Here is a 69,840-nt window from a genome sequence, read left to right on the forward strand (position 1 = left end):
TGGGTGTTTCAGCCTAAATCCTTCTTTCTTGGTAGCTACCTGGAAGGATTTTACCTAAAATGTAGTTTTATGTATGTATGTGGTGAGCAAAGCATGGTAGTCTCAAAAAGGCCCATTCACAAGGAGCAAATGAGAGCTCCCTGCAGTAAATACCATCCCGAATTACACTGTCATCCTGGACTGAGCAGAATGTGATGGGCCGAGTGATTCATCCATCAGTCATTTTTCCAGAGAATCATGCTACTAAAGATGATGCTTTTTATTAAAGGAAAATATCACTCTTAGTGTTCAGTACTTCCTGGCTTCGCCATCAAAGTTGAAGCAGAACAAAAACCGTATCTTGCAGGGGTTTTGTGCTTAGTTCAAAAGAATGGAGCTGCAGGGTGTAAATTGGTAGGAGAAAGTTTTATCCCGATGCTAGGCAAAGTTTTTGGTTTGTTTTGGGTTTTTTAATCCCATATTTTAACAGTTTAATAGAACAGCATAAGAATCTCTAAGTTATTCCAGAGTGATGAGCTCACTCTTCTGAGGGAGGAAGCATGAACAGGGAAACGGACACCCCATGGAGCTACAATTTCCCACTGTCTATATCTAAGTGAGGTGTAGAAGCCCAATATTCCTCATGGATCTACACCAAACATCATCTCCCTAAGAAAGCTGCCTTCTCTATGTGTCACACACAGATTTTCTCCCACCTGCATCAGGACAGGGATCCCCAAATGGTCACAGAGCGATGCCATTCACCCACTGCTCACCACGTGCTGAATCCTTTTGCTGCTCTCTTTAAAAATGGGGTTGGGGGGAAAGAAGGAAACAAAGCAATAATTACATTGACCATGCCTTGGTTCAGTTATGACCTGGTTACTGGAGCCCACATTGCACAGTGAGCCCCAGATACGTTAAAAAATACAAATCTTTTCACACTTTCTGTATTTTCCTATGGGTGCTGGGAACATCAGTGCTCCGGTTCTGCATCCATGCAGGTCTCCCAGGGGTTCTGGGGGAACCGAGGCAGCGCGATGAGGAGGAGGGCAATGCCACAGATGAACAGCAGGACGAAGGAGGAACAGGCACAGGCGAAGGACCAGGAGTAACTGTACTCGATCCAGAGTGTCTCCTTGCTGTCAATCATCCTCTTCACGGATTGCCTCATGACTTCAACAGAGATGATGATGCAGAGACCTGAAGGAAGGCAGGAGCACTGGGGTGAAGGACCAGCTGCTGGTTCTGCATCCTTAATTAACCACTTAATCTGCCTACAGGAGCTGCAGTGAGATTCACAGGTGAGGCTTTGACTTTAGTGTTTGAAGGAACTGATGCTGTCAACCGCTTGGAGCTCTCCTATCACCCCGGCCATCCTGACTTGTTGAGTGTGATCTTTAAGGCAGGGTTGGATAGGGAAATCAGTGGTGGAGGAATAACTGCATTCCCTGGGGAGCTTTTCCAAAGGTTGAGTAAGGTTGTTACTGAGGGGACAATTTGCACCTCTGTCTTTCACTCATTGTGACATGTCAAGGCATTACTATCTCATGTAAAACTGCAGTCTTCATGGTTTTGGGAGACAGCTGTGTATTTTGGGCCTGAATAGGCTGTTTCTTTGGCATGAGTCTTAATAAATGAGGTGAAATAGTGAACATCCCTCATTTACACTGGGGCTGGCACTGAATATGCTAGAAATACCCCTTTTAAAGGTATCTGGAACAGACACACTGCTGGGTAATGCCTGTTGAGCACTACATGGGGACCTGTACTTTGTAACTGGGCAGAAAATGCCAATTTCAGGGTGTTTTAAAGTGTCTCCATCCTCCCAGGACCTAAATGTTGCTGTTGTCCTATGAACGGAGTGCAAGTGTGTGAGCACCAAACCTCCTACCTGCGAAGGTGTAGAACATTGATGCTGGCTTCAGCAGATAGTCCCTCTTCTTCCTGAAGGATAAGAGGACGCAGATTGTGCCGATGATTGCAAAGCCAACGCTGAAGATGGCAATGGCTGCAGCTGAAATGCTGTACTCTGCCAAAGCAAAACAAAGACCAAACAGTGTGAATGGATGCAAGCTCAGAGCATGCTCCCATCAGCTGTGGTGACTGCAGTGGGTCACTGATAAATACATATACATAGCAAGGTGACTCTGGTGAATTGAGGTTTTCCCCCAAATAAAAGCAGGGGCAAGTATTGACCATGCATCTGCTGAATGTCAAGGGTACAGAAGCAGAGCAGGAGAAGGAATCACTTTATGAACATATGAAAGAGCAAATGGCACCACAATTGGGCTGAAGAAGCCCTGGGCTGGAGGTGTTGTAGCTCTGCTGCATAGATGTTATTGTTGAAGCCTTTCTGGACTCTGTGCTCTCACATCTTCCATCACCCCACACTCTGCTCTCAGAGCACATAGGCAGCCTCATGCTATTTTTACTCCGTGCCTGTACAGCAGAGCCCTGACAAGGCCCCCACACATGGTGCTGATGTTGTACAATGCAGAAGGACAGCTGTGTCCTCCATGGGGCTCAAAACCTGATCTGGCAAAGCAGGCAGGAGGCCAGAGGTGAAGTGTTTGCATGGCACCTCTTCTGTTTGTTTGTATTTCTCCCTTAAGCCAAGGATTTCCAGCTCTGTGGAAGCCAGCTTCTTCAGAGCATAGGCTTAAACCCTCCATAGAGCATCCTGGGTTTAGCTAAGCCAGCTAAGATGTGTGCTGGACACTTCCCCCAGCTGACTTCAGTGCCTGAATGGAGGGGAAGAATTGCTAATTGAATAATTCAGGCCTTGTATTCATTTTCAGATGAATTTAATATTTAACACACACAGCCATGCGTGAGCATCACAGGCCTGGTGATATTCGCCTTTCAAGCCATTAAAATATAGATCTCCCAGGCAAAATCATGAAGGTTTTGCCTGTTACTAATTAGCTCCCATCAAAACGTAGCTATTTCTGCAGGGGGGAACAGCAGATCACTCTTTGTTCTCCCTGCTTTTCATACCACTGTTTTAGTGTGATTTCCTTCATGTTTCTCTTTCCTAGGTGCTGGAAGTGCATGAAACTCTTTGCTTCCATGTGGAATCTTTTGCTGGGCTTAAGCTTTTCCTTTTGCTTCAAAGAAAATGAGTTCTTGATTCTTTCCCTGACATGACCAAGAAGGCATTGGGTGTGTTTTCAGACCAGATGGCTGGATCTGGTAATACACAGAGCAAAAGGAGGTAGTGCCCATATACGCTCTTCTCTCCCACTTAAAATTCCCATTCCTTCCTGCCTTAGGAAAGTGCTCATTTAGGAAACCCGTCTGCAGGGTTTTCCACCATTACAATTTCACTGCAAGAGAAGCAGAGTGTTTAATAAGTGTCATGCAATCATCCGCTCATGTACTCCACTGTCAAACACATTGTGTGGCAAACTAGAGGGGAATTTGCCCTTAATGAGAGCATGAGAAAGAGAGAGAAGCATGTTAGGCAAGTGCTCAAAATATTGGCTTTATCAGGGACTTATCAGAAATGTGAAGTTTATCCCACTTTTCCAGCTCCATGCTCTGAGAACACTGATTGTGGTTTTGTAGGATTTCCCTTCCTGCCTGCCATTGATTGCTCTGTTTTTCGCATGACTTCCATATAAAATCAATCCCAGCATAAAATTCCTGAGGGTCTTCACAGTCTCTGTACTTGTTTTCAGGTCAGGATGCTGTCTAGGGTATGAGTTATTCATCTGGATTTCATTAATGTTTTCTTCCATGGTAAAGGCTCAGGGATTGTGGATAATGGCTGTGTTCTAACGTCATTTTGATGCTGGAAAGACTTTCTGCAGTTCTCATGTGTATTGACAGTGTTATATGTTTGTGGTACAGCTTTCAGTGAAATCACACTTACGAGTGTGAACGTACATAAAAGCTCTTCCCATGAAGCTGACATTTGAACTCGTTCAAAGCATTCTCTGCATTTTTCCCAGCTGATGGAATCTGATAGGAATTCCTCTACCGCTTTAAGTGGGAGCAGGCTTGAACCCTCATTCTGGGGACCCCTTTACCTTAGACCTTATGTACCCCTCAGCTCATACAACGTTAGGGGAATATTTTTCAGGCTCATTCTTACCTTTCTGAGTGGTTACTTCAAATATCTCTGAGCTCTGTCCTGGAGTGAAGTGCTTGAAGTAGGAGCAGTTGTGTTCTGGAAGAGAAAAGGAAATGTCATTTTGTGTAAACCTTGGATTAAACGTTGTAAAACTGAATTTGCTTTCAACGGATGCATCAAACATGCAGTGTTTTTAAGGTTCCCTATCCTTAGTGATACCAAGAAACTGGAGTTGGATCTATTGTGTTCAGGAGCAGATGGGTGGCACACCAAGCCAGGCCACCAGCTCCAGCTTCAGCCTCAGCATCTCAATGGGATGGAGGAGGGTCTGGTGAGGAGCTGCTGCCTGGAAGCTCTGGCAGCAGCAGGGTTAGAAGGTGGAGGGTGCTCTCACTGTCCATAACCCATTTAAATGGAGGGATGTGGAGCTGGGGCAGCAGTTGTGCACCAGGAGGTTGGCTGGGAGATACAATTGCGCTGAGCGGTGCCAGCTCTGATTGCTCTATTCTGCTGAGTAGGGATGGACAGGACACAGTGCTGGCCCCAGCATCCCTCCTGCACCCCAGACTGGGCTTCCTTAGCCTGGTAACGTGTGCCAAGGCTGCACAAAATGCCTGCAGCAAGGGCATGAGTGGCGAACATCAGCATCTTTGTCCATTAAATGACAGAGTCAGCACCAGCTTCCAGGAGATGCTTTTGGGTCCTCTCCAGCATCCAGGCTGGGTCAGGTTGCTCCAGTGCAGGCTGTGGGGTAAATACAAGCCAGGTTCTGGGTGCAGGACTATGCAGGGTGTGCTACATTTTGCCTGTGGGCACATAGTGCATTTTGGTGGTTATTTACAGCTTTAATTTCTAGCGGCAAGAAGACACCAGTGCACTGTATGTTACCTGTTGGGTTCTGTGCTATTTCTCTGTCATTTAAATGGCAGATGTTGCAGTTACTGATTCAAAGAGGATTTATTTTCTCTCTCCCAGGAGACAGGCAATTGCAAAGCAGCATTTTCGGGCCCTTAAGTGAAAGATTCCTTCGAGATGCTCTTATCTACTTACTTGTATAAGCTGACTTTATTTAATGTGGAGCTTCTAGCTGGAGACCAGGTTAATGTTTAGCCTTGGCATCTTCTGACCTGTTCTTTATTATCATTGCAAACAACTGGAGGAAACACAGTTGAGCTCAGACCTCTATCACTGAAATTGCAGATTCTGAGCCCTAGAGGAAGGTTGTGTGCCTCTGCCAGGGACCAAGTGGTGACTGAGGCTGAGCATCCTATCTGGTGATCCCAGTTTTGGGATCCTTTGGCTCCTGTGCTGAAGATGAAGGAATGGGATGAAATGGGGATGCTTTGGTATTATTTGGTTTGTCTTTTGATTAATTCTCTGAAAAGCCTGAACTCAAAGGAGGCCCCACATGTGTTGACTGTATGAAGCCCAGGGTGAAGCCATCCAGATGCAGTGTGACTGAGGGCACAGCACAGCTTTGTGTCCATTGCAGGTGAACCAAAGCAGTCCCCTCTTCAGTCTGTGAAGGCTCATCAGAGGGGGACACTGTGCCCATGGTGTCCCTGCCCATGGCAGGGGGGTTAGAAGTAGATGAACTTAAGGTCCTTTCCAGCCCTAACTATTCTATGATTCTATGACACACAAACCCTTCTAGAGATGCAGGAAAATGAGCTGCCTCTGTCTTGTGACTTATAGCAAAGCCCTGCCAAGGCACGGTAAATAGGGTTGTCACAGAAGGGGGTTAGCTCTAGGGGAGGTGGTTTTATGTAAATCACATTTATTGTGGGAAAATACAATCAGATTTTTTGGGGTGAAATGATGCATTGTTTAAAGAGCTTTCAGTGCTGAGCTGGGAATACCTGTTTCAACAAGGCTCCCTGTTATTCAGGAGAACTGAGGACTTCAATGCCTCCCTGGTGCCATCATGAATAAGAGAAAAGCCCATTTGTGTCACAGCACGTTTACATAATGGATAGGATTTAAAATAGGTTTTATAATGGATGAAAACTGTGGCAATCTTTGCTTCTCTCCACCCCAACTGCATTATCTCTGCCAGGAGGTCACCTCAGTGTGCTGATGGGAACAGTCAATCTGAACTGCGGTTGAACCTTGAGGGTCTGCAAGAAGAAGACCTCATGGGGGAAGAAAGGGCAGAAAAGCCATGAGATGTTGGAGCCATGCAGAGCTTGGGGTGGCTGCTGTCATCCATGAGCAGTGCAGTGACAGGTTGGGAATGGGATGGAGCCACCCTGTGCTTGAACGTGAGATGGGGTTTGTTGCAGGCTGAATGGGTAAATCTGTGTTTAAAACATGTATTTTAACGTGAGGTTTCTATCTGGGTTAAGTCTGGGAGGCAGGACCTGCTGCTGTGGCTAGAGGAGGTGTTAAGGTGAGGGCTGAGTGGTGGAGAGGGCCAGACCTCGGGCTCTGACCTGGCCAACAAACCAGGGGAAGGCCTTTGATACACACGGAGTTATGGAGGTGGTATCTCCACATAGTTTAAACTCATACCAGTCTTGCAGAGTAAATCTCTTGTATGGAGGCAGCCCTGCTGAAACCCATCCGCTGAAGCACTTTTGCTCTGTAATTGCCTGAACTGAGGTTACCCTGCTTACAATGACCTATTTAACATGCCAGCAGTGCACATAGGCTGTAGAGCATCAAATGCACCAGAGCCCACTTTGTAGGATAGCAGCTACACCAGAGCTCCTGACAGTGCCGGTGAACTTGGTTTACAACCAGTAGTAAATTGCTCTGATGCCCATTGGTCACAGTTAAAAATGCCTCAGTGTTAATCTGAATTTGCCTTGTTTTACCAGCATCTCTGCAGCACGATGCTGAACCCCTTCCAGTTTGTCAACGTCCTCAGAAGCGCGCTGTAAAACTTTAAAGCCCTGCCTAAATCACAGCCCTGCTTTGTGGTCTGCGAGCCAGGGCACCCTCCCCATTTCACACTGGGCTGAGCTCAAACCCTAGTAAATAACATTAATTGTGCCATCCATTTCCTCCTCGGGGAGCCACTGGTGAATGGTTATTAATGCAGTGATAAATTCTTATGTTTCTTTTGCAGTCCTGGCACTAATGCCTGGTTATGCCTCATGATTTGCAGGAAAACCAGTGCCTGCATCTGCTCTTTTACTGCGTGTTCGTTCATTCACATTGTCTTGGCTGCTGCTGGTTTCACAGCCCTGGTGTTTCCCTGCTGATATCTCTTCCCAGAAGTGTGAAATCATTCTAACACGAGCAGTGGGGACGCAACATCGTTTAGCAGCCTGGATCCACTGTGGCTGCACTGCCTCCCCTTCCCTTGCTGTGTTCCCTGCCTGAGCAAAATAGGGATTTATGTATATATTTTCATATATATATATATATAAATTTATATCATTATAAACTATATTAATCTTTGATATTATATTTTAAATATATTTATATAAAATGCACAAATATATTAATATAATACACAAAATATATTAAAATGTATTATATATAATATATATTATATACATAATATGAATACATTATAAATGCAAATTTCACCCTTTGAAACCTCAGATGCCGATGACAGGATATCACCCAAATCCCGAAACACCTTTAAAACCTGGGAAACGACCTCTGCTGTGGGGTGGGTGGCTCAGCCCCTTCACTGTCCCCCTGGTTATTCGCTGCGCCCAGCAGAACAGCAGCGCTGGGCTGTGATTCAATGCCTGTGCAAGCACATGTTGATGTCTGTCAAAGATAGCGGCTGCTTTCGTGCTGCCCTGCCCTGTGAATCTGGTTTTTGCAGACAGCTGGCTATTTATGAGGTTTATATTTACCCATGGTTGTGCAATTCCCCTGTTTATCCACCCATTCCTATTGTTTTTCCCTGTTTGTAGGAGCTTTCCTCCGCACGCAAGGGGAAGACGTACGGTGACAAACGGGTTTCTAGGCACGTAAGTACCTTCGCGTGAGACATTAAGCATATGGATGACACACTCCCAAGTTTGGTTAGAGGCAGATCTGCACGCTGAGGCTGAGCTCCTCTCTTCAGCACATGCAATTTGGCCAAGGAGATAAAGAATTGCAGTGATGCAGGGAACATACAGCAAGCCCAGGCAGTCAGGTTTTCACAGGAAATTCTCCACTATTGCCTTAACATCTATATTTCATTTCAAGCAGCGCGTCCGACACGAAGGCAATCCTGTTATTTCTGCTCTGGAAAGCATCCAGTACCTGATCAGCCTTCTAAAAAAGCAGTGGAGCTCAGCCACGGAGGCAGAGTATTAGCACAAGCAGCGTGAATGTTGCTGACTTTGCGATCAGCAATAACATAATGAGCTCCTTTTACCATGGGAATGGAATGGTCTTCCCAGAAAGCAGCCCTGCCCGGTCCCCACTGCCCTCCCTATGGATAGCACTGGAGGAACTGGTGGTGGTGGGGATGTGTGGGACCAACCTGCCAGCGCTGAGGTGAGGAGATTCTCAGTGAGCTGCTGAGAAACTGCTTTGAAGCCAGTTTATGACTCTTTGTTTCTTTTGGATGCTGGCAAAGCATCCTGCAGGTCCTGCTTCCTCCCTGCCCTGAGCAATGGTTGTTATTAAAATAGCTTAAAGGCACCCTAATGCCCGCCAGGAACTGTTTGTTCCTCCGCGAAGTTGGATCTTTAGGATTCCCAGGTCCATATATGCATGATGGACCCATAAATCCTGTTTCTTGCCCGCTGCCATCAGCATCCCTGGGTGCTGTGGGACCCTTGGCTTGTGTTCAGCAGAATTTCCTCCATCCCATGGGATAATTTCCCTCTGTGATTTCCACCATGTCCGATCCTCCTCCCCTTCTCCCTGCCACGGTCATCATTGCACAGAAGGCTCAAATATGGTCACAAGCAGACGTGCAAGGCAACACAATGTACACATACAGCAAGAGTGATGACAACAAGGTGTGATTGCAGACCAACATGAAAACAGCCCCATGCCAAACTATGTGCTGTGGGATATGGACCCCCTTTTCCTTCTGCTGTGTCCTGCAACCTCCTAAGCAAAGCCTGGTGAGATCTAATGCGCTTCCTCCCATGCGTTGGTGCATTGGTCACGTACCTCCTGGCAGGCTGATTGGCCCGCAGGCCTTCTCTTTGAGGTCTTGATTGTGCATAAAAATCCTCTTTGTACAGAGCCTCCATAGCCCAAAATGAGCCGCTTCGCAGGTGGTGTTGTAGTTGTCCACTTTGGGGCTCAGCACAGCCCAGTGATCCGTCACTACAGCCGCAAACAGCAGCGAGATGCCCACCAGGATGACGAAGAACGTCAGCCGGACCTTCAGGGGTTTGCTCTCATCCATCCCGCTCCTTCACGAGGTCTCCCCAAATCCCGGCTCATCCGAGCATTGGGAAGTGTCAGCAGGGAGCATGGGATGGCCACCGGCAGCTGTGGGGCTGTGTCAGCTGCGCAGAGAGGAGGCTATTAATGCCCATAGGGAGAGCGGTGCCGGCGGAGCTCGGCTTTCTGCCTCGTCCCATTGGGATTGTTTGGGATTCCCACGGCGGGGCGGGCGCTCGCTCCCACTCACTTCCAGCCGCCGCTCAAAGGCTGTAATCTCTGGACTTGCAGCATGCCCAGAAATAGGCATTAACGGGACCATTAACTTGTGAGTGAGGTTACACAAACATCTGTGTTTATGTGAGTGCCAGGCCTGAGTTCAGGCTGATCCTGAAGGGTTTAATAACCTGGGAGCCCGCTCGCTGCACACCCGTGTGCCTTCAGCTTGGGACAGCCTCTGCAGCAGCCCTGAGCTGGATGTCTCTCCAGATCCCAGCACTGCTGTGTGAAGGAAGCAGCAAAATAAGCAAACAGCTTCATTTTCATCTTTAATTTGAGTACTATATTTTTATTAATACCACTATTATTATTAATTTTTGCATTATTTTCATTTTTATGACTTTATTTTTATTTTTACTAGTTTTCTTATTTTTATTATGGTATTTTTAACCCGAAGTATTCTGAGTAGATGGGGTTTTTGTCTTCATTTTTTTGTTTATTCTTGCCTTTATTTCCTGATACAAAACCTCTCCAGCATTTGTGTTCCCACCTGCCAGGTCTGCCTACAATGCCTATAGTAACTCCAGCACCCACCCAGCACATCTTTTCCTCCTTTGAGAAGTGACTTCTGTCCCCCTGAACCCAGCCTCTCTCCTTCCCTTTGGTATTTCAGCTGATCACAAAGCTAATCTGATGATACTGTCAGTGCAGAGGCCACTGTGGAGGTGATGTTACAATTGCGATGTCAAACAGAGGAGGGTTACAATACCTCAACGTTAAAGAAATGACAGTGGAACGCTGCAAATACCATGTTACTGTGTCAAGATAATGTCAAAGCTCCTCCAGTCCTGTTTTATGAACACACCAGTTTGATGTCAAAATTAAGGTGCAGTGGTGTTAGCTCAAACTGAAGAGGACAATCTGTGAAGCAAGGAGTTAAGCAGAGAGAGGAATGTGGGAAAACAATAAGAAATAAGGAATAAGTTAAAAAAGATTGATCCAAACTAACCGTATTGAAATACAGCTTCAAGGGGTTAACATTGTTGTGTTTGATGTGTGACAGGGTTTGATGGGGACACCCCTGGGGAGCAGGGTGATGTGTCTGAACCCAGTATAGCATCTGGTGCTGGGGTCCTGCTGGGGATGTGGAGCTGTGGGCAGGAGTGAAGGTGTGTGGTGCAAAATGGAGGGGAAAGGGACTGGGGAGGGCACTGGGGCCATGGGGCAAGGCAGGGACCAGAGACCACGGGCATGTCCGAAGGAAAGCGGTCGTAGCCTTGTGCCGGACTGTGATGTGCTGCTTTGGGGCTGGGAGAAGGATTAGAGGCTTACATTTAAACCAGAACCAAGAGTTCCCACAAAGTGGAAACCCCCCAAGGGAGCAGCCTTTACACCGGGAACGGAGCGCATTAAAGATGTAATAATGACTTCTCTTTTGAAGTAGTCTCGTTAAATTCCACTCAGCATCAGTCGATCTTAGGAGCTGCAGCCTGACTGCTTCCTTGCTGCTGCGAACTGCGGGTCCTCTGGAGCTGAGCACAGGAAAGCCAGCCCCTGTTTGCCAATGCGGGCACAAAGCAGGTTCTGGTTGCTGAGGAAGCAAGTGCTAACGATCCCACTTTAGACTCATTACAGCCTGCAAGCACTGCAGGGGTGGGAGCGCACCGGTTTGTTTTGGTGGTGTTGGTCTTTGTGTCTCTTCCAGTGTTGGCAGAAATTGTGCTTTTTTGTCTCATTTAGGTCGTTAGATCTGGGTAAATTCCTTGGGTTTTGTTTCGGGTTTCCTAATGATGTCCAAGAAGCAGCTGAAGTGCAATCAGAAGGGAAGAGCTCATCCTCCCCACCCCTGCAGGGCAGAGCTGGGGGTGTGAATGAGCAGCAGTGGCTTCCCCCAGGCTGAAAGCTCCCATTACTGCAGTGGAGGTGAAACACTGTCCCCAGCCCAACCAAAGCCTATGGGGCAGAAAGCATCTTGTGGGGTTATTGCTCCCCATGGGCTCTGTGGGTTTGCTACACGAGCTGATGTAGCTGCATCACAGGGATGCTGTTGCCTCCTCTTCCCAGCAAGGGCTTCATGTGGTTTTGGGGAATGTTGTAAGTGATCAATGCTTGTGGTGCCTGTAACTGCTGTGGTGAGAGCCAAAGGTTCCTCTGCCAATGGGTAAAGCCTCTGTCCCTGTGTGGAGGTGAAGATGCTCTCCCTGGGGCTGGTGGGCTCCATGACCCAGGTGGACATCTGACAAATACAGAAGCAAACCTGATTTCTGGAGGAGCAAAGGACTAAGAGGAACCACCAGATTCTTCTGCACATCCAGATCACGATACCTAATCCTCTAGGAATGGCTCCTGCAGCCTTCCTGTGCCAGGTGGCAAACATTCACATCTAAAAATCAATATCACATGAAATATAATCAGGCTATTAGTGAGGACCTGTTGGGAAGCAAGGAGGGATGTACTTAGCTGCACTTCATCAGCAGTGAGAGACACAATTGCTTTACTGGAGAAAGTGTTAAAGGAGGTGTCTCAAGACCAACTCTTGTGTTGTTTCTTCCCTAGCAGAAGCTCTGCTCCCCAGAATTTGCCCTTTTCTGTGTTCCTTCCAGGCCAGCCTCAGTATTTACCACAACCAGGTTAACCAAGTTCTATGGTTCCCTTCTTGCACAATGATGTTCTGCAGAAGACCCTTCCCAGCTGAGGATAACCCAGAGCAGGTTGCTCCCAGTCTGTTCTCAGCTCTAAAGTATTTACAGCAAACAGCTTTCTTCAAATGGGAGCTCCTTGACAGTGTTTGAGCTCCTGGGCCTGAATGGCTCCAGTGTGCAGAGACCATCATAACTGCAGTCAGCTCTGCCTGGATAATACCTTGGAGTGCCACCAGTGGCACCCTCCAAAGGGAGGTGATGGATGTGCCATCCCCTGAGACATTCAAGGCCAGGCTGGATGTGACTCTGAGCAACCCCATCTAGTTGAAGATGTCCCTGCTCATTGCAAGGGGGTTGGAGTAGATGAACTTCGACGGTTCCTTCCAACCCAAACTATTCTATGATCCTGAAAGATCCCTAATTCTGGAGCTGAAATCTTGCTGCCACTGAAGGCAGCAGCAAAATGTGTGTGTTTTAGTTGCTTTCGTTTTCATTTGTCAATAGAATCCTATGTGCATGAAGAAGAGACACATCCTGCACCCTTGGGCACAGCCTCTTGATGTGCCATCCCCACAGACCATGGAGCACCCCACCACTGCCTGCCCTGTGTCTGGTCCACAGTTCTCTTCCCATACGGAGCACCATGCCTGGCATGTGGTTGGGTAAGCGATGCCTTCACTGCGGAGAAGCTGTAAGATGAGCTGCTTTGCAGACAGGTGCAGAACACTCCTCATTCCCTTTTATTTTCGGCACCTCCCATGTCTGTTAGTTTTCTCATTCCAAGGAAATGCCACATCCTCCTCACTGGGCTATTTTACCACTTACTGAAGCCTTACATTTTGCTTCCCCCTCAAACAACACGATGCTTTGATACATCCCTGTTCACAGCAAGGCAGCCGCAGCTCTTGGGTCACTATTTACCCACAGACTTGACCAGCAATGTGGGAAAAACCTTTATTTTAGTTCAAGGGAACCAGCTTTGGGCTTGAGCTTTAAATGGCTCCTGGGGTTCAGAGGCATTTGGGAAGGTGAATCCCTGCCTCCCTCCAGACAGGCTGGTTGATCATATGCATACATATACACAGGCAGTGTTCATCTGTAACAACAATCTGGAGGCTTAGGAACTTGGAAGATAAAGATAAAAGAAGCATTTTAAGGAGAAATAGTGTCTGTGATACAGGGATGGTTTGGAATGTCTGGGAGCAGCCAGGAGTTGCTGTACTGCTGGTTTTATGGTGGTGGTCAGATAAAGGCTTTTGTGGAGCTTCAGCACGCAGGCTTGAGCTTTCTTCAGGCAAAAAAGGACAAGATCAAGGAGAGGAGGATGCTTGGAAGTGAATTCATATGAGAAGTGGAGGCAAAGCACAGGGTTAGGGCTGGCACTTCAGAAGACACTGGCTTATTTTTCTTGATGGTGGTTTGCAGTGCCTCTGGCCATTGTACCACTCCCAAAACAGGCACTGAAACCAGAGCGTGTCATGTATGGGCCAAGCTTAAGCTGGAAAGAGAAGGTTTTTCTTAGTTTCTAACCCAAATACTGTGACAATAGCTTATCTCGGTGGTCTGGGGGACCACAAGAATAGTTTTCTCTTCTAATACATTGGCTTCTAATAACATTCCCAGTTGCAATCAAACTAGGTAGAAATGTGGAAACAATACACAGAGATCTCAGCTCAGAGAATCGGGAAGTTCAAAGTCTATATACCTTTCTCCACACAAAAAAGTGAATACATTTAAAATGGTTTATTTAAAAAGTAAGGATTAAGTACATTATACATGGTTGTGGTTATACCAGTAGAACTGAAACACAGTGGAAATAACACTTTAGAACTGCAGACAGAAAGGTAACCTCAAGGGACGTGATATATTAGCCCTTGTGGATATGTGATCCATACAGAAAGAAAAGGAAATATAAAAATAGTTTACTGTTAGATGTATGGGCACAGGAAGTGATTTCTCCTTTTACTCCTGTTGTGTATGAGGAACTAGGAAGAAAGCTGATGATATACCTGAAACTTTGTTTCCTGGAAAATAGAGCCTGATCCCATAGCATTCATTATTTCGGTCTGCTCCTACAGTATGTTACAGGATAATGCTAAAAGGCTGATCTTTGTGTTAATGATGTGATGATATCTGCAGGCCTTGTTGAGAAACAGGAGCTAATTTGATGCTGTCCAGGGAAACCAGAGAGATGTGGAAGAACAGATGATTTTTATTCTTATCTTTTTTAACTATCACTGAGTGCTTTCAAACTCTGAGCACAATCTTCTGTTCAGACGGCTCAGCCATGGAGCAAGATGCTGCTCATGGGCAGGAATGATGTGACGTTTTCAGTTTCATCAGAATCACAGTTTTCCACTGGAAAGGACTGATTTGGGGGGATTTAATTTGATTTTTTTAACTGGAATTGTTCAATGAAACAACTTTATTTTTGCTTTGATTAAAATATTATTATTAGTTAAATTATCGTTAAGTATTTGATTATTATTACTACGCTGCAATTTGACATAGACCATGGGTTTTAAATCACAGCCCCCATTCTCCCACAGGATGAAAGCTCTGGTCCCTGTTGTCTCCCTGTGCCGTTGTTCCCTGTCTGTACCCTGTATCCCATGAGCATCCCATGAATACTTGCTCTTTCCATCTCCATTTTCAAAGGTGCTTTCTGGAGAAAGACTCAGCCTGAAGCAGGGCATTGTTCTCAGAGAGCTGCTGGGACCAGCCCTGCTCTGGGGAGGAGGCTCTGGCAAAGAGGAACATCCCAAAACACTTGGTAAGACTCTTGTTGTCATGGTGTAAAAATACTGCATGTGCCTCTGCAGGTCTGAGCCGGGCTTAGGGAAGCCTTAGGCTTTGGTTGGAATCAGGTGGTTGGTTTTAAACACATTCACTGGAGAATGATGACCAAAAGAACGAAACCAATGCGTGAAGCAAACCTCACACTGTCAACTTCCAGTTCAATGGACATGAGCTTAGAAAAACAGCCTATATCTAACTCCTGGTTTTAAAGGGAATGGTTTTATTCTTAATTACAGTAAACACGAATGAGGACTTATTTCTAACTATTAGTTTTATTAACACAGTGGGAAACAAATAGTTCTGGGAAATTGCACTTGAAAAATACATCGACTATAATTAGATGTAAATTAATTAGCACTTAGTATGACACACTAATGAGACAGAAGGTTGGTGTTTTGTTTTCATTGCAAACTTCTACTTCTATCAGAGCTAATCAAAGTATTTGAATATTACGAAGTCTCAAAAAGTAGGAAATAATTTATTGTTTGAAAGCATAAAGATTCTTGTAAAAAAAACCTTTCATCAAGAACTTTAATAATTTTAGAACTCTTTTATGTTGTCCTAGCCGAAAAGTAGGTAAAAAAGTTTTCTTGTCTGCCTCTGAATTTTGTCTTTAAAAAGCTTGTGTAACGTCTCTCTCCATCGTGTGTTGATACGGAAAGTAGCACAACATTTTCTACTTGTCAATTGTTCCCATCCCTCCATTCACTTCAGGTCTCAGAGTTCAGAGGTTTGAAAAAGGATCCCAGCAGAGTTTTAACCTGAATGGAAACTCTTAATAAGCAGGGATGAAGGCTCCAACCCACCTCCACCAAAATAACCACGTTGCTCTGCCAGGCTGAGGGCAAGGAAGAGCTTAACAGTGACTAGGGGAAGACTTTAGCTTACGATTGAGACTTGTGTCTTGGTTCTTGCAAGGAGAGAGGCTTAAGCAGGGTTTCCCTGGAGGGGAGAAGGGATTCAACTTGCTTTTTGGGTTGTTAAGGCAGCTCCTCTGGGATTTCCCTAGAGGACTTGGTTCCACTAGCTGAAAGCCTCATATCCAAAACACCACTTAGTCACTGATGCTGTGGCCATCGCAAGATGAATTAAGACTAAAGAGGTTTTAACAGTTTGGCTGAGCTCTCCCACTATCAGTGAGCCATGATTTCCAAATCAGGACTTTTTTTTCTTGTCACCACTTCTCTAGTCTTCTGGTAGCAAAGATTTTCTGGCCAAAGACGATGGGTATATAATCTACAGGAATTAGATGCTCCTCTCTCACTGCACCTAATTCATCCAAGGGGAATTGGGCACCTCATTCTCATATGGCTTGGTCGAGTGGTCACTAAAATTAACATGAGTACTATGAAATTAAATCACCTTTGAGTCAGGCCCTCAAGCTTTGAGATTCCAAGCCTATGTGTAAAAAATGAAAGCAGGAATTTGAAAGAAAAAGACTATTTCAGACTTTTTTAGAAACATACAGAAGCAAAGGGTACAAATTAGTTCCCCCTTAGGTGATGCATAGAGTTGTCTGTGGGCTCTCTGCACGTCAGTAGATTCACCATTACAAAATAAATTAAATTAGACCAAACCATCATTTCCATCTAAAAGCAACTATACCTTGCACCATGCGGCACTTATTCATAATAAAAAGAGTTTAATAAATATCTCATAAACGGTGATTATTTTTGTTCTGCTTTAAAAAATACAAAGTTGTCATCCGTTCTGTTAACACTCGGTCCCCATCGCTGCAGGAAGTTTTGCTAGTCCGAACATATTAGCTTCTCATTTTCTCACGCACATTGCTTAGGTATCTTAGTTTCCAGTAGCGTTAGTGTTGCACTTGTGAAGCAGTAAGGAAAACAGGAATGCAGTCGCAGGGAACCGGCCACCCTGGCTCAATTTTGCTTCTCACTCTTGCTATAAGTAGTCTATAGGGGCTCCTGACAGACAGCACTCAGCACCTTGCCAGATCAGGCACTAGGGCTAGTCGAAATGAGAATTCAAGTTTTCTAAATGTTAGGCAAGAAATGATATTTGCAAATATGCTCAAGTCCCACCTGCTTTCATCCTTCCCTTTTTAGGTGTTTTAGGATGCACCCACCCTCTTCTCCCCTACCTGCATTGCCCCGAGGGACGACTTACACCAGAAATGGGAGACCCCCTTGCACCCCATCAGGGAGTCTGTAATGCTCAGCATGCGGGTGCTCTGCGGTTTCAGTAGCACAGGTCAGTTTTAGAAAGTGTTGCCTTCAAAAATATTCCCTTTTTTTTCTTTTTTTTTCTTTTTTTTTGGAAAGAGGCAAAGCTTACACTGCATCAAAGGGAAGTGGCTCACTTGAGGAGCAGTTCGTATTCATCCTTGGGCTCGGTTATAAATTACATTTGCAAGTCCGTACTAAGGGATCTCAACATTAGAAAAGAAGAAGAAGTACAACAATTTCTCTGTAATCCTTTAAAACACACCGGTGGCCAGTCCTTTGCAGTTTCTCCATGACTTTGTACACACGACAGAAGTGCTGGAACATGAACCGCCTTCATCTCGTGACACCAAGAACTGAAAGAAACGAACTCCAAATAGCTTCAAAAAAAGCTACGAGCGTGTAATATCATTATGTTGGTCCAGAGGATCTCCACTTGCTACCTCAACACATGCCACATTTCAAGAGGTGAGAGGGTATTTTAACATCGCTCCTTCTCTTTCACGACCGATCCATCCTGTTTCGGTGTTTCTTCAAAAAGCATGGGAAAGGAAGGTGCTTCAAACAGGTGTTGTTCTCCTGTTGACCATGTTGACATGGAGTCCTTCCTTAAACTCCTTCTGAAGGAAGTTGTGAACCTGCAGAAAACTGGCTTCTTGGTCCGCGTTGTAGCTGGCAGCGGTTGTAACCTTCAAAGGCTCTCTGGAAAGAGTGTACATGGAAATCTCGTTCATGGGAATGGTGCTTGCTATCTTCATGCCAACTGGAGAAATGTCTCTAGATGGAGAAGGTTCTGTAGACCGAGAGCTGGATCTGGACCTCCGCCTCCTGTACCTGTAACTTGGCATCCTGGCATAAGGAGAACTGGAAGAAGTCTTAAGGAATTCCCTCCTGGTCTTAAACCTCAGCTCTTTGTTCTTCTCAATATAAATGTTCACAGCCAGAACACCTATGGTTTCAGCCACGATGAAAGACAAGGCTCCAAAATAAAAAGACCAACCATAGTTGTAATGGTTCTTTTTGTCCTCATCTCGCTTGTCACTCGGGTCACCTGTGTTGCTTGATATGTAGACAATGATCCCTATGATATTACTTAGTCCTAGAGACAAACAAAGATAAATCAGTGGTTATGTGCCTGGGAAGACAAAACTCAAGCCATTGCACTTTCTGGACCTGAATAGTTCAAAGATTATTACCAGGAGATTTTATTACATTTATTTACTCTTCCATTTATCTCAAGATTTTATTTATTCTTGAAAAACAAAGAACAGATCCACATTTGGGTCACATATGCTTGCATGGATCCCAAAATGCTCATCAGGATTTGTTCCCACCTCTTCATTCACCGTGGGAAAGGAGTAGCATATGGGAGCTCAGTAATACTGTTAGTGGGATTCTAACATTCAGGGTAATAATAAGAATACGTTTTGAGCTCAAGGCTATGGCTGTTCACCTTGATCAAGATAAGTTCTCTTCCACCTTGATGAATTTTCATCTATATGCAGTGTGCTTAATCCAAGCTTCAGGGAAAGCTATTAACAATGTGGCTGACTCTCTCCGATGTTTCTAGTGTGAAAAATGGGCTCACCTATCACAGGTGAATATTTTCTGCCATCATAGGAAAGAAAAAGGCCCTGGATGTAAGAGGTGCCTGATTCATCTAATGTTTAATACATTTAAATAGCGCAAAACCTGCTTGTTACCGAATTTAGCCTCTTTTTGCAGGAAAACTAAAGGCTTCTCTAGAATATACTTATTCTAGAGCTTCAAAACATGATTTTGTCTTGAGATATTTGCCCAGTGTGATGTTGTTAGTGCCCCCAATCCACAAAAGGGGTTTATATTTTACATGGCATGGAGAGAACTGCCAACAAGCTTTTTCACAGTCCTTTTTGGTTTAAAAAGGCAGCACTTAAGGACTCAATTTAAGGGGAACATACCTGCTGCAACAAAGAGAATCCCAGCACTGAGAATAATGTTGTTTTTGCTGTTGTAAATCCTTCCTGCTCCAACACAGAGTCCTCCCAGCAACAGCAATATTGTGCTTAGGATGGGGAACACACTGGAGGCACGGACAATGCCTGCAGGGGAGATAGGGGGAAAACCAAGACAGACAGTAATCATTTCAGATGCCTCCTCGAGTGTAAGTACAGAGCTTTCAAAGTCTCAAAACCTTTTGCTTTTGCTGGAATTATCATTGATTCTGCATTTCTGGGCACATTTTTGGGAGCCAAGGCCATGGGTAGGTGGCCAATGTGGCACGGACACCTTTCACTAAATAGCTTAAATCTCTTTCTCCTAGAACCCAGAGTTACCACCATTATCTGAAGCCACCCTGTACAGAGCACCTCTGGCAAAGCATGAGGTCAGTGACAGCATCACGCAGGGAGCAGCAGTGAAGAATTCATGAGCTGGCTACGAACCCTACATCTGGGTATGGCTTCAGCAGACAGATCCGTGCCGTGATACATGCACAAGGTGAGCAAATTACAGCTCTTGAAGTCAGCAGCGTTTGCATTGCCAGCGAGTGCAGCTAATAACCCCTTTTCTGTTGTGGAATACTGAGGCTGTTGAAACCTTTCTGATTGTTAAGGGAGGAATTCCAACAAGTGTGCCTGGGATGTTTGTGTTTAGTTTCCTGACAGCTAAGTGGAGCCGTTTAAAATTCTGTGTGCTTCAGTCCATTCACCAGAATGGGCTATAAAACCCCCGGATAAAAAGATTTAAACCACCACTTCAAGCCAGCTTTCAAAGTGGGGTCACTACAAGACCAAGCAGCAATTGAAAGCCAAGTGGCAGGGAGCGAACAAAAAGGCTGAGAGAAAAATAAACAGGCACAAGGAGAGAGATGGCTGTATTGTAAAAGCAGAGGGGTGAAGCCTGGTAGGTGTCCCTGAATGGCAGGGCGAGGAAATGAGTTATATTGTTGTAGAGAGAGGATTTTGTTGGCGAATGGGGGATAAGGTGCTGGACGCTGCTGTGGAAAACAGGATTGCCCCAAAGGTGGGGACAGTGGAGAGGCAAAGGCACAGAGGGGAGTCCCATCAGGGTGAGCGGGTGCTGCTGTCATAGGGCTGGGTGCATGGAGAGGAGCAAACCTCCATCTATCTGGATCTGCTGCTGCGGTGTTATTCCCAGTGTGAGTTTTCGCGGATGCCATCCACAAGCAGTGCCGGTTTCCCTAGGAGAATCATCCAGATGTTACAGCTGATGCTTTCTCATTTTACTTTTGATGGCTCTGGTGTTCCCAATTCAATGAATCGCTTCCTAACGATTCCCCTGGTAACCGGTGGCAAAACTCCCACTGACTGCAAAAGGGACAGGGCTGGGCATCTAAAGTGCTTTTGTGAGTGATGCAAAGCCCCCCCGGGAACTCCGGCTACAGTCCCAGCCCTCATTAGGATGGTGCAAACATAAAGCCAAAAGGACAGTCCCTGCCTGGGAAGCTTATGCCTGTATCGATCTGCAGCAGTGAGAAAAGTCTGTCTCCCACCAACACCGGCAATGTCGCTGCACGTGTCCTTTACAGACAGGGCATTTTCTAACCGGATCTAAACCCCATTCAGTCGATGCATTACTATTCAGACAGTGTCTTGCAATAATTGGCAAATCCAAGCAAGGAGGGTGTAAGGTTTCTAATCAAAGCCTGTTGAGTGGTGAGAGCCTGTTCTGTTGTCCTGGTGTATCCCCACGTGTGTGATATGAAGTAATGGTGCGTTGACCTTTGGGTCAGGTTTTAAAGTCAGTTATTAGAAACAGATTCAATGTCATCTCTGTGCTGCTGGACATGAAGGCACCCAAATCACTGTTAGTGTGCTGGCAAAGGACAGTGTGGCTTTAAGATCTACTCTGACCCACCCTTTCTGGCTGTTGTTTCCTCTATTTTATGGTCTTGCTATTTATAATGATTTCAATTAAACCAAAGAGCTTTCCTAAAATGCTTCAGTGATATCATCAGCAGGAACTTGCCAGACATGCCAAATATAGGGAGTGGGCTGCTCTACTTGTAGCAATAACCTCCAGAGATGATTTTTCTACAGTAGAATGAATGTGAGGAGAAAGAAAATCAATATGAATTAATTGTATTCACATTTATTTATAATTAATTAACATGAAGAGAAAGAAAACACCCAGTGTTCTCTTCTTGTAGAACTCCACTGTATATTTTCTTCCTACAATGTGTAGCTGTGGAATTTAAAAGGAAGCTCATAGGTACTATGTAGAATTTACATATGGCTCCTGATACTGGTAATAAAACGACAACACATCAAAACCCATTAAGGCAATCTGATTTTTGCTTTCTCCCCTGCTTTCTTTTCCCCTTGTTTACCATCCTGTTTACATCGGCTGCTCTGCACTGCTATGCCTTGTGACACCTCCTTCAGTGGAGCACTGCAATGTGCTGTGCTGCTCCTCCCCACGGGGCTGTGAGCCCCTGTGCTCTGCTCATGCTTGTATTCTCCTCCAAAAGGCAGGAGCCAAGGAAACAGCTTTAAAAAGGGGATTCTATAGCGTGTGGGAAAGAAGTGTAGACATGCCCTGGAAATGGGGTCCCCCTCCTGATGGCTGCACTTCTGCATCAGACCAGAGCCTCACACATGTAGTGAGGATGAGTATGGCTGAAATCCCTTCTGCAAAGGGAGAGGTGCATGTGCTTCATGCAATGCTGGGTTGGAGCAGTTTGGTGTCCATAGGCTGCAGAAATGCAAGAGAGGGAGGAAGCTGGAGCACATGCCTGGGGTTGGGCAATGCTGGCACCAGCCCTGGGGACTGCATGGGCTCTCTGGGCATGGCAATGGTACCCTGCCTCTTGCCGCAGCTCTACACAGACATGAGAAGGGGAATTGTTTAGACATCCAGATTGGTGTGTGTTGTCATAAGGAAGCTTCAACAGGAGGGGTCTTACGTGAGCTCTTTTGCATGTGTTAGTGGTCACTATGGCTGCTGCTCACTTAGGTTTGCCTGAATGCCAAAGGGCAAAATCTAAACTCTTGCTCTTATCCATACCCTGGATCAAAGTCTCCTAAACTGGTCTTTTTTCACTGATTTCAATAGGCTTTTGAACCAGTGTTTGATTCTGCTAGCACCATGATGTTTACATTTATCTCAAGCCTCTATTAGCGTGGTTACTGTAGAGCAGGCTGAGACCTCTCATGCTGCTCTTTCAGGAGCATCAGATGAACATGGCATTGGCACATTTGTCTAAGCCAGACAGGAACAATAAGGATTACCCTCACCATGGCCCTCTGTGCCAAAAAATGGCTATAGAACACAGTGAATGATACAGAGACAGAGACTGCAAAGGTGTTGCACAGAGGGCAAAGACAGGACAGAACGTCTCATGTCTCCTTTGAAACAGGATGCAAATATCTTCTTGTCTTAGACAATGATTTGATCCCTATTACATGTACATATGAGCTCATCTCTTCTGATTTAGATACATAGCCTTTTAGTAATCTCTAAATCAACTGTATGCATTTTAAGTGGAGCTTCAGTTTTTCTTACACGAGTTAAGCAGAGGAGTCCTGTTATCTGTGCTGACGATGTGAGGATGAGCTCTCCTCTGTGGGGCTCATTTTGCAGAAGACATAAAGAGTTGGACCAACTTATTTTCAAGATCTGTACTTAGTCACTTTGAAAACAGCTTTAGGAACACCCGTCACAAGCACACTTACAACCAATTTACCAATCTCATGTCTTACTGCAGAGCTGTAGACTGCTTTTCCCAGTCCTCCCTTCTCTCCAAATCAAGAAGGCATAATACGCTTCTATCAAGATGCTACTTGATTCCTCTTTCCTTTACAGGCCTTTTACTAACGATGTTTGTTTCTTAAAGCTGACTTGGCATCCATTTAACATTAATTCCAAGTCTTCTATGCAAGATAAATGCAGCTGTGCTCACACTGTGCTACCCTGCCTTCGCCTGAGCACTGAAATCATGTCACCCCAGCGCTATGACTGATCTAAATAGACAAGAGTAAAGAGCAAAAACAACTGGATTTTCTGGTAAAATGTCCTTTTTGGACATTGATATTTTCTTCTCCTGTTAGTAACTTGTTTCCCAGAAGGGAGCAGAAGGGCAGAGTGGTTCTCTAAGTGCTGTTTCAGGTAATTAATAGCAGTGTAATTGAGAAGTGTTTTGACTTGCTGGGTGTCTCAGCCATCAGCTCATTCATTGCTCCCTGAAGCTTTCCCAATGCCATGTGAACCTTCTTGGTAAAGGGCACTGCTTTCAGCTTGGCTGGCCGGCTCAAAGGAACAGTAAGGCTGGGCATCCTCTGGGGAGTGGGAAATCTAACTCAGACTGCAGGTTCCAATACTCCCCATCAGCTGAGTGAGTGGTCATCTGGAGGAGCTGAAATGATTGCCTTTATTTCAAACACCAGGCTGGTGGATGAAATGACTTCCACAGTAATTCCATGCACAGAGAGCAATGGCTGCTGTCCATGCAGGGAAGCCACAGCCCATGCTCATGCTGAGATTTTGCTGTTAACTGCAGAAATTTCAGCTTCCTTCCTACAGTGCAGTAATTTCACTGAAGGGGGAGGTGGCTCAGCAGCTGCAAAGGATGAGGCTTTCATAAGGGTTGGGTTTAAGCATTAGGAATGCTTAACCCACTCCTCAAACTGGTTTTGATACCCTAAGCAGGTAAATAATCCCTCTGTAAAATGCCCTTACCAGTCTGGGAATGATGGCAATTTTCCATATATTTAGAGAATGGGCACTACAACTGAAAGCATTCCACTGGTTGAAAGAAACCCTTGCAATGGGGGTCCCCATTGTCATGGTTGTGTCAGGGGCAGCATGAACTGGGCATCCATCACCACTGCTCTGTACTACCCAGTTTGGGCCAGTCTCTTGCAGTGAATAAGGCTTGATTTCATTCTACACAATAGAAACCCAGAAACATCTCTCTGGCCTCTGTATTAGGTATTACTTTTCACTTACGGAGAAGGTATTCTGAGCTGTCATGGTCATAGTCATTGTCTTCAGGGAAATGGTTGATTCGGAAGCAATGTCCTTTGTAGATTCCTAAATGAAAAGAAAGCAAATGTAACACATGAGGAATAGAACCAGGTAAATGCACTTCTGCCAGCTCTGCTTTGTTCCCTTTTCCTCCCAGGTTGTGTTAGTGAATGTTTCTCCTGTAGGGTTGGTCCCAAACCATCTCTCAGGTCATGATTTTTGGGCAGATTGGGCTGAAGCCTTGCTGAAGGAAGGGAGAGCCAGGATTTCTGGGCTCTTTTCTTCAGTCTGCTGCTAATATAGCTCTCTTGAGGTCTGAAATCTCTCTGTGCTTTATCAGCACTGTGCTTATCTTAACAAGCACACTGAGTTTGCAAAGCTTCTTTCTGTTCCTAGAGTGACTGTCACTCTGGGTCCCTGCTCTGGGATGGTGGTCCACAGCAAAGCTAAGTACCAATCTAGCTCCCATCACCTCTTCTGTCTCATCCCCAGTGAAGTGCTGGCTTCCCTTATCAGAACTGACAATTGTTGAACTGTCTGAGGACTCTTCAGTTACTCTCTCAGCTTGGAAAACAAGTCCATAAATCTCTTCCTGCTCCAATTTAAACCAGTACATCCCCCTCAACATTGGCTCAGCTTTTAATGACATATTTGTTTAGTTAACTGGTAGCCTGTGCAGCAAGTCAGGTGTGAGTGTGCGCTCCTGATACCTGAAGGGACAATACCAGAGTTGGTTGGATGAACCCCTCACTCAACTGAACAACATTAGGTTCAGCACTTTGTCCATCTGGATAAAGCTTTATATCAGTATTTTGTATTATCTTCTATCACGGTTATCCATGGCCACATCCAGTCTCAGCTGCTGTTGGGTAGTTACACTGCAAGCTGCATGGGGACCTCTCCCCAGAGAGCTTATTGCAGGAGAGAGGCCCCAAGGTGTGATTCTGCCTTGGTGCTTTCATTGTACATTAACCAACACTTTCATGCTTGGGAACATACATCACCCAGGATGAGTTATCGTCTGCACAGGGGTTTTGGTGCTTACAGCTCGAGCTGGCAGAAGGATTTAGAAACCTTCAGTTAATACCGCTTTAACAGACGCACAGCTGCAGTCTGGAGGATATAAATGTGGATTTATTTCACTACCTATTACCAATGATTACAAAGATCTCAAAAGAATTACTAATCCGGAGGATTTAAATTGCACCCTGCGAGTGTCAACTGCAGGTTTGCTACTACAGTGCGTTTAATTCTTCCAGTAAAAGATGTGTCTACTCTAATTGCGGTAACGGCTCAGGCTTTCTCTGCACAGCACTTCAAAGGCTGTGAACAAGAAGTAAGTGGCTCATGTCACATCTGGAAGCAACACACCTGCCCTGTCTGCCAGGCAGAGGAGAGCCCTTCAGCTGGGACTGCTCCTGCTCAGCCTGTTTGTCCGTGCATCCCTCTGCCATCAGCTGGTTTACCACTCGCTATGGCTCTCCAGCAAGGCAATCCAAAACCCAGGCTTTAAAGATCCCACTGCTTATTTTTATGGCAGTTCACACGATGAAATTAAATCGCTCCCAGCTTAATAGGGCCTGTGAGATTGGATGGCCGTTTCTTTGAGCCTCTTCATTATGGTGTGCTGATTTAGAGGAAATACATTCAGAGTATGATTTTTATCCTCTCGTATTCATTAAGGAAAAAATAAATCTGAATCATCTTCTCATCCCGACATCCTATGAAATAGGCTTTTCAGTGACTCTGTGCTTGTGTGTGTCTGGTGGGGCCATCTGTATGTACTTGTGTGTGTATATCTGTGTGTATTTTATACACATACAGTGTCTATGTACTCCAATAACTTTAAAGGTAGTTGGTTGTATTTATCCACAGCTTCTAAAAAAGCAGAAATATCACAGGTAACTGAGCTCCCACAATAGGATGATACACAAAGGACAAAGCTCTGTCCATTGAAAGCTGCTTTGTGAACTTGCACGCTCACAGCATGGACATGGGTGACAGCCCAAATAAATGTTCTACTTGCAGAAACTCAGTTAAAAGGCAAGAAGTCTGCAGGACTGAAATGTTCCCTAAGCCCCTTCTGTCTGCAGCACTGATGGATTGATGGAGGGTTTTGGTCTCTGTGAAATGGCCTTACATTATTAAACTTCTGGATGAAATGGGCCCCTCAGCAGAAGTTTCTCTTATGCAGAGGCCATGAAGCCATCCCTTCCTCCACAGGATGGGCTGGTATTAGCAGTGTCTGAGCTATTCTGCTTCTGTGGTTGGAGACCTTCATTTTCTGGTGCTTACACAAGCCTAGCAGAGGTGAACAAAGAGTTTAATTAGCCCCAAATAGAAAATTCTAGATGAGCTTGAGGTTCCTCTTCTATTTCCAGTTTTTAGGAATACTGTGGTTGGTTATTCTGCCCAACTGTATATAGAAATAACAAACTACTGTGAAAGTTGGACCTGTATCAAAGCCTGGGAATCCAAAATATTCTTCCCAATATTTTTGCTATAGATCAGGTCATAGATCTGGCTCAGGGTCCTCTCTAGTGTCTGTGGTATTTGATACCTAATAACAGCAGCAGACTGGATAACTTTCCCCATAAACTTAACAGGTATCATGTAACTCTGCAGCAGCTTATTAAACTTCCAGTGAAGCTTGAAGGTGCTATCATGAACTCTGGTGATCTGCAGGGTATTGAGAGCTTTTTTAATCCATACAGTATCAGAAACAAAGGCTTGCTGGGAAGTGTAACAGTGCCTTGCTTTTTGTCATCATGATGGACTTTCTGAAACTTAGATTTGAGAAATATTAAAACTAGCAGGGTGGAAGCTACTGGAGCATGATCAGCTTTAAAGCACAACAGCAGAGTCTGACTTGTACTTAAACACAACAAATAAAACCAAACCAGATTCAGTGAAATACCTGACTGCACCCTAGCGTGTAAAGCAACACCATAGAATAAAAGTCAGGAGATAGAAGAGGTGGAAACACCTCAATTAAACCCAGTAACAACCATTCTGCAGCATCTGCACCAGATCTGAACTCATTGAAGCTCTCCTCAAAGGCTTCACAGAGGCTGCCTCTAGGAAATGTGTAGACAGATGTGGTCACTGGTCCATGCTCACTCAGGCACACATGGGCCATTTCCCACACCAGAATGTGATATGAAGAGAAATGTTCTTTGCTTGAGTACAGGATACAGTACCCTTATATCCTTTGGAGAGGGAGATGGAATATTTAACTTCTACTGCTGTACCCACTAGAGAGAGATAAATAAACTGCAATCGCTGCCTTACAGATACTAAAATATTGAGCAGCACTTCTGGATGCCTCCTGAGAGTAAGATGTAATACCCCACTGAGATGCTGTAAGTATTACTCCTTTCTTTGAATGATTACTGATATGTTTTAATGATGCTTTTAGAAATACAAATATCATAATGCTTTTTTTTCCCTCATAATAATAATAATAACTTTGTTCTGAATTTTGAGCTAGGAGTTCAGGATCTGAGTTAATGATAATGAAGAGCCAAATTTCCTCAAGTGTTGCTGGTGGTGTAAGAACACTTTTGTCCACTGGTTCCAGCATACATAGCTGGCATTTAAAACCTTAAAATTGCTTCTGACTCGGTCTTACTCTGTGTTCAAGGGCTTCTCCAAAAAGGTTAGTACTTCCCAAGCTCACTAAGTGTTGTTCAGATAACTGTAATTAGAGTGTGATGTATTCCAATAATGTGATAAGGGAGGGAATCATAGTGCCTAAGTGAAGATTTAGCTTTGTTTTGGGGTTTGGGATCTCAAAGTACAAAGAGTTTTCAACAGTAAATCAAAGTAGTGATCCCAAATTCTGATGACATACTGCCACCTCCTTGCTCTTTCTCAAATAACCCTTCAATAATCCTGCCTGAACCATTGCAGAATGGCTCACTGGGGTTTTATTTTTTGATGACTGATGGTTAATGCTGCAGGATGCAAATGCTTATTAACTTTGTTTGTGGCCATGCATTACATGATCACGTTGTGTTGGCCATACCATCAGCTATGCCTTTGAAACAGCCATTTCCCATGGTTAATATTTATCAATGACAACATTCCCTGATGTTCTGGAAGTGTTTGCACAAATCAGCTCTGGAAGATAGAGCCTTTAAATGTCTGACAGTATTTATCAAGGCAGGCTGTACTTTTGTTTTCTCCTTCTCTTATCCTGAAACCTATATACAACAACATCCTTCCATAACATTAGTGTTGTGTTCTGATTTAAAATAGGTTTCCACCATGCAAGAAGCTAGCAGCTTTGCAGCAGAGGACCTTGTCTGCAGGGTACTTCTGTCAATAGCAATTTTCGTCTCCTTGCTCTGAGCACGAGCTTACGGGAGGCGATATCTGATAGCAGTGGGAGACACATGAGGATAGATGGGTCAAGCTGCTGCCTCTTTCTCCATCAACAGCTTCTACAGAGCTGTTGCTAGATTAACTATTTCATCTTCCAACCCTCTCACCTGCCCTTGGTAGTGAATCCATGCAGTAAAACATCAGGTTTAGGACTTGGTTGAGAAACCTTGTTTTCCCATGAGGCATTTGCAGCCTCCTTGGATCAAACTCTCCTTTGCCAACACACTGCGTTCTTGTAATACTTGAGCAGCTATAGATACTTAGTGAGCACACGTGCATACTATTAATAGAGTTAAGCAGAGTTTTCTCCTGAGAGGGGTTATACTGAAGGAATGAGAGCTACAAATGTCAGCTGCAGAAGTGGTTGCATGGCTACGGCAATTACCTGCAGGCAGGTAAATACACCCAATAAGTGTCCAACCTAATATCCCACTAACCAGTGCATTTCTTTCTAGCAAATGTGGGCCTTCTGGGATGATTCAAAGACGTGAATGAAATGATTTTCAAGATCATTTGACAGGAAGTGCCTGCAAATACAGGGAATGCAAGTTGTAAGGAGCTGACTGTATATTAAGAAAAAGGCAATTAGTAAGAAGCCATTGGAAATTTGGGCCCAATGGTTCTGCTTCTTGCATCTATCCTGTGATCGAATGCTGTGCTTCAGTTCCAGAGCCAACCATTAGCCTGATTTACTGCAACAACACTTGAATATCTGGATGTTTAAATGACAAGTTTTCTGACTCTATCAGCACAGAGAAGGATAACTGACAGATAACATCACAGACAGCAAGAAAAACGTGATGTGCAGAGTGGGGCTGCCTGAACACAGTGTCCGTCCAAGCACGCCATGTGAGACTGGGTTTCCTGTGTGGCATGGCTTTGCACTCCCCTCAGACAACAGTGGAGAACCTCTATTTATAGTGAGTGAGTGTCAGCACTGGACTCTGCCAGGGGAGAAAAGAAACAGTTATGTATTTTCTCTATAGGAAAGTTTCTTTGCTGACAAGTCCTGAAATCCTCTGCACGTGATTTGAGCAACAGTGAGCAAAGGAGATCAGACATGCCAAAAAATGGTCCTCTCTGCACAATTTATAGCACGGGGTCTATCTGTGCACTGTGTTCATTTCTTTGATTTTCCACTGGCACAACTCTCCTGTCTCACTGCATTGACACACAACAGTGAATGCAGCTGCCCAGTTAACTTCCTTTTCTCTTCGTTCTTCTCATCATAAAATCACTCTTGAAGAGGAATAAGCAGTGCACCTCTTGCATTCAGAACCTACTCTTCTAGAACAGTATGGCTCAGAACCTACAGTGGTGCTGCTGCTCAAGCAGGTACTATTGTGGTCCTGAGCTCTCCATTCAGTAAACAAGGAACAGTATTAGATGTTTTTCTGTTTCTTGGCACTTTATATGTTAAATTGCCCCAAGTTTGATTATTTGTCTCCCGCTGTTTACTGAGAGCTTCACAAGCCTGTCCTTAAGTTACTTGAATGAGCACAGAGCCTGTGAGCCTCTGCCAGAGGATGTTTAATGCTGTCATTATAAAAGAAATCATGAAGTATTGATGTAGGTCGTGTGCAAAACACATCCCATGTGAATTTGCTACCCCGCATTGCTGCTGTAATGCCGCCTTCATCACCATGGAGGATGGAGCCAGCAGAGAGAGAAGCCTTGGGAAGTTAAATACACACTTATTGGGTGTCTGCCTTTGAGAAAAGTTTGGCTGTTGTGAGCCTCACGAGGCTGGGAATGTTAAAGCTTTGGTTTTTGAGACAGATGCTGCCTGGCACCCTGAGTCCTGCCAGGCCAGGAGTTATTTGTCCATATGACAAATATATGTCCATATGATGTATTTTTCTTCCATCCTGAAGGTGAGTTTGATGATCACTGGAAGTACCAGGAGTTATTGTTGTGCTTTTGCCAGGGCTAGGTCCTGTTCTCAGAAGATTTTTAGGATCTAAAAGAATCAGAAGTCCATTCCTGTAACTGTGGGCTAGCATGGTACCATAAACCAGCTGACCATCATGAGCTTCCATGCGTGCCATGGTTGGGCTAAAGCAAATGCAGCTCAGCTGAGTCTTTAAAAGGGATTTATCCTGAATCTTAACCATGTTTCTTTATGGGTATTGAGACAGTGGAACAATAGTCTTTAATTTTCTTCATTAAAGTCCTTTTCTCCTTTCTGTCCTTTATCCCATAACTCAGAATTCATGTTTCTCATTGCAGGGAGCTGAACTGCCTACTTAAGGGCCAGATTCTGATTTCAGTGCAGAGGGCTCAAATCTGTCTCCTCTAGTAACAGTGATAGCAGAATCTGGTCTTGTTCCATTGTTAGCTCCCCTTCTACTTCCTGGGCAAAAAAGAAAATGCTTTCAAACTGTTGAAATGTATGAAATTTGCCCCACTTTCTTCCTTAGGAGCTGTCATCTCTAACAAACCCTTTGGGTTCTTCTTTTGATCTATTTTCAATTGTCTGGTGGGCAAAGCAAAACTCCTCCTCAAATCTCCGATTTTCTTCTGCTGTGACATGAATTTCCCCCTTTTCCAGTCCTCCCCTTCCGCTGCCTACAGACCCTCTGCTGCTCAGAGCTTTTCACCCCTGCCTTTGGTGCCACGTGAATAACTACCGATCGCTTTTGCTGTCTGCTCCATCTTGTTCCTCTTCAAGCTTTTTAAACACGAAGCACGTTCCTGGTGTGTTTCACACCTCACAAGGGCTCAGACTGCCCTGGTAGCAGAGATGCTGGAGGAGACGGGCACCGGAGCAGCTTGCAGCTGCTTCTGCCCATGCACTTGCAAATGAGCTGGTGTTGGCAGGGGATCATCTCTGCTCTCATCCTGCCCTTTATTCTTAGCACTTGCCATTCCCCTCACCACTGGCAAAAGCACATTTTCTCTAGGAACAGGTCTCAGTTTATCTTGTCATTTGACATGCTAGTCCTGCCATTAACCTCACTTCACTTCTCTTACCTTCATATAGTTGTTAATGCTCCCTCCTCTCTCCTTTCTATGAGAGAAGATACTGTCTTATACCACCACTTTCAAGTATTTAGGATATTATGATCTGCTTTCCCCAACTTGCCAGCACTGTGGCAGTGTCTGATCTGATTGCCTTCTGCTGTCTGCAGCCTCTTCTTGGTGCTCTTCTACAAAGCCCTCTCTTGGAAGCAGAGGCAGTTCACAGCTTCTCCTCTCACCATATCCCTGCAGAATGAAGGTTGTGTTGCTCTATTCCTTGCACAGCTTCCTTCTACAGTGGTCTCAAACTGCAGTGGAGCTCACACGCTGCATAGCAGAGGTGCCATCTCCATTGACCTGAGTGCCAATTTCACAGCCATAAATAGCGACTTGGGCAGTTTGACCTTCATGTCATGAACCACCCTATTCTCTTCTAACAGTCTTGAGTTTCCTGTGACTCAGATGTGGTGCCTTAGCTGATCTTCCTCCAGGTACCAATGGGTGCTCACTGTTACCCAAAGAAGTTAGCCACAGAAGAGAAGACTTATCTCCCTTAGGTGGTGTTGGGTGGTGAGTTCTAGTTTTGGCCTGAACAATTTTACTCTGAGCAGTATTATTTTCACATGCTGCAATCCAGGATGTAACACCTGAATGCTGTTTTGTACAGCTTGGTAAAGCATCTCCAGCTTCTGGATCACCTACACCAGAAGGCACCCAGGGAGACGCCTACAGAGGCTCAGTCAGTTCTAATTCACGTGGGTATATACAGCCTTTACAGCAACCTTCTCTTTCCAGCTGGGCAAATACCATCAAAGATGTTGTACATTTGTGTTTCTGTGTAAGAAACGAACACATGCAGAAAAGATGCTTTGCCAGAGATGAATTTAAAATTCTGTGACAGCCTTTTATTCCATTATAAGGTTTTATATGAGACCTTGAGTGATGTTAGAAAATCCATGGCAGCGAAACTCATTTACCGAAGATTCACCTCACCTGCACATCTGGGAGCTAATAAAACACATCACAGTGTCTGGCTGCTGTCCTTTGAATTCTCTTTAGTCATTACAAAACTGCTGCCAGAAGTACTAAGTGTCCTTGTGCTACTACAGTGAATACCAATAGTACTGGGGAAACGCAGGATAGCAGTGAAGGAGGTAAGAGTTGTTTGTATGTTAAATATTGTTTTGAGCTACTTAATTTCTGGGGTTTTTTCTAATGTTCCTCTCATAAATCAGCATTTTGACTACAGAAGTAGTGACTGAGGCTTATTCAGCAATGCTTCTATCACTTTCCTAACTGCCTTTCCTTAGTCAAGCAGCAGATAAAGTCCTGTGCTGCATTATTCCACTGTTCGGGCATCCCCAGTAGCCCCTCCGTGTATTGCTGACAGCCTTTCTATTACCATCTGCAGTTTGCTCTTTAGTAATGACTTCCTCTTGCACTGCTGTTTGGATGGCAAAATGGGGGAAATTTCAGGGGGGGTTCTGTGGCTTTGTTTAGTCTTTTTTAGTCTTTTTTGTTCCTCCTTTTTATGGAGCTTATTGAGGGAATGACTTTGTGTTTTCTAGGAAGAAACACATACTTCCAGTCATGATGTTCAGTTTGCATCTTGTAAATCATGTGCACGGGGAGATAGGTTCAGTTCCTCAACCTGGGTACACCATGATGGAGGGGGGGGGAAGCAATGATGGTGATGCTGCTTGAGGAACATTTTAAAGTCAGAGATAAGTTAGCCCTGCCATGGCAAGCATTCCCATGCCTGGCTCAGCCCCAAGAAACTGCCAACATTCCTCGTTGTCATGGGGTTGCTAACTCACTTTTCTGTGTCTGCTTTCCTACCTACCACCAAGGCCCACGCTTGCTGTGTTCTGCCTTCACACCTCATCTCGTCCTGTGTCTCATGCTGCAGTCCTTTATCCCAGCAGCCAGAAGTTTGTCTCACCACTCATTTCCATACTTTGCACTGCTGCTGCTCTGCCAAAGCTGTTTCTGGGTGGGTGATATCATTGTTTTCATCCTTTTAGAATTAATTTGGAGCTTGGATAGAAACCTCCATTGGAGTTATGTAGTTGTCTTTTCTACCTTAGATAAAGTTAGTCTAACACTCGAGGAGCTGGTGTTGGCTCCTTCACCTATCAGAGCTTTTAACTGAAAGTCATTCTCCAGTGTCTTTCCAGCTCTTTCATACATTCTGGTCTAAAATGCCTTCATTTAAAGAGGTACTTTAGTACTAAGCAGTGCTTTTGGCACAATATGTCAGAGACTAACTTTTTATTTGCAACTCTGACTACACTGTGGCCATCATCACTCCAGCACCCCACAGAGCAGCAGGAAATAAGCTGTGGTGGCATGTGTGCTAGCCAGGATTCAGGTATATCAGGATTTGGACCAAAATCCACCTTTTTTCTCCCCAGTATTTTTGACCCTGACATATATTCACTGGTACAAAGACTGCTCATTCAAGCAGATTGCTGCCAGTCCATCAATCATTATGAGAGGGCTGAAATGCCAAATTGTACCGGATGCAATTTGGAGAACAGATAGTCATTTTGTCTGATGAAGCTCTTGTATGCTGCAAAATGACAAATCATGTTTATTTTCACATTGTCAAACTGTGCTTTTTTTCCTGTGTTGGCACAATTGGAATCAAGTTTTCCTTCAGGGATAGCTTGGGTTTTATCCATATGGTTTGCCTTACTTCAGTAAGTCATCAGTTCTCCCTCATTAACATCGTGATCAACCAGGGCTTGATGGTTTCACCTCTTACGATCACAGCATGTCTATAAAGTCTGTATCATGGCTCATCACTACCTGGGAGAGGAAATTTAAGGAAATGGACATTCACATCTCTTCAAAGTCCCCATTGACTTTATAATTTGAGACAGTCATGGTCACGTCTGGGAATGAATGCTGTTCTTGAGCTAGACAAAATGTACCCACTACAGCGTGTGCTGCTTTGTCCCCTGTATCTTCTGCCACTTCAACTTTCATACATGTGCTTGTATCTTCTCAGTCTTAATTTCTACCTTTCAACCCTCTTAAATAGCCATTTTCTGAGGTTCCTGAAGCATCATTTCACACCAGGCAAGGTCTGCAGTTGTCATACAGCAGCCTACAATTTAAGAAACAACTCTCCAGAATGAGGACCTGGGTAATCCTCAGGGATATCTGGGGTAACATGCACAGGACTGCCCTGGGGTCTTCTGTAATACCAAAACCCCTCCAGGTCAAGTCTATAGAAACACGGTTCATATTATTGATACTCCTTGTGAGAGCTCTTGGTGTAGCTGAAGCATACAAGGCATCACATAAATACCTCTCTACATAAAATGAATTATTGTCTGCTCTAATAGCAGGGAAGATCTCTAACCTGACATCTAAAACTGAACTCTTTCTTTAAACACCTTCTTTGGGTTCATTCACACACCACAAAGTTTTTAGGGCCTTGCTAGTTAACTGATATAGGAACATTTGGACGCTCCTGGAATCTTGTAATGATTCCTCATCTCTTTAATCCGTGGTGATTCATCTTAAGATGATGGCAGTTAGAAAAATAGTTGGATATTGAAGAAGCAATGGGGAAATTTCACTCCATAAATCATTTTAATCGAAGGGAATGCTTGCAATATGTCTATCTTCAGAATGCTGTGACCTTGAGTGGGATCTGCATTCATTTTGGAGCATGTCTTCCTCGTTTCTATGCCAGCTTGTTGAGTTATACATAGAAGCTAAACCTCTAGAGATTGATCATGCACAATCAGTGATGCGGGACTGAAACAAGGCAGATGACAAAGGGGAATCTAAAGGTTAGGAGAAAGGGGTGTAACTGCCAAACCCTGCTGATGGCTGGAATTGGGAAATGCAAGGCAAAGGTTTCAAAAGTCATCTGGGTGATGTATTAGTGGAAAAGACATTTCACTAAGAGAGATTACTTGAATACCCAGGGCTGATGTCTAACCTTGGAAACACATGACAGAGCTGCTGGTTACAAAGAATAGGTTCTAGTGTGAAAAGGAAAGGAACAAATGTATTTTGCAGCTAAAATGTATCCTGGAAGAAAATACAACAGAAATATGAAGGCCTTTAGCTTGAATCCGGGTTATTAGAGGAGGAGAAGAAGAGAAGGTGGGCAGTGGGTGGCCGGAGGCAAGGAGAGGGCTTAGGAGGAGAGCAGCAGCTTGGCAGATTGGTGGTGCCTGTGGAGACAGGGACCAGATGGCGACCTGGGTCCTCCCTGAGCAGCTCTGCCTGCATCCACAGCCCTGCCCAGCCGAAGAGCCGGTGTCTGCGCTGCTGACAGAAGGCGAGGGGATGCACAGAGCCACTGCCTGATGAAAATAAAGAGCCTGAAACTTATAATTCCCAGGACTGATTTAAATGACTACAGTTAACAAATGACCTAATACATCAAAATGGGACGCCTACCAAACAGATCTGTTTACATGAACACATGCAGAAGAGATTTCTTTTGGCTCCTGCACCTGAAACTTCTGTTTCCTAATGCAAACTAAGCTGTGACAAATAAAAATGAGACTGCAAACGCAGCATGACCTCTTTAAGCTTTAATTATTTATTAGAGCTGTTTTCTTCTCTGCTGAGATCCAGAGCAACACATTTAAGCAGGTTCCTCTCAGGTTTATGGAAGACGTAACTTTCTTGTTATACCATCTAATAAATACAACTAAGCACAATGGCCCAACAATATCTGTAGAGACAGGATTTGGGGAAACGTGTTTAATGAATCAGAAGTGCCTCAATCTAGTCAGTCTTGAAAAGCAAAGCAGATCATGCCAAATAACAATGCACTAAAGCACAGACATGTAAGTATTTTATTATGGAGTTTACTTTCAGTATTTCAGAACTGCATTTTACTATGAAATGTCTCTACCTGCATGGGGGAAGGATAATGGTGGTGATAGCTTTGAACAGGCCAACCTGAGATCTCAGAGTTGGATTTAAATGTGTCAGCCCTTAGTAGCATCAGGACCCTCTGCCTTTGTAATGGTTACAAATGGTTATTGTGTTTTGTTGTCCTAGGATGACATGGAAGTGTCTGTGAAGATTTACAGCTGGGAGAAGAAAACCAACACATTTTCATCCTGCTGGGAAGACTGGATGAAAGGCAGGAGCCCCCAGGCCATTGACTCCATTACAGCCCTCCCTCATCAGTCCTTCATCCTTCTCCTTGCCCTTGTATAACAGCATCTCGGGGACCATATTTCCTCCCGAGTTTTGAAGGCAGGACAGGACCTGAGTTTGTCACCACCTTGGCGAGACCTCCTTTAAGGTACGCAGCTGGGGAGGCAGGCAGCGGCTCCGACCGCCTGGGAACGGTGCCATGCACAGGGGGAGATTTACGGCTCCTTTCCCCTTCAGACACTTCATCTGGTGCCATGCAGAGCTGACAGCTCCTCATTTCCAGGTACTGCAAACCCCTCTTCCTCCACAGGAGCCTGTAGGGGCTCTGTGGGGGCCCACAAGCAGAGTGCCCCCTAAGACATCATCCCTGCAATGGTCCTGGCAGGCAGGCACCGGCAGACAAAGGGCAGCTTTCCAAAACCCGCTTCTCCTAACAGGGCCACGCTCTGGTACTTACTCAGTCTTTACAACTCAGTGATATGCTGCCAATGTATTTTTGCCAAGGAGACAAAAATACGTCTCTTCTTCCTACTCCCTCAGCCTATGAAACATCTCAGTTGTGCGCAAAGAGACTCTGTATACATGTGTATATTTAGGGGAGGGGAAAATAGAGGTTTTGTTAATTTATCTCCCAGTTGAAAGTCTGCCTTGTAGCCAGGGAAGCACTGTTTTCACCATGTATGAATCTGGGCAGAAAAGCCTTACTTTGTGCTCAGCAGAAATGGCAGTGTGTGTAGTAGGAACTGGGAGCAAATCCTTTAACTGCTCCAGGTCCCAGGTTCTCCTTTCTAGGATGGAGGCATGGTGGCTTATAAACAATGTGGGGATTTATGGGTCAAAAAGCTATATATTAGCAAAGTCTCCTAATAATGTATGAAGAAGAGAGACATCATCTTTCTAAGGTGGAGAAGAAGCTTAAGAAGCACTTCAATTTCTCCAAGGGCCAGAGAGACTTCAGGTATTTCACATGTTAACTTACTTAACTTTCAATTAAGCAAGACACAACCCACACAGCCATGGTTTGGGATTCTAGCTACGCTCCCTGAATGGTTTGGGTACTTTAAAAGCACATGGCACAAAGGGAAGGCTTTGGAGGCTTTTTCTAACCTCCAAGGCAACTTTGCAAACTACACTGTCCAAAAAGGTGTATTTCTTTTTCCTCCTTCCCCTCCCTTTTCCCCCAGACCTTGCATGACTTCAAGGCATCAAATGTTAATGAAAGTTTGCCAGGCTTCAGGGGCTGTGAAATGGAAGTTAAAATCCTGCACCATAGGATGGCTCTAAAAATACTCAATCCTGTCGAAGTATCAGCGGCTCCAGCAGCTCTCCTGCACACAGTGCTGCTGATGCATCAGGGCTTTCTCTTCTAAATAAGCTCTTGAGAAAGTTTGTGTAGTGACTATAAATCACTTACGCTCTATAGACTGGATTCACCAGGTTACATGCCAGCAAATACCTACTGGAAAGGGAGTATCTGCCTTGACTCTTAACGGTGCTGCAAGGGAAGTGCCAGCATCCGAGGGGGATGCAGCGATGCATACCTGCTCTACTCTGCCTCCATCCAGGGACTCATAAATGTGCTGTCTATCCCTCAGGATGAGCACAGCCTCAAACACCAGCCCTGTGGGTTTGCAAAGCTGTCTGATGCCCGACCTGCTCACCATTGGCGTCCAGCTCCTGAGTTCTGCTCTTCAGTGTCATTTCTTGTCCAGGGTGCTGGGGTTGGTAGGCTGAGCTTCTACTTTTTAGGAACCTAACCCCCTTTGCAGATCTCCTCCTAAGTGATGAGTAGGAGAGCTGTACCCTCATGAGACATGGATGCTTTCCTGCAGCAGCTTCACATGCCTCAGGCCATCTTAGCTGATGTATCCTGCTAACCAGCAATACTCTATATGCCAGGTGTGCCTTCACTGCCTTCCGAGGGGCTCCAGCACAGAGATTATCATTCCCTTATGCTATGAAGGTGGTTTTTGCTGGATCTTTTTCTTTCCTAACACCACTCTCATGAGTGGGAACCAACCTCTTTTTCTTCTCCAAGCACAACATACTTCCCCCCTGTGAAGCAAATGAGGAGCTTGAACACAATGATTTGCATCGTGACTTCAAGCACAATGTTGAATACGGTGCCTAAGCCCTTCCCATCACAGGTGAAGCCACAGGAGGCTGTGACTCAGCTACACTCTGAGTCATGCAGCATGATGCTCCCCTGCTCTCGGGGGACAGCACTTCCCCATTAGCCTCTACAGGCAACGAACTCTGGCTATTTCTCACTGGTTCAGACCTAGTGAGATGCTTGTATCCCGAACTCTGGCCATTCCCTGCTGATCTGTATCAGGGGAGGGACAAAGAGCATGCCCCCAACCCACAGTGCTGGGGGACCGATCGATCTATCTATCTATCTATCTATCTATCTATCTATCTTATCTATCTATCTATCTATCTATCTATCTATCTATCTATCTATCTAATCTATATACCCAAGGTGGGGTGTTTGGTTCAGGTGTGTGTAGGACGTTTTGCATTCCCAGGCATGGGCAGGCTGCCTGGCCATGCTCCAGCCCTGTGTGAGCACATTGCAAGTCAGGCTCAAACTGCTATTTTTGAGCAAGTCACTAGAAATAATTCATGTACATGCAAGTTAAAATTCTGCTTAAAAATCACTCCCTTAGAAGCTTAAAACCTGGGAGCTCTACAGCAGCAGATATTGAATTTCATTTTACCATGTTCTTTCCAGCTGTTATGGTAAGCTTAGATCCTCATCCTGCACTTCTTCACTCTAAGGGTCTTTTCTCATGCAAATAGCTTCAACTCCAACACTGACAGGACCAGCCACACATGTAAGTGTTGTGAAGGATCTGCCCCTTTACCTGAACCAGATAAAAAGTCCTGCACCAAACACTGAGCTGCATGATATTTCTGAAGTGAAAGTTCAGGTAATAAACCTTCTTCTTTTAAAGACTTCAAAATCGATTTCTGAACATGGAGTCAATTTATTTAAGCTGAGGTTTTGGAAAGCTGGAAGGTGCAGGTTTGTGGGTGTGTGAACTGTGTGAGCAACAGCACAAAAGGAAAATGCTTTTTCATCCATATGAGCTTCTGTAAATTGTATTCTATTCTTAGGAGAGTAAGCATAACATTAAAAAGCAAATCTAATCATTTAAACCTTGCAGGAAAAGAGGCAGGAGCAAAGGGAACCTCTGAGATGATAAATGTCTGAATTTATTCCACTGCCACTGCTGGCTTTTAAATTAGCTTTATTTTTCTTTCATTTCTTGCTGTTGACAAGTTGGGTTGCATTGCTGTAGAGTTCTAACGTTTATAGATAAGGAAGCCTTGAAGGTCAAACATTCTGTTCTTAGTTATTCTTGTATAAGGTAATCTTCTTGTGTTGGTGATAGTGTGGAGTGATCTCATGTCGCCATGGGTACCTGAATCATGCCTGTCTAACAGCAACTTTCTTCATTCCTATCCCCTCCCATTAAGTTCTTATATAGGAAAAAAAGAGCCACCTACAAGAAAAGCTTTATGTGTGATGCAAATGATGGATTGAAGGAAACACTTTGCTTTAGGAAAGCTCACTGAGCCAGCGGTCTCTCCTACCTCACCCATGCACAGTTGAGGCAATGAACTGGTTTGTATTTGACCGTGACCAGTATGAATTTTGCCATAAAAGCTCCAAAAAACAGACTGAGTGCAATGTGTTATTAGTGTTCATCATAATGCCTACATGTAGACATCAAAACTGCCAACGTTCAGAGGGGTAACTGTCCCCATAGTGGATGTGCAGCAAACTAGACCCGCATTAGGAAACTGGAAGATCGCTGGAATCCAGATTACAGGGGAGATGTCAGACCAGCATCTGCCCACAGCTGATCATAGCAGCAACATGGCAGGGAAGCACAGAAACGTGGTGAAAGGAAGGTACGTGAAAAAGGACAACCTTAATTACGCCTTCCCATGTTCCTGCAGGTTCAGTTCAGTGCTCTAATACCTGCTGGATGCAGCTTTCCTTGACAGTTCTGTAACATCTAAAGGAAAGAAAGGAAAATGAAGAGGAAGCAAAACGTATGGGCCTTGATTGTGACAGGGCTGCAGCTCTTTGAACGTTAGCTTTTCTCCCTGCTACAGCATGAAAGTTTTTGGTCTCTGCTAAACTGCACTTTGAGTCAATGTGGATGGATCGTGTACATGAAAGACCAGCAGCAAGAGTTTCTAGAGGCTGACAGCATGGCTGCGGATCAAGACTTCTGCCTTTTACTTTATTGATGGGAGGGACTGAAGTCTAAATTTGGGTCTTTGTGCTGAATGTCTTTATGCAATCTTATTTTAAGGGAAAAAAACCCCACACAACAAGAACAAAAAAGAGCACTTTCCAGGAAGGGAAATCAGTCATTTTTCTTGGTAGCAGGACTTCTGACTCCAGTAATATGCAGAAGTTAGGTAGATCAGAAACCTCAGCTGGAAGGTTTGGACCTGCAGGTTCTGGCAAAGGGATAATATAGTGGAAATCAAATAAACCAGCTTGTACATACCACCTTGCTGTGAATTAGGACTGTCCCTGAGTTTCGGTGTTGTACAATCAATATTCAGAATAAGATCCTTTCTGTTACGTGCTCAGGGGGCTTAATTCAACCCTGGAATAAATGGGCAGCTAACAATGGGCCAAACTCAGCTTGGATGCTGCTGTAGTTAATTAAGAAGAGTAGCATCAGGGATAGATTTGGCAAGGAGTGCTTAAGTGACTGCCTTGGGAGGCAGGGAAGAAAAACCCTTGCTTAGCTCACTGCATCCAGCTCTTCAAATGCAAATTAACCTGTCAACATCTGCATGCAGCCACACAGGACAGCTGCAAGAAGGAGCTCCCAGCACCCAGAAGAAGGGCTGGAAATGTTTAGTTCCAAACAGCCATTTTCCAAAATAATTTCTAGTAAATAAGAATACATTTAAAGCGGTAAACTGAGCATCTGCTACATGAAACGAACGGAGGACAGCATGTGAAAAGGAACATATGTCAAGCATGCACTTCAGATGCATTGACTACTTGCCTCCAAAACAGAGTGGATTTAAACATATTTGCAGCAAACACTGAGAAAAAAATTGCCTTTGCAACCCAAAGAAGAGGCTCAAATAACAGCACAATTTAAGCCTGACCATACCTTGCCTTTTCTGCGGAGGAAGAGAGCAGTTCATTGTATTTCAGCTGCTGCCTGGCTTCTCTCAGTGAGGAATACATCAGGAATGCCAAGTTCAGGCAGCGTTTGTTTGGAGAGAAAAATGTTCCTTTAACGGTACCTTTAAAAACCCAATTAAACCAAGTTACTGCTGGAACCAAACGATACCAGATTCGGTTCATTGGAGGGAAGATACAAACATAGCCCTGTGCTTCTCACAAACTACCGTATCTGCCAGCGTAAGACGGTGACATCCTTCCCGGACTGATTCAGCAACGTGTACAGCAGGAGCTGAGCTCTGCTGCTGCAAGGGGATTGCTTGTGACTCAATCCCTTTCTTCAATACACTGCAACTCAGGGAAATTGCATTTCAGTATTTCCTTGAGCCCATTATCCTCAGACAAAATCTCTACTGGCTTAGCTGAAGCCCTTACTTACAAAACAAGTACAGGATAAGGCTGCTTCGGCAAGCAAAAGAAGGAGGGGTTGGATCTGAGCTCTGAAGGATGCACCTCTTCTTTGCGAAGCAGCATGCAGGAATATTTTGCTCTTGTTTTCAGTATAACAGGGCACAGAATAAGCTCTGATGTCTCTTTTTCTTTACCAGGGGAATCATCTCCATATCAAGCCTGGGACATGTGCACTGCCTGTCAATCTGATGAGGCTTTTGCTAACTTTTTGGTTATGCAGCTGTGATCTCATGGTGCAGCCTTCTCCTATGGTCCCCTTAGGAGAGAGGGAAACCAGAATGGAAATAAGCCATGAGCAGCTTCTGCAGAAATCATTTTGCTATGACAATGCAGTGCAATTAAACAAGACTCATAAATCCCACTGTTATAAAAAGCCATGGCTTGCGCCAACACTTTCAATCGTCTGTGAGTTTTCAGCCTGGATCAGGGCTGAGGAAATAGTTGAGATCCTTGACTCAGTTAACAGCCCTGAGCTTTACACTGTTCACCTTGGTGTACTGTAGCATCGTGCTAAGTAACATGAAATGAGAAGACAAAAGACAAAAGCCTCTGGAAAAGCCAGAAACCTGCTTGACACAACCGTGGTTCCCAGAACAGAGACATCGCATCCTGCCCCTTCACAGCACCTTCACCTCCTCTCTCAGGTTTGCTTCAGTACTGATCCTGGGAATGATGATTATGGAAAGGAAGAACTATCATTGTAACAGCAGTGAACTGACATGGCCCAGCAGCAGAGATAGGGTTTTAATCCCCTTGGCTTGCAGAGCAGCACAGTGTGCTATTGAGTGCGTGTCCACCATGGCAACAGCAGTGGTGCTCCAAGAATTCAATTTCCATGGTGCCCCTGGGCCTTGCCTTGACATCTTCATTGTTCCACAGGAAAATAAATAAATAAGAATCCAAGGGTACTGTAAAAGCAGTGCAAAATATGGAACGCTATAGAACGGGGTTATTTAATGGTTAATTTAGAAAGGAACATAGCATTAAAAACTCATGAAGGTGGCTACATATTGATGCTATATACATATTTAAAGGGATGCCTCTCGTAAGGGCAGAGTTCCAAGCTACACCTAAAACAACGTGTGCAAAGGAAAATTAAAAGTATATTTCACCATTTGGACTTGTTTAATCTGCTTCTCAAAGGCTTTTTCAGCCCAGTTCCTGAACATTGGTTTGGGAAAGGATATCAGAAAAACCCCCTCAGTTTTAGTGTAATTCTACCAAAGTCAGCACAGTTAAACTGAGGATGATTTTTCTGGCCTTTTTAAATAGAGTGTGATTTTCTCCATGGGTAGTTATTAAATGCTATTGAGAGCGATTGCTGCTGCTGTTGGACAGGCTTTCTGGATAGGTCACTCTGTCCCATCTGAGCATCACCAGTGAAAACCAGAAGAGGGTTTGTAGTTTTTACAACTTGAAGAGTCCCTGGGGCTCTCACTACACCACACATCACTGCATCAAAGCTAAGAGCACGTATCTATGCTGAGTTGAGATATCCTGGCCTGACATCCACTCCTACATCACAAGAATTCTGCCTGTAGAAATTGCTTGAAATATTGGAGAGGGCATTGCAAAAGATATCCATGTGGACATTTGGTCCCATCTCTGTCAGAGAGGACGTAGTCCTTAAGTATGTTTTCTGAGGCTCAACTGCTCAATGTTGACATTTTGGGGCTGGTGAGGGTTTGTATCCCTTTCACCAGCCATCCCAAGCACTGGCTGAGAAGGGCATTCCCTCTCTAAAAGAAGAAGGGCTTAAAATAAGGATAAGGTTAAAATAATGACTTCAAATAAAGATCAGATTGGACTCTGATTTCTGGAGCCTTATAAGCACATGGGCCAATTTGAAGGGTGCAAAAATGGCCAACTGAGTGCCTACTGCATGTCCCCAAGACGTAACTGACATCTTCAGGCTCAGTAAGTCCTAGACTAAAAGGTTCTTTTTGGCATTGGCAAGACTTATGTTTGGGAAGGCACTGTTGCTGTCAGCAGCTCCCAGAAGGCACCTTAAGGATCTGGATTCCAAGTGGATGGCATTGCTCACCGCATGCAGTGCTAAGCCAGTACCAAACTGCGCAGATAGGTAGGAGCCAAGGTGTAGCAGCACAGCATTGACCTTCCTGCGTGTTGACATAGACAGGTCCCCATCTAGTACACACATATCCAGAATTGCCCTTTCAAGGCACCTGGGTTTAATCCCTGCCTCCACAAGGAATGCAGCTGCCCAGCCAGGGACTCTGCCCTGTCTTGCAGAAATCAGAACCTCAATTCTTAGGCAATGCAGCATCAAACTTCATGTGGATCATGCATAAATCAAGATAAATCTTGGCTTAAATGGGAGCCAAACCCAAAGAATTAGTTATTCATTTTACAAAACGTCTAACTAGAAAGACTCTTGGGATGAAAACAGGAACATGAGACCTCATAATTCTCCCACTGGTGAAATTAAAATGCAAAATAGTATCCCTAAACAAAATACTGAAGCTCTGTCCCTTGAGATAGTTCAAAATTAAATGAGCAAAGCATATACCCAAGGATCTATTCTTACCCTTGCAGGACTTTGGGCTAGATAGTAGGTATTTTCTCCCTCTCACGGCTACAATGCTGAGCTCCCAGAAAGGATTTGTCTGTGCAATACAGCGAAGCTCAGCAATAATTACCCATTGTACTATGTGATGAGGCATCCTTTTGGTTCTTCAGTAACCCGTGCACCTGGACTTTAACTAAAAACCAAATAATATGCACAGAAAACATTTTTATGTAAGAGGAGGTGAACATCACTAAAAATCAGAGAGCCTTTGTATGGCATGCCAAACTGCTGAAGCGAAAAAATGTCTTCAGTGAAAGGGCTCAGATGTGAGCATGTTTCAGTGCACAGCTCCAGGAAAAACTCTGATAATAAATGTGAGCTTGTTATCGTTGCTTTTCAGTGGGAAGTAAAGCCGGAAGCAGGGTCATGCTGGCTAATTGAAGCTTACATTTTCATTCAAGCACTGCATTTTAATTATAAACTGGTGACACAAGTGTCACTTAGTTCTTACCCTGTTTTAAGTGTGCATATATATAAAGAAATATTTTCAGTTATTAATTTATTCTTGTGATCATACTCATTACCCTACATTATGTCTACCAGGCACGTGCCTAATGACATGTTTGATACGCGCTAATTCTTATGCCTCTTTTAATACAGGGCTTACACACACATTTTAGGCTGAACACCGTGCCAGCTGGCCACCAAAACAGGTACACACTTAAACGCTATATAATCAGCATTAGGAACTGAGTACCCATATTCTGGCCAGCTGCAACCACTTGCTCAGCCCTCCTAGGGCAAAGTGGTCATGCCAGAAAAAGGGATAACCTGTGAGAGTGGCTGCATCCAGCACTGATGCTTGGAGGTGCCAACAGCGAGGTTCTGGCTGCCTGGGTCTGGCCCTGATCCTGGACCACTTGCCCTTCATCCAGCTTGTGAGTGCTCCTCTGACGCTGCAAAGTCGAGCATGTTGGCTCTGTGTGTGGTTGAAGCCATGGGTAAGACTTAGAATTCAGGTGGACAATTTCTGGCTTGATTTTCCTTCTCTATAGGGTTTTGCTGCTGTGTCCAAAGACTGTGTCCAACTGAAATGCTGTCATTTTTAAACAGGAATTAAAATAAAATGTCACTGGGAATTGGCTACTGAGAGACACAAAGTAAGTTATTAAAAATGAGACCAGGAGTACAAGCAAAACCAAGGCGAATATACCTAGAAATCAAGTTGTGAGGTTAAACCTCTTTCAAAGCTACCAATGGAATGGGATAGCTTTGTTTTTCCCTTCTTAATTTTCTACCAAACTATGAAGAGGATTCTATTTTAATAGCATTACCATAGCAGGACATTGCAAATGAATTGTTTGAATGGCTATAATTAGAAGTGATACTGTGAATACAGCCCTAGCATTGTTCCTAAATACTGCATGTTTTTTTCCAGGTCTTGCATCTTTAAGGATCCCAAAGCCTCTCCAAAACTGTCTGCATTTGCCAGTGCTAAAGGCAAGGGCAAGAGTACAGCAAAACATGCCGAGCAAAGGAGAAATGCTTACCAACCTCTGCAGCAAACCTTCTGTCTACTGAGGACAGCCACAGGATGTTAAATCTCATGATGAGCAGATAGTCTTGGGTAAATATTTTTGGAAAACACCTAAGTAACCTAAAAAACTTCAATCTTGTTGACTCCCAATGTAATGTTCAAAGACAAAACTTCACTGGAAATAGGAGTTCATAAGCCACAGCCTTTGAAACAGCCACTCCTCATCTCAGAGCATCTTTTGTCGACAGACAAAAACGTGTTTTCGCAGCAGGCAGAGCTGGGGGGACATGGACCAGCTCTGATCCAAATGCAGGATGGGCAAATCCAAGCAGCACGAAGGCTGAGCCAAGAAACTCAGCCTCTTGCCAGGTTTATTGGCTCAGGTTCAGCACATGCATAAATGTAGAGGGGCTTTTTGGATTGAGGCTGTCTGCATCCTACCGGTCCATCGGGAAGAAGTTGGTTTGTCTGCAAAGAGCACACTGGTGAACCCAAAATTGCTGTAATGGCAAATAATTGATGCTCTGGCGCCTGCTGGCAGGAGGGTGAGGATAAGCACCCAACTGGTTATGGTTAGCAAGCGTCAGTTTAAGAAGCCATTTCCAAACACTTACTTAGCTTCCTGATTTATTACTTGATATTTTACCATGTCGAGGGTAGCTTTGCTTGATACTGATGTTTTCCAACAGTTCCTCAAATAAAACCTGATTGAAATTGTTAACAATGTTGCTGAGATTTAATTGTACAGAATAAGCTGCTGCCAGCCAGGTGTATGTCAGGTGGCAGAGTGGGATCGTGGGACAGTAAACTGAGGAGGAAATAGATGAAATAGAGAGTCTGGGGCTCTCCCTCTGCAACCCACCCTGGAAACTGAGTTCCCAAAGTGTTGGCAGTTCATAACTACCAACAAATAACCTACCCACCACCAGCAGAGGTGTATCTGCAGAACAGCAATGCACTCTGTACTATTTACTCCACTGGCTCAAGTAACTGAGCTCTGTTCAGTGACTCTGAGGGCTTTGACCCTGTTCAAGATCCATGTGGATAAAAATGCAATATGACATAATGCAACTTGCTGCTTCATCAGCTTGCTAAAAACAAACACACACACAAAGAAACCAACTCCAGCCAGTTTTGCATTAAAATGTATGCAAGTATGCAAAGGAGCACTGCTATGGTTTACCTGAGTTTAGAAGATCCACTAGACAAACATGATTACAGCCCACTATTGCCATTAGTGAGTCAGATAGAAAGCAATATTACTACCTTTCATATCTGGCTACCTTTGAAAACTCAGTCTAAACAGTCACAAGGTATTCCAGCATTAAGACCTTGCTATTCCATTTGCTTGCAGGCAGCTGAATGTTGGGGGCTGACCTTTAAATAAAACAACCCAACAGCATGGCAGTTCTTACAACAAAATTATCCTGTGTCTTGCTAATAACCATCACTGATGCTCAGTGAGCCATGAGCCAGGTATGCACAGCTCTAAGATAGGTGTATGCAATAAGTTCTATTCTAGATTTGATTATATTTAGGCAATGTAGCTTCAGCAAAATCCTATTTCAAGTCATAATTGCAACATGCCATGGTTCCTTTTTAAAGCCTTGCAGCAACAGCAGATAAACTATGCCTCTGGGATGCGAGTACAACAATAACAATCCTAACATTATTGAAAGCTATATATTTGGACAGGAGAAAATATTCAGTCATCCATATTCTACACAAAATTGCATTATTTGAAATGTATAAATGGGAGAAAATTGATATGAAACCTCCAGTAAAGAATTGGCAGTGACTTAAAAATGGTTATTAACTAAATCTGAAAGAACACCCCTGGCAGCTAAACAAGGGTGGTAATTCCTCACTGAACTGGGTACCTCTCCCACTCAAACACGAGATGCTCATTGCTTCTCAGTACCTTTGAAATATTCAGCATTATGAAGCTAATGGGACTGGCTAAATGAGAAGCATTCAAAGGGCACAACTAAGTGGCACAATTCCAAAACAGCAATTAAAAGGCGGAATGCTTGAAAAAGAACAATAAAAGAGGTTAATTAGTATCAGGGCCTGGCAATCTGCACAGGAAATACTGTAATTCCATAATGCGCTCTCCTTTCATCTGTCTCTCTGTATCGTGACCATGTTTATAATCTAGCATTCCTTCACATATACCATTTGCAAGAAAATTGAAGAAGAACTTACAGTGCTACTTGTAATTTAAGCAGGAGCCTGCATAAACCCATGGGAAACAAAGTAAAACAGATAGGGAAACGAGAACCCAAACTTCATGCCTTTTGTCAAGTATATTCATTGGCAGGATGGAATGGAGATGCTCAAGAGGTAAGAAATTAGAAACTTTAAATTTCTCCCTGGGGCAGTAACTTCCAGTTTTCTAAAGGAAGACTCTTGCATAGTCATTGAAAAGCTAATATAGAAGTTACCTTTTCAGCAGAACGAAAGTTACAACATTTCAGCAAGGAACTGCCAAAAGAGAATCACAGTAAAGATGTTAAGGCCACAGGATGCCACAAGAAGGAGCAGAAGGAGGGGCTGGACTATCTGCCAGGCTAAATCAAGAACTGCTTCAACACTTTTACTGCATCTGACCTGCAGCAGGCAACAACTGGCAAAAACACTCCTGGGTTTGAAGGGAAATCTAGCTAAAGTCTGTCTAGGCTGGGGTATCCATCCTGCAGGGAGCTTGCCTTGAGGCTTGCTATTCTGAGGTATCAGAGAGGCCACTTATCATTAATATGATAATAGATTCCAATACAGAGAAAGCCACCATCTCAAATGCTGATGTGGTCCCCAGCTCCTCTCTGTACCCCTCAAAACAGCCAAAACAACCACTCTGAGAGAAAAAATATGAGCCAAAGCCCAGGAGAGAGCCACCTTCCACTGTAACATTTTGAAGGCAAAATGAGCTGATGTACTTCAGGAATGGAGGCAAATAACTAAAGGAAACAACTATCCAGGAATAGAAGAGAGAACACAAAATACACTGTAATTCAACTGAGCAAAATGTGATGAAGTGAGAGGCTTTAGGTCAAGGCAGAAAACAGCAAGAAGCCCTGCACAGCATTGACAACATCCTTTTGTTCTGCAGTCATAAATGTGTATCAGCCTCTCAGACATATGGGCAGTTGTGTATTTATCCTGTTTATTTTACTACTCCTGTGCATCCTGCCTTGCCATCTGTTGGTAAGAATTTGGATGCTGAACCATGAGTCTGTGACACAATAAATACCAGTAAACAGAAATCGAAAATGAAGATAAGCACAAAGTCATATTTGGAAGCAGGGCTGGTTTTTCAGTTTGGAAGTCTGATTTATTTCCTGAGATGAGTCTTGGCTCAGAAAACAAGGACCAGCAGGAAAAGGTCCAATTGAAGGGACAGATCTACAATCCGTCCTCTTACATTGGCTTCATATTGGCATAATTCCACCGCCTTCCTAGAAAGCATTTAAATTTATGTAGGTGGAGAATCAGACCTAATCCTGTTCCTCAAGGAACACATGCTGAAACACAAAATATTGCATGTATAAAACATAAGTTGCATGCAAAACGCTTCAAACCCAGTTAATGTTCCTGCACCTTCTCCGAGCTGGGCAGCCCTATTGCCGTGTCCCAGTTTCTCTGCATCTTCTTTTCCCTTTTATTACTAGTATGAGAGGAAAGTGGGTGGGAAGGAAGCACAGTTCTCCCTCCTAGTCAGGAGCAGAAAGAGGAAGTAACTGTCCCCAAAGAAGGCAAGAAACCTGACTAAGCCCAGACCCACGAGCCCATCCATCCTCCTACTCCCTCTCCATTTCCAGTTTGGGGATATAGAAATTACTGCTCAGCTTTTTGACACACAAACTACACAGACACCAACCAAATATCTGGGTGCTGAGTGGTATTAATAACAGACTTCATATTACACTCAGGACCTAAGTGCTTCCCAAAAGTGTAAAAATCATATGAAAGTGCTGCCCTCCCTGCCTAATATTCTTTCTTTTCTTTGTCTGTAAAGATACACAGGGCTACAGAATGGAGATACTGGATATATTCCCCTTCCCCTCAGCTTTTTAAGGTGATTCATGTGTTTGTACCTGGCTAGACTGACCAAAGCTACAGGTCAACCACAGCACAATCTGGGCTGAAGTAATGCAAAGTGACCCAGGAAATGGGACAGGATTCACCAGAGAAATGATGACTGTGTTGAAATCTTACAGGAGCAAAAAATATACATATTCGCCTGTTTTATCTGTTCCCACTGGTGAGGGTGAGCAGAGCTGCAGAAAGCAGGGCAAGCCCTGACGAGGCACAACAGCCATGAGATCCTGCCAGTGTCTAAGAAAAGTAATAAACCCTATGGCAGAAGGTCAGTTAAAGGTAATGGCTGTTGGAAGAAGCCCAAAGACTACATTATATTACATTGCAAAGGTTCCCCATGAACCCCAAAATGACTTACTATGGCTCTGACAGATATTAGCACAAATGCCATCTGTCAAACACCTACAATATGCAGTATAATTATATACAAGATAAAAATGTAACTATAGTACAACACAGCCGCGGGTATTCCATTTGTACAACCCAACGTCTCCTTGACCCTTCACAAAACATTTCTGAAACCTAGGTAGGATTATTCTCCACATTACATCTTGCACAGATGAAGAAACTTTACAGCTGGATTACAAATGTGCTCTCATTGCTTTACAGCCTTCGGGGAGTATCGCTAATGCACAGAAAGTCTTTGGGTTCTAAGTTTCGCACTGGGATATCTGACATGCCGAGAGCCACAGAGACAAACCCAAAACCTTCGTGTAGCCTGATAGCTCCCTTCTGGCTATTTAGTAGATTGAGTTCAAGAAAGCAAATTAATTCATTAAAGCAACATATATTCAGTCAATTAGCTTCAGATCCCTGTTTCACAGAGCATCTCAGGAAGAATGGATGTTTTGTTACATCAATACAGCCAACTGAGAACCTCTGTTATAAATGTTCAAAGAGGTGTATTTAGGAGCTCTGTGCTTTTCTTATTCAAGAACAGATAAAGCCTCAACCCATCTTCTGCTGACAGTTCCTCCAGCACAAAACTCCTCAGTATTTTAAGATATGCTATCCTATGGGCAGTATTTCAAAGGAGTTAACTTTGCATCCCTAAAGTTTGCACCAAATTCAGAAACTCTCTGTAGCAAATGGAATGCTCTTTCAAAAACTCAACCTAAAAAGGCTGTCAAAAATCACTCCAACAATTGCTGGCAAAACTGTACTGCTTCAAACACTGCTTCAAAGGTGACATCAGAGCTCTAAGAATTCCTTTTAAAAGCAGTGAGCAAAGCACAGGCACTTTCTCAACAGCACGTGTTTTACCAAGGAAACAGAGAAGGTACGAGTAGGATGCATGGAAAGAAAGAATGAAAACATGGGCTGAATCTCAGAAAAGTCTCTCTCTAACATGTTTATATTTGTTTTGAAAGATTTGTGGATGCAAATGCACTCTTCAGGACCTATAATACACGTACAAAATGCATATAGATTATCCTAGAAATAGGCTATGGCATACGCAGGGTAAGTTTTTCATTGCCTATACACCCACTTGTGCATTCTCTATTTGCAGCTACTTTCTTTCATAATGAAAGACTCACATGCTTAACAAAGACTGAGAAGACCAACCAACCATATCTAAATATGCCTGTGGATATACCCCCCAAGGCAGGTCATGTCTGATATTAAAGTGATACAACATTTCCTCTTTGACAAATAAACCTTTGGCAATAACACGTGAATATAAAGTCTGCATTGTGCTTAGTTCATTACAAGCAGCAGTGGTGCTAGGACTTCATAGCTTTGCCCTGAGAATACCAAAGAATATTCATTCTGTTTGGAAAAGCCATGAATTTGCAGTATTGATGGACAGCAGCCTTCCTTTATTTGCCTGCCTCAAACATTTGTATAAGCATTTTTATGTTGTTTTCCAGAGTATCCATGGAAGCGGCGCATGCGTGTGCTGCAGTTCCCACATTCCTGCGCATTCATCCAAACTGGAAGACTTGCAAATAATGGTGCAAATGTGCATTTGTGCAAGTTTTCAAGTCATAAATGATTTACTCGCTTCTTCCTCCCAATTATAAATGTTCCAACCACTCAGTCAGGAAGGGCACGAGAATTAAATAACCGATTGCACCACTTGAAAAGTAACTGGCAAACAGGGAATACTAAAAGCAGGAGACACAATGGCTTCAAAGAGATTCATATGCTGAAGTGTTTAATAAAATACTCTTTGAATAAATTTAAATTACATTACTTGATTTCGTATCTTGATGTCGCGAGCAGAGCTCCCTGTTGTGAGCTGTCCTATTAACTTCAGCACGATTGTCCATCAAGATAAGCAGTTTCAGTGGATAAAGGGGTGTTGTTTAAATCTTTTTATTTCTTCTAAGCAAATATTTAGCAGCACATCCTCCTTGTAAGGCTTTCACAGTTGTGCTGCACATTTACCATAGCAATAGGGGCTGCTGGGAAGTTATGGTGGTTTAAGCTCTCTTTCTTAGGTTAGCTTGATCACAAAAAGATTATCCATAAAATACACAGCACCATAGCTCATGTGTGTACACAGGCCAGAACAGCAGCCATTGAAATGGGGTGGATTTGTTTCTATTATTAACCTGTGGGTTGGGATGGAGATTTCAGGTGTGGACGGCTGCATTGCTGCATGGGACTTCATCAGAAACTTCTTACTCCAGCGACTGTTTAACTGTAGCTGTCAAAACTGCAGCTATCACAGATGCTGTGTCCCCAGAAAACCAGAAACCAGCTTTGTCAGGGAGCCCCTGGGCCATTTTACTGCAGAGGCTCAGGCGAATCGCATCCACTTCTGCTATACTCACATTCACACCAAGAATTACCTTGAACAGTTTCCTACTTAAGGCAATTACCTTGGATCAAAATCTTAAAACTCCATGCAGAAATACTGCTATTATTTAAAATCCACTCAATGAGCCTCCTACCTCTACCTCTGACAAACACACTAAAAGAACAAAACTGGGATTATATAGGCAAGAGCTTGACTGATATATCATTAATGCTACTTCTTGAGTGACTAAGCTCCATAGTAGTATCGCCTACTAGTACTGAAACATGATTTCATCCCCAAGACAACTGCAGCTCCAAACAAAGATAGTAGGCTGGATCCCTAAACCGCTTCTCTCCAGTTATCATTATGATGTTGATTTGTGGTAAAATGCTGTCTCAAAGAAGAAAACCAGCAAAACATCAAGGAACACCTAATAATTTGATTAGAAGATTATCCCTTTCCATTCTGGTTCAACAATTTTGTTTGAAATCTTGAAACTGGGAATAGAGGTGATTTTTCAAAACCCAGTTTAGAGCTTGTTTTATGGATATAGTTGAGAAACATTTCAATGGAAAATTTCAATTGACCTGAATTTACTCGATGAAATGCTTTATTCATGTCAAAAGCAACTTGGGAGGCCATTTAAGGTATTTTCAGCTTTGCACATTGGTGTCTTTGATTTGTCTTTCGAGATGAGTCAGCTGGTGCTTAAGACCATTAAAATAAATTAAGTTGTTTTTTATAATTATTAGTTCAAAACACAGGAAGAGTTTTAAAAATAGGTTTGAGGCCAGATCTTTTCATCACATACACAAATCTATACCTGAAATCATCTTCTTTCTGTGCATCTCCTCAGAGGTGCAGCTGTGATGTTGATTTTATTAAAGGCTCATCCACTCTGAATGAGTGATGCTCTGAAGCAGTCAAGAGGGTGTTGTTTTAAACCAGCTTCTAGGTTATTATTTTATGGACCAAAAGAACCTTTCCAGGTGGAAATCAAAATCCCACAATATGGCTTAAAACGTGAATAATGTAATGCATCTATAGATTCGATCTTACAAAGGCAGAACATACCGAAAATGTAGGAGAGAGTATCTGTGAACAGATGACAGCTTTCTCAAAATTGCCCATTCTTAGCACATATTTGACAACTTTCAAATTTGTAACTTTGTAATCGCATTATGAGCACTTGAATTTTGAGCAGAACAGCTCAACTGCCGGTGGATAGATGGGGCTCGTGAAATGCTTTATTCTCCCCTGAGCTGATGAGGATTCGAGGTTCACTCGCACACAACTGCTGCGTGCAATTTTCCACCCTTGGAAATAAAACATGCAGGAAGGCAGAGGCACTGCCCCAGGGATGCAATGGGACCACAGACCAGCCGGCATGACCGGGCACTGCTTGCAATGCTGCCCCTTTCCCTGACTTCTTTCTTTTGAATGAAGTTTTGACTTAAGCTAAAATCAAGGAAATAATTCCAGCAGTTTCAGTCAAAGCTGCACTTCATTTCTATGAATGAGATTCCTGGAAGACCATACAGAGATCCTGACTTGGGAAAACTCAGGGATTTCTCCTGGCGATGACAGGCCCAGACTAGCAGAGCAACTCCCCTAAGATGCAAAAAAACTTACTTTCCACGGAAAAGGAAGACTGAAGACACTAGAACCAGCTCAGTGAAGATGACAAGATTCGGTTCAAGCAGAAGATGCTCAGCATCTCTCAAGAAAACTCAGGAGCTCTCAGATGCAAGCTCTTATTTTCCAGGCATCATGACAGCCCACACCAAGAGTTAGATTTCCTTTAGGAGCCATAAAACCAAGCATTATTATTACCCATAAATCTTTACATTTCAATAACGCTTTTTCTCTTTATTGTCTAAAAATATTTGCTTGTCCTACAGCTATTCTACGTATGCGTTCTACCACTAGATAGCAAAGCTGGTAGTTTAAGAGGAAAATCATGTTACACTGTAGCCTTTAATTGTTAGGGAAAGGAGAAGATGAGAACGGACGTGAGGATGAGGTGCTTCTACCACACCACAGCCTTTCCTGGGGAGAAAAACCACCTCTGAACACAGCTGCTAGACTGAACTATAGCTGGGCTCATGTGGGCTGAGCCATCAGTCAGAATAAACCACAAAACCAGGCTTATAAAGTTCATGTGTGCTAAGTTGTGCTGATGGAATTGGGCACACTGCAGCCGCTATGCCAAGCGCATTACCATGGGAAGAAAGACTCCAGCGAACCCTCTACCCCCACAAGCCACAAAGCAGCTCAGCAAAAGTCAACAGCTTTCCTCCACGCTCTCCCTTTCATCCGGCATCACTGAGGCTCTGGAAGATGCTCACACAGAGGAAACAGACCCGGTAGGTGATGGGGGTCAGAGCCCCGTGGCCCTGGTCCCACTGCCAGTACAGCCCACAGCATGTGGACATGCAGATTTCCCATGGGCAGAGCTCCGTGCACATGGCTGACAGATGTTTTCTCCCATCTGGGCTCCCCAATCTGCTATGCCAAACCCTCGGAACACCCATGTGTTCCTTTGTCCCGGCAGTTACCCACCGCACCTTCGCTACAACTCCATTTTCAGAGAGAAAGCCACATGTTTGGCCTCTGAGGGGAATGGGGTGTCCTGCTACCCATCTCAGCTCCTAAACCACATACCCTTCTCTTTGTTAATCTTATACAGCCTGATCCTTGCACTGTACTAAGTAACTGCGAGTCCACACCAAAGCACTTAAACAGTAGCAACATCATGTTCAACCATGCTCTCAGTATGTCTATCTGAGGGTACACAGGGAGGAACTTGGGTTTCCACTGTCCCGTCCGAGAGCTGTGGCCAAGCCCTGGAGCCTCTGAGGCCAAAACCCTAGGGGGTCCCCGGCCCTGAAGCCTGTAAGGCTCCGGATGCACCCCAAAGCCCCGAACCCACCAGGACCTCCTAAAAGCCCTGCAGCCCCGTGGGGGCCGGGGAGCGAGGTCGCTCCCTTGGGCAGCGCTCCCCGGGGCAGAGCTCCGCATCCCGCCGCCCGGTTCCCATGGCAATCTCGGAGATGCCGGTTGCCACGGTAACGCCATCCTCCTCCTCGGCCGTGTCCGAGGCAGCGGCGCGGCTCCGGCTCTGCCCGGCGGCTCCGGGCGCGCAGCCGGTCCCCCCGGGAAGTTGCTCCCCCCCTTAACCCTCGGTACCTTCGAGGCAGCAGATCCTCCAGAGCCCCGAGTGCGTGAGATCGCCCCTCGCCTTCCTTGGCGGCCCCTGCGCCTCGTCCGTCGTGATGTTGGTGCCGTTGCAGATGTGAGCGCTGGAGTAGAGCCAGTAATCGGTGCCGATGGCGATGGCCATGAGGCTGAAGGCGGCGAAGGCTCCCACCGTGGTCAGCAGCATCTGGACGCCACGGTCACACCACACCATGGTGCTTCATAGTCCCCGCACGGGCGCGGGGGGCCGCACGACACCGCCCGGCAGCCGCCGCCGCCGCCGCCCGCGGGAGGCAGCCGAGTCACGGGGCGGGGGGCGGAGGCGGCGGCGGGGGCAGAGCGGGGCGGGGGGGATCCGCTCTCCGCCGCCGCGGGGCCGGGCTCCGCCGACAGCCGCTCCCCGCCCCGCCCCGGGAGGGTGGGAGCGAGGGAGGGGCCGCGGAGCACCGGGAGATGCGCTCGACCCCGCGGGGCTGCGAGAGCCCCGAGCCGGACCGGACCGCACCGCGGGGCCCCCGTCTGAAGTGGGAGTTGGAAGGGGGTGAAGGTGCGAGCGGTGCCGGCTCCGCACCCGCGCACCCGACGTGCCTGGAGATGAGGAAGGCGCTGCCCAGCGGAGGGTGCAATCTGCTGCTGTCGGGTCAGCACATCTGCCCCCGGCCTGGAATCGGTGGTGACAAAACCAGGGCGCAAAGTGCACAGTCCCAAGGAGGGTGCCCCGGTTGTGGGGAGCCACGGGTAGAGCCAACGGGGTGGGTGTGTTAGCTATGATCTGCGGCAGCCCCACGCAGTGCAAGGAGAGGGTAGGCAAGTGTTTGGGCTGCTGGGTTCCTCCTGTTTGGAAAGGGATGGAGAGAATTCGGCAATTCTCTATTGGAAAACCAAAGGGAGAAATATCCACACCATTTTTTATCATGTTACTCTGCTTCCCACCCCTGACTCTCATCACTGCGAGTTGACAAGTCTGTCCTGCCTCCACCTCATCCAAGTGACAAGCCAGATGAATGGGAAGCCTTCCTGATCAGCTAATGCATTTGTGTGGAGGGAGCATGGCAGCACACCAGCTTTATGTATATGAATTAGGGAGTGGGAGGACAAGAGCTACAAACCTCGAGAAATACAGCGCTCTTCCCGAGCAGTGCGTGGATGGCTGCAGGTGCTTGTGTGACTCCGCTGCTCAGCATTCCAACGCAGAGATGCTTTTCAGCTGCTTCGCCTTGCCATAAAAACTGGGAAGGCAAAAAGCAAAATGCAGATTAAAAGCTGGTCTTTATTTCACAGAGACCTCAGCAAATTGTTCAGACGTGAAGCCTGTGAGCACAGAAAAGCTCTACATGAGGTACTTGGTTTAAGCATGTCAATTATGCTTTTCGTTTCAGCTGTAGTTTGTAGGGCTATCAGTGCCTTTGCAAAATCATCTTCTAAATGAATGGCTCCATTAGGGATGGAAGAATGAAGCCAGGTAAACTCAAAAGCAGGGTGAAGCCTCGTTCAGAGTAACTGGTTCGAGCATTTAAGTTTAATGAGGTTCAACAAACTTCTCGGTTAAAATGTATGTTTGTACCTCTGGGCTTTGGGGGTTTGGACAGAGTGGGAAAATGAGATAGTGAAACAGTGGGAGAGAAGCTATTTCCATAGGTTTTTAAACCCATCGAGCCTTAATTCATATTATTTATTTGTATTACTGCATTGCCCGAGAGAGGTACTCCCAGCTGGCTCTCCATAGCAAGGAGCAGGGAAGGGGCCATCATGGGGCAGGACTCCAACATGACACACAAATACCCCTCTCATCTGCTCCCAGTGCAGACATGCAGCATGAGGCAGGATGAATGGTCTGGTGGGTCCTCAGCAGCCTCTGCCAGCAGGAAACAGACACATGGCTTCCACGGGCTCCGAGCCACCAGCCCTGCAGCAACCCTCCCACATAGTCCTATTGATCATGCAAGGTAACAGGACACTCACAGAATCCATTAATACAAATCTCTGCTCCTCATCCTCCCCCTGCATTTTGCAAAGGAAATGTCTGTTTCTACTGCCTTGTGAAAAGTAACTCAGGTTCCTAAAGGGTTACAGAGCAGCATCCAAGGCAGACAATCATTTTCTGCCCAAGCTGTCTTTTTCAGCTCAGATTTTTTCTCTGTTCTTTTGAAATGCATGAAGTAGATCGTGGGAGAGCTAATATTATATTCCACTACTGAAAGCTGGAGTATTTTACATTGATGTCTGGCTTTAGTGATTTTCTAAGGATTTTGAATTCATTAAATCCAACCATTGAATAATCTCCATTTGTGGCAAAAGGAAGGCAAAAATGCTTGAACTCCTCAGTAGCAAAAAAATCATGTAGTCTTTTCTTAAATGCAAAAGCTACCCAACCTGCTATATGTAGTAGAGGTTGGCTATCATGCAACTTTTGATTTGCAGCCTTTGCTTGTGATACAGCCTTATAACCCACGGTTGAATGTAGCAGTAGAGCAGCCTTGGTGGGGTGTTTTGCGCTGCAGTAGCATCCTCTGTCCTCAATCAGAATCAAAGACCCAACTGTTCCAAGCTCACACCAGAGACAAAAGCTCAGACAATGACAAGAGAAAGCCTCACAGCTTCCCCCTCTGATTTAGCCCCCAGAGGACACCATGCAAGAGTAAGTACCCAAACCCAGTAATACTTTGACATTGGAGAAACAGAAACGTGAAGCAGAATTGGTTTGATTCCTTGATGTCAATGTTCAAAGCTTTAAATGAAATCCCGTGCCTGATCATTTTATTTCTGAACTGAACAACAGTTACTTTGGAGATGAAACTTGAGCTTTAACTGAATTCAGCAAGAGCTGTCACTAATAAAATCCTGCCCCAGAGACACCACTGATAGCAGAAAAAACTCAAGATGTTACCATTTAGCACTACTACTTCTGTTTCCAAGTGTCAAACACATTGAAACACATTGACTTTAACAGATTAGTCTTTTTTTTTTCTTTAATCTATCCTTCAGAAAAATAACACCAGAATTTCACCAAGAGAAACTTTTTGGGAGCTGCTCATGAAAAACTCAAGAGAGTTCTTTCTCAGAATGAAAAGAATCACTTCAGTTAAATAGCCCTTTTGATATGGGTCTAACCTTCAGCCAAGCCTGGAACAGATACTCCATCCTCCCTTGTCCTTTCTCAGCTTTATGCATGTGAGAGAGAAGTTTAGCATCTAGGAATGTCCTAAAGCTATAAGAACATCTATATGATTAACTATTATCTCCTGTAGGTCTTAACATCTTTCCTATTGATTTCAATGCTAATATTAGGGGAAAAAAAATCCTTAATTTCCTTCAGATTATATACATTATATTATATATTCAGATTATATGAAGAATGGGAGAAAGGCCTCATACAATTTGTACAGTGTTAGATAATCTCCTTTTATACACAGGGCAACAGTGGGATTTGATTCAACTCACCAGATTAGCAGCAGAGCTTCACAAACACAAAGATCTCCAGCCTGTACAAAGAACCTTGCAAGAATATGGGATGTGGCAGGAGGTATCAGTTATGTCACAGGTATATTTAAGGGGAATAATATTGAAGTTGTTCATGGAACTACATTTTCTGTACACCTTGGATCAAATCTTGCAGATCAGTGTGATACCTACTGAACTACACTGAGACCTTTGCAGAGATGGATCCAAATGACTTGCCAAGCTCATAAATTCCACAGCAAAACAAAAGCTGAATTAACTTCTGAGGGCTAATACGGTACCTGACCTATTGATCCCTTCTATTATCATTCATCACATACGGGAATGGCACGGCATCTTTCACCTCTGGGGACCCTACGCCCTGTTGAGGGTCTTCTCCTTCCAGCAAGAAGTCACCCTCACATTTCAGAGAGTTAAATCTAAAAAAGGGTGAACTTGATTTCTATTTGAGGAGTTATGAGGCTGAATTTATTCTTTAGTCCTATAAAAAGGCCATGTGAAGTCAACATGAATAGTTCCAGTTTGTCCCTCAGAGCTGAAGAAATGGTCATCTTAAAGGAAAAATATTGTCGCTCTCTTGCCACTTGGTAGACAACAACTTGGCCTCGATTCTATTATTCCTTTTAATGTATTAAACATTCTTTGGCTTAGTCATGGGAAGCAAAGCAAAACAACTGCTTTCTAATAAATAAAATGTGCTCAGAAGCAACTCTGAAGCTTTCCAGATAACGGCATTTTGAGTTTGTCAGGAAGCCAGATGCTGCTATTGGAAAAGTAGCTGCTATGGTTTGTCATCTGAGCCTAGAAATTGATACTCAAGAATGATATGATGAGACAGACTCGATGACAGCAACGCTCTTTCTATAAATAATTTGAAGAAAACTTTTTCTTTCATTAAAAAAAGAAATCTTTTTTGCTAGAGACTTGCACAGCAAACCAGAAAATTAAAAGGATAGGCCTGCTGTGTCTGAATAGGGCCATCACAAACCCACAATATACACAATTTATAGCAGCTCCTCACATATTTTACACTACATAGGCTGCATTTTTCCCATAATACCAATAGTTATGAAGCTCATTATCTTTTTGACAAGGGAGAAATGGAATATTATTCCTTTACTTGCTTGATCATATCAAATGTCAAAGCAAATTATGAATGCTTGTCCTTCAAATACTCATCCCTCCTGGTGAGATATTAAATATCAATAGCATTCACATTCAGCTACAGGATGAACTAATATTGTACACATCTCCCAGATCTAAAGTTCACTGTGCCCGTTATCTGCTTTCATCTCTCAAGTCCTACTTGTTGTCCATGTCCTAAGACCTGGCAAATTCATTGCAGTGGTAAACATCACCTTACAGATTATCTGGAGTATGTGTTACCTCTGTGAGCGGTGGTTACGTGTGAGTTTAAAGTGTTAAAAAGGGAATGGGAGAAAGAATGAGGGGTTAATAGGACTAAGCCTTGATTTTGCATCATGTCTCTAAGGATTTAGAGAGGTAATGTTGTGATGAGACACTACTTCTAGCACAAAAGACCTGCTAGAAGTTCAATGAAACAATCTTTATCTTTCTCATAGTGAAGTAACATATGTGCTGACTGAGAATTCATCCGGACAAGGCACTACTGGAATGAGCTGTGATCATTCTCAGGGCAGCATCAACAGGGAAATACAAATTCTCCATGGGAATACAGTACAATGATGGGGGAAAAGAGGAAAAAAACTGCCTGTGAGGTTTTCCCATTCCACCCTCTATCAATCAGTTCTAAGAAATAATTATGCACCTGTAAACAGTCCAGCAACAGGCTATTTGTGCTGTACAAACACACACACATGCAGCTCCTCCACCCTGACTTCAGACAGACTGAAGATGAAATAGGGAGCTGGATGTCACTGTGATGGATTGCACTTCAGGGCTCTCTGAAGCACATGTGCTTATGTGCATCCTGCTGATCACTGCCAGGACTCCTGAGCACCAACTCTTAACTGCTCCATAAAGCAGCATTAATCTCTCTAATATCCTTTAAAAAAATACCAAAACCCAAACTCAATCCTTTTTCTAACAAATATTCTCTCCCAGACCTAAGGGGGAAGGTGCTGTAGCAGAGCAGCACGGTGATGCTCGCTGAAGTCACATGAAGTGTAAAATGAGGCAATCTGTAGGGAAGCTTATTGCTTCTGAAACATTGCATCACCCACACATCCAGAGGATGGAGGAGAATTACCCATGGCCAGAGAAATGGAAATCACTTGCTACACCCTGACTGCATTTTAACCTGAAAAGAAGGGTTTCAATGGGGACGTCTTAGGAGGTGGGTTGAGCAAAACAGGTTTTTAGGGTAAGTCTTAAATACTTAATCACAATAACTTGCTGCACTGAATTTATCTCCTAAGCTGCCTAGAGTAAATTCCTCAGATCTGGCTGAATCATTTTGAGCTGATAATGCAGCATTCAAGCAGGAAGGCTGCTGCCCAGCAAAGGGATTTTTCTCATTAGGATTTCAGCTGATTATTCACCAGCAAGTTGGTCTTTTGGGAGCACACCCTGGCAGCTGCCTTGGAAAAGTTTCATCAGCACACAGGTCTGCTAAGGAAGGAAATTGAAAGGTAAAATTAAAGCTAGCCTTTACTTCTGATAGGTCAGTGATAGAACAAGTAGCCAAAACCTTATCTTCCTTGTGGTCTCGTTCTGTTATTTCTATGCAATGGATGAGGAAATCCTTTTAGGTCAGCCTCCTGCTATGGTAACGACTGCAGTCTCTGGTGCTGAGCCCAAGTTACCAAAACCATGCTTTTGATCACGTTTGTAACACTTAATGCATCTGAAGAGTTGTTTTTCCATAGAAACATACTTGGGAGATGGATCTTGAAGCAGATAATCAAAGCTTTACTGGGAGCCTCCTAACTCCACTGAGATTATTTAAAGTGAGACGTTTAAACCTGTTTCTGTAAGGGATTTCTCATTTCATTGCTCTTTCCCACTTTCAGTGCAATCAGACAGAGATCAGCAAGCAAGGGGAGATGGGAGGTGAGAAACAGGGAAACCCAAGCAGGAGATCTGCCAAGAGGAGCAAAACTTTAAACCTACTCCCAATTCATGAGCTGTTTTAGGTGGGATAAATGCTGGAAGTGTCCATGCACCTCTTCCTTACTTAGCAGCTGCACATGGAATGACAGCAACCCCTTTCCACAGACTATTATGTGATAGTAGCAGTGATGAGGAGAGGAAGAAAAGACACTGTTTTAAATGAGCTGTAAATAAGGCCAGCAGCAGAATGCCATCAACCCTTGCCATACACAGAGCTGTAATTTGTGCTATCTCTTTGAAAGCTACACCAGTGTCTCGATGAAGTATTTTGTTTGGGCTGAGCAAATGGTAAATGGTGTATTTATTGATTTTTATCTCTCTTCACACCTCAGATGCCGCCTGTCTGCTCAAGGCCAGGTCACAGCACACTTACTCATTCAACAAACATCTACTCCATGGCTGAACCATAGGCTCTTTGGGGAAAAGACAGTATCTACTCAGCCTAAGGTACCAAGGGTTTCCTTTCCTTCCCTTCTTCTTCCAGAGAGACCTGCAGGTCAGTTTGTAAGAGGTGTTTTGCTAATGCAGTCAATCTGCTGCAAATATGAAGAAATTAAAGGCAATGCAAAAGGAAAAAGCTCAACCCCTTATACTTGAAACTGTCAAAAAATAAGTCAGAACCTTTGGAAGAGTGAGATCACCAACCAACACATCCCCTCTGCTCCCAGGAGACCACACTTGGAGTGCTCCATGCAATACTGGTGTTCTCCATGGAGCTGTTGGGACAAGTCCAGAGGAGGTCATGGAGGATGATCAGGGGCTGGAGCACCTCCTGTATGGGGACAGGCTCAGAAAGTTGGGGCTGCTCAGCCTGGAGAACAGACAACTTGCGTGGAGACCTCAGAGCAGCTTCCAGTGTCTGAAAGGGGGTACAGGGATGCTGGAGAGGGGCTCAGTTTGAGAGTGCAAGTTGTTAGGATCTACCTGAGGAGCAGCAGAGTCATCCCCATGGTGGAGTGGGCAAAACCACCTGCTTCCAGGCCCTGAGATCCCCATTTAGTTTCCTCTTCATGGATACACACAACAGCAATGGCAGGCTGTACCCACCACAGCTCACAGTGCAACTGGCACAACACTGCTCTTAGAGAGCATCCAGGAAACAGAAGGCTCTGCCCAAGAGAGCACAAAGTCTCATCTGCTCGAAAGAAAAGCAGCTTTTGGAGAAAGATGTGAAATTGCAGCAGCCAGAGTTGTGAAAAGCCTTGACAAAATATTTAACAGGGAGAAAAGAGAGCTCTTGCCAATTGCTAAAGCCTTCCTAATTCCGGGTATTAGATGGTTACTGCCACTACTATTAAAGAGACACTGTTTTCTGAGTGATCTATGCAAAGAAAGGCTGAACACACCTACAGGTTTCCCATGTTCCTTTAGCTTTGCTAGTAGAGAAAAAAAACCTTCCTCTCCTACGAGACTCAATTGAATAACTATTCAATTTGGTTAGCAAATAGGTAATGTGTCATTTTGTGCTATAGCCAGTGAATATATGCTTAAAAAATTCAATAGATAAATCTCTAGGCTTTAGGTTCATCACATGTATGTTGAGGCATCCAGATTTTTTTTACTCTATCATAGAGAAACTGTTACAGAATGAGGATGAGGTTGCAAAAAACCTGACAGGAATTAGCTTTCCACTGAGCTCCACAAGACAATAGCATCATCTGAGTAATTCTACTACAATTTACTTACTAGAATGAAAAATAACAACAGCTATTCTGGTTGAAATAACCTCTTTTCTCTTGGCAGAGACCCATTACAAGGTCAACATCTACTGTCAAACCTCACGATTAGGCTTATTAAAACTGTCCTATTGAATTTGCTTTCAAATGAGAGTTATTTTTGTTCATGTTCTTACATGGAACTTGAATATCCAAAATATGAACATCGGATCCTTCCCCATCCTAAGGCCCCTCTGGTCTCTTTTTGCATTATTTAGTTGAGTGATTCTAGCAAAGATGTTTTTGCCTTTCCACTGGAAGTTTCACATTTGTCACAGGAAAGCATTGCAATAAGATCTCTATTAATATAATAGTTTCTAGGTAGCAAGGAAAAAAACCACTAAACCCACAGCTTCTCTATGGAAAAACCTGGCAGATGTTTGCTTTCTACCCATAAGTGTAATGCCTCTATAAAAAGGAGCATTCCAGCCTTACAAATGTTAAAATAGAAAATAAATAGAAGTGGTGAATATGGCACACCGAAGATTACATGCGAGGGACCAGAAATTCAAATCCCCTCTCAGAAGGGATATTGCAGGGGTAATGAGAAGATGCAGAAGCTTTTCAATCTCCACAATCATTCCCTCATGGAACATCACCGAGGCAGACAAACCAAACGGGGCAGCATGGGCGGAAAGGATTACTTAATGAGTATTGGCTGGTGCGAGACACCTACAGACACCCCAGCCTGCAGCCTTGCAAAGGAAAGTGCCAGAAGTCATTCCCATTTGCAATAAACTAACTATGTATCAGGGATTTTCTTCTTGTTTAGAGAAATCACATCATTTTATTTACAGTTCTTTGCTTGTTTGCAGCCCTGTGGAGGTGGGAAAGGGTGCATGGAGCTTCTGAACAGCAGCTGTGATGCTATGAGATGCTGGAGAGTGCTGTGCCCACCTTATCAGAAGGTCTTAAATATAACAAATACCAAATTCACCTCGTGGGTTTTCAGTAATGAATTAGAGCAAGTGGTCCAACACCATTGTCCCAAGATGATACTTTAAAATGAGATAAAATACTGCACACACACTGGGCTGGGGATGTACATACTGAAAGAGCATCCTGGTGTCAGGTGGGTCAGCAGTTGCCACATGGCATGGGACAGGTTGTGGGTACCACAGGGACTCCCTCCCTCCTGGGATGAGCAGGAGGCTAAAGACAGAAGATGTGGCTGCTAAATATCTAAGCAAACCTGACCAATTATTGTACAGATATCTGCCTTGCTGTGAATAAGAGACCAGCTGGGTCCAGGCTGCACACACACACTCCTACCTTCTCCAGGCTTGTAGCCTGCAGGATACCTTTATTCCTTCCCCTCTTTTGTAGCATAGCCAGCACTTGTTCCCACAATGCCAATCCAGGGCTGAAGAAGAAACAAAGTTGGAGAGGAAAGGTGAAGTGGATTCTACTCAATTGCTAAAAGCTTGGAGTAATTGTCGTGGTTTAAACCAAGTCCCCCTACTCCCGGAGAGTTAGGAAGGAAAATCCAAAGAATGTAGCCCCCACGGATTGAGATAAGAACGGTTTAATTGCTAAGGCATAACACAAAACTCCTACTGCCATTTACTACTACAAATAATAATGATACAGCAAACAGCAAGTGAAAAGAATACAACACCCCACCAGCCACCGACCCATAACTCACTCCACCCTGCCTGGCCGAGCACCATGTGCTCCCTCCTCCATTTTTCTCCAGAGCTCTCCCCTCCAGCTTTCCCTTTCCCAGTATGCATCCTGAGCATCACGTGCTATGGTATGGAATACCTCATTGACTAGCCTGGGTCAGGTGTCCTGTCTCTCCTTCCTCCCGGACTCCCCTCCCACCTGGCTGGAAAAAAAAAAAACCTTGAACAAAAAACACCCTCAAAACATGCTCAAACCATGACATTATCCACCCCTTATTCCATACCATTCACGTCATGCCCAGATCCCACATTTTCAATACACCATCACTCTTAAGTCCACCCCTCGATCATGAGACATCTCTATGTTGCATCTCTGGACTGATAGCCTGAAGTATCTGGGCCCACCAGGCTCAAAATCATTCACCATCCCCTTCAGCAGTTCTACAGCTTGCTGCTGGGGACTCCATACAGCTGCCTTCCACTTCCAATGCTTCCAAAGCACTGGAGGGGCCCAGTGGATCAGATACCCGGCTATACTGTCCCACATGCCCTGCCACTCATGACTGTCCAGCCTTGGGAACAGTCTACTGGTGCTCCTATGTACTTGTCTAAACTTAGACAAGACCCAGACCTGACTCTGCTTAACTTTTGGGATCAGACAAAATGGTTGTGGATGGAACACACTCTGTGTGTGTGCCACCATGCCGAAAACCATCACAATCAGCAGGCAGGTCCCAAGGGCACCCAAAAGCCATTCATAACCGTCAGAACTCTCAGATGATGCTGCTGCACTTGTCACTGGGGCTGATGTAGCTGCCCTGCTTGCCAGCTCTCCCACTATCAGCTTCTCTTCTCCCAAGTCTGGATCTTCCTCCTCTGCCTTGCTGGGAAGTGCTGCCTGGTCTCCTGCCTCCTGCTGGGGCTCGGCGGGTGACTGCCGGGGAATTTTCTCGGCCACTGCGGGGTTCGGAACGGCGGCAGGACTCGGTTCCTCCTCTGCCTTGCTGGGAAGTGCTGCGTGGTCTCCTGCATCCTGCTGGGGGTCGGCGGGCGACTTCCGGGGGACACTCTCGGCCGTCGGAGGGTCGGGAACGGCCGCAGGACTCATCCCCCCCACCGCCTGATCCCCCTGCTCAGCTACCGCCCTGCTCCGCTCCTCCCCCGCCTGCTCCCGCTGCTCTGCCACAGCCGTTTGGCTCCCCGTGCCGCTCTCCCTGGCAGCCTCAGCTGCCGGCAGCTCCCGGGGCCGCTCCTTCCTGGCTTCATGCAGCTCCACACAGACGACGACGAGGATAAAGACAAGGACGGCGAAGAGCAGCGGGACGGCCTGGTACAAGTCCAAGTCCACGGCCACGTCCATCCCCCCCTGCTGCTGGAGCCCCACCGTATTACAAGCCTCCGACACAAAGTACAGTGAAACAAAAGCTTTAGCCCAAGCCTCAAACACATCCAATCCATACACAAAGTACCCGGCAAAATCCCGAAACAGCGAGATCCAGAGAAAAACCTCTAAGAGCCAATAAATCAGCATTGTGACAAGAGACCATAAATCCGCTCAGATCTGTTCTTATCTCAAACCCTCGTGCCCCACGTTGGGCGCCAAAAAAAAAATGTCGTGGTTTAAACCAAGTCCCCCTACTCCCGGAGAGTTAGGAAGGAAAATCCAAAGAATGTAGCCCCCACGGATTGAGATAAGAACGGTTTAATTGCTAAGGCATAACACAAAACTCCTACTGCCATTTACTACTACAAATAATAATGATACAGCAAACAGCAAGTGAAAAGAATACAACACCCCACCAGCCACCGACCCATAACTCACTCCACCCTGCCTGGCCGAGCACCATGTGCTCCCTCCTCCATTTTTCTCCAGAGCTCTCCCCTCCAGCTTTCCCTTTCCCAGTATGCATCCTGAGCATCACGTGCTATGGTATGGAATACCTCATTGACTAGCCTGGGTCAGGTGTCCTGTCTCTCCTTCCTCCCGGACTCCCCTCCCACCTGGCTGGAAAAAAAAAAACCTTGAACAAAAAACACCCTCAAAACATGCTCAAACCATGACAGTAATCTGCACTGTTGTAATTCCAGCAGCTGAGATAACTAGCCAGAAATATACATTTAATATTTCATTTTTTCTGCCTTTTTTCCCTCCAAGACATTTTTCCTCAGTGGGGGAGAGAGCTAACAATGACTTCAATTGCAGAATGAAGTTTAAAGCCCAGATCTTTCCAATTCCGCTTATTCCTTTAAGCTATTCCAATCCCCTTTATGTTCTTTCTGCATACACACATCTGTCTTCTTCAAAGCCTTAACCATCTCTGACACACCTGACCTTTCCATCCAAGCGCAATGGCGAGATGCAAAGAAAGAACCCTTTACCTACAGCAAGTAACTCTTTGTTTTGCCAGTCCCACGCCTGAAGATTTTGCTCCTGCAGGAAGTAAAACAGTGAGCAACCTTTCCTTCCCCTTTGAAAACGGGAACTGTCATCTCTTTGAGAGAAATAACAGCTTATCTTTATTCTGTCAGACATGACTTAGTTATTAGAGTCGTCTTAAGCAAACGCTACGAGAAGAATTAGGACAGTTGGTGCAGAAATGTCAAGAGTTCAGAAATTAATTTGACAAGATCTGGTTGATCTCGGATGTGAAGATCTCTGTGACAGTTGTTTTGTAAATACTGGAAACCATTAAAATCAAAAATCAGGTGAAACTAGTCTCCATATTCAATTAATGGATGTTACACCCATTCAACAGCCATTACTCTGATTAGACCCATTCAATACATGCCAATAACAATAATTTAATCTATTCATGCACATGGAGTTTACCCATTTTTAACTAAAATAGCTGATAAACTTACTCTTTTTGGCAATACTACTATATTTTTGGCTGCAGTTTATACGAACATCCCTCTCCCCCACTTAGTGAATAAGATCATACATCGCTAGATGACAGAGCACATGCAGCTCTGGTTTTGAAGGTTTTGGAATAATTTCTGTATGAAAACTTATTTCTAAAGATGAAGAGAATTTAGGCTAAGAGGAATTATGGCTAATAGATTCTGACCTCAACAGGCTATAATGCATACTGGCTTTGCACTCAAGTAATATTTGCATCAAGCCCATACCACATAGCTGTGCTAAACTATACCAATTCATCATTTAAAGAAGCCACTACATCCATTAGTAAATTGTTTCAATAGTTAATTATTAGCAGCATAAAAAGGATGCGATTATTCCCAGCCCAAGTCTCAAGGGGCTCTGTCAGCACATGGATTATACTACTGCATCTCCCATCCAAAGCCATCAGCTTAATGAAACATGAGAAGCATTTTCGAAACCAAAGATGCTTTCTCTTGTTAGCCAACAGCTGGATATTGGAGCTGCCAGTCTAGGCTTAGGCAGAGGATAAACAGGGCTCAAACATGACACATGGCACTGCTGCTGCACACCCAGGCAGTCCACATGGTCACCACCATGTGGTGGTAGCTAGGGAAGAGCTGGCACAAACACTCCCTCATTTGCCTTTTGCTCCCCAGTGTTACTC

The 69,840-nt window shown here is 44.5% G+C and overlaps 2 protein-coding genes across 2 annotated transcripts; both read right to left on the reverse strand.

Moving 5' to 3' along the window:
* Window positions 1-792: 792 nt before the first annotated feature.
* Window positions 793-9,379, reverse strand: CACNG1 (calcium voltage-gated channel auxiliary subunit gamma 1). The gene is made up of 4 exons (XM_034067718.1): window positions 9,134-9,379; window positions 4,079-4,153; window positions 1,874-2,011; window positions 793-1,182 (listed from the first exon to the last, which is right to left on the reverse strand). Exons 1-4 carry the CDS (start codon window positions 9,372-9,374, stop codon window positions 956-958), a joined length of 681 nt encoding a protein of 226 aa, XP_033923609.1. The 5' UTR covers window positions 9,375-9,379; the 3' UTR covers window positions 793-955.
* Window positions 9,380-17,686: 8,307 nt separating this feature from the next.
* On the reverse strand, window positions 17,687-56,614 carry CACNG4 (calcium voltage-gated channel auxiliary subunit gamma 4). The gene is made up of 4 exons (XM_005146134.4): window positions 56,392-56,614; window positions 24,147-24,230; window positions 19,139-19,279; window positions 17,687-18,297 (listed from the first exon to the last, which is right to left on the reverse strand). The coding sequence occupies exons 1-4, from the start codon at window positions 56,612-56,614 to the stop codon at window positions 17,759-17,761; spliced, it is 987 nt and encodes a 328-aa protein (XP_005146191.1). The 3' UTR covers window positions 17,687-17,758.
* Window positions 56,615-69,840: the final 13,226 nt, after the last annotated feature.

This window comes from Melopsittacus undulatus, chromosome 11, assembly GCF_012275295.1.
Source record: "Melopsittacus undulatus isolate bMelUnd1 chromosome 11, bMelUnd1.mat.Z, whole genome shotgun sequence".
Lineage (NCBI taxonomy): Eukaryota > Metazoa > Chordata > Aves > Psittaciformes > Psittaculidae > Melopsittacus > Melopsittacus undulatus.

Coding starts and splice junctions, on each gene's coding strand:
- CACNG1 (XM_034067718.1), bottom strand. CDS start 9,374: ATGGATGAGAGCAAACCCCTGAAGGTCCGGCTGACGTTCTTCGTCATC. Junction 2,012..4,078: donor TGAAGTAACCACTCAGAAAG/GTAAGAATGAGC, acceptor TTGCTTTGGCAG/AGTACAGCATTTCAGCTGCA. Junction 1,183..1,873: donor AATGTTCTACACCTTCGCAG/GTAGGAGGTTTG, acceptor GCCTTCCTTCAG/GTCTCTGCATCATCATCTCT.
- CACNG4 (XM_005146134.4), bottom strand. CDS start 56,614: ATGGTGTGGTGTGACCGTGGCGTCCAGATGCTGCTGACCACGGTGGGA. Junction 19,280..24,146: donor CAGCTCAGAATACCTTCTCC/GTAAGTGAAAAG, acceptor TCTCCCCTGCAG/GCATTGTCCGTGCCTCCAGT. Junction 18,298..19,138: donor GATTCTCTTTGTTGCAGCAG/GTATGTTCCCCT, acceptor GTTTGTCTCTAG/GACTAAGTAATATCATAGGG.